General features: G+C 43.4%; 1 protein-coding gene across 1 annotated transcript; it reads right to left on the bottom strand.

Moving 5' to 3' along the window:
• Positions 1 to 22,895: 22,895 nt before the first annotated feature.
• LOC129821180 (rho-related GTP-binding protein RhoE-like) lies at positions 22,896 to 44,714 on the bottom strand. The gene is made up of 5 exons (XM_055878534.1): positions 44,385 to 44,714; positions 44,021 to 44,108; positions 26,615 to 26,724; positions 25,669 to 25,803; positions 22,896 to 25,487 (listed from the first exon to the last, which is right to left on the bottom strand). Exons 1-5 carry the CDS (start codon positions 44,532 to 44,534, stop codon positions 25,239 to 25,241), a joined length of 732 nt encoding a protein of 243 aa, XP_055734509.1. The 5' UTR covers positions 44,535 to 44,714; the 3' UTR covers positions 22,896 to 25,238.
• Positions 44,715 to 72,089: the final 27,375 nt, after the last annotated feature.

Genomic DNA, 72,089 nt, shown 5'->3' with positions numbered 1-72,089 from the left:
TCCATATTTCATTCATCCTTAGAGACATATTATACTTCTCTGGTTTCTATCTCAATCTTTACTTACCACCAGAGTATCCTAGTGAGAGAGACGAACTACATACATAAAGGACACACGCCCAGGGCTGTGGAATAGGACACACGCCCAGGGCTGTGGAATAGGACTCAGAGCCAAGGGAGATGATTTCACACAGTTACACCATAGACTATGAGACCACTGAGGGGAACAGAGGAGAGGTGTAGAAGTGGGCAAATGGTGAGGCGGTGATACAATCCAACAGGAAGTGATCTTTGGCTCGGGTGGCAAGGGATGGCACACCCCTCAAGACTTCCAGAGATGTGACCTTTAACCCCTGTGGGCCAGGGCAGGAAGTATAAGTTGGCACAGGAAGTAGGAAGTAAAGACCAGTGAGCAGCCATTGGTCACTGGTACAATGGAGGTCAGCTTGGGGTGGCTGGGCGGCTGGCTGGTCCATGAGCCAAATGTCATTCATTGTCATGGTTCAACAGCAAGGAGGAGGATGTGGGTTTGGCCCCTGTCTGTGTGTGGATGTCCAAGGGAGGGGACTGTGAGTGCTATACTGTTCCCAAAACATTTAGGCAGGTCAGACAAAACAAGTCTGTTCAACATTACCTCAGCTGAGATACAAGGGGAGGACTGGGACAAGAATTCAGCCCTGGCATTTTATCTACACCAGCCCACATCCATGCACGCACCACCAAGATGAATTACATACATCTTTATGTTCACTAACTAATATCATAGGCTAATTGATTTGGGGTTAAACACCTGAGGAAATGGAAACTCAAAACACATCAACTAGATCACTAAATCTAAAGATAATACCCACTGCTAGTAGCCATGTATTCATCCAACAGTAAATTGAATGTCCTAAAAAAACTTTTCAGTTGTAGGCTACTACCCATGAGACCTTTAAGCCTATGCCCTTTTCCGCCCGCGCACCGCTCCATATCTAAAAGCCATATCAAATATATTGGATCTAAAATAGTTGTTATCAAGCAAGAAGGACAAGGGGGCAAAGCTTCCAAAGCTAAGTTTTACACGCAATTGCATTTTGAAATGTTATACGATCAGAAGTCATTCTTCTCTTGAGCGCATGGGGGGAAAGGAGAGTGGCTCACTCATCAAAGCGGCAGGTCCCAGTGATGGCACAGGCACAGGGGCAGGGCTAGCTGGGTTTCTCAACTCCCTTTACGTTTTTTTAAGATCCATGATCTTGACTGTCTAACTGATGACAGAGTCAGAGCAGGTCTCTTTGCTGATGCAGCATCTGACTTTGAATGTGAGTTTGTGTGACCTCAGCTCAGCCTATCAGAAAACCGGGGTCGCCCACCTTGGTAGGGGGGTTCGGCCGTTGCCCACTGATCTGCCAAAGGCTCATTATAGATTAGTTTAACTGTATAACAAAAAACTATTTTAAAAAGAAAGCTTAACAGGCCCAAGGGCCTGCCCGCCATGGCACCTTTTTCATATATTTTATTTTTATGTAAAAACATATTTCTGTCGGTGTCAATTTCAACCAACCTTCCCAACAGAAAAAGTGTCCAGCCAATCAGCCCCTGTGAGATACTGTACCCACTCTCAGAAATTAATTTCTTTATTATAAATGTAAGACTTTGACTTTTAAGATGTATTCATGGTTAATGATGTTAAATTCTTTGTGTCGTCTTTAGATGTAAATAAGACCCTTATTTTCAGATGCAAATTCCACTATACTTCAGGGTTATTTATTGTCAAATAACTGTCATATTATATTAAAATATGATAAAAGGCATATCCATAAATTGACCATCACTGTGCACAATGACATTCCTAAAGGAAATATGGCAACCAATTAGGTGTAGATTCACCATCCAGTCCTATTAATTTCTCACACATCCATCACACATGGTGTAATTACTGAGCAAACACACACTGCCCCTGTGTCTCAAGGTGAAAAACGACTACATCAGACACTATGAATGAACAATGAGACAGAAAGAAGCGAACATTCCACAACATTTAGAATGTAAGGTCCTACTAGACAATGTATGGGAAATCTCTCTCTCTCTCTCTTTTTAATTACTTTCAGTATCGTTCTGAAGGTCAACAACTAAATCTGATTCTGGCACCCTTTTGATAATGGGTTCATCAGGCCAGGAATTAAACCCTGAACAAGACTATTGATTCAGTAATCCCAGAGAATCCTTGTAGCAGCAGAGACAATAGTGGTCAATATTAGACTGGGACTATGGTCTTAACTGATGCATGATAATGTGACGATACTATCGCAGTTATATTATATTCAGTGCCTTCAGAAAGTATTCATACACCTTGACATATTCCAAATTGTGTTGTGTTACAGACTGAATTCCAAATTGATCAAATAAAATAAAATCTGACCCATATACACACAATACCACATAATGACAAAGTGAAAACATGTTTTTATAAATGTTTGCACAAGTATTCACACCCCTGAGTCAATACATGTTAGAATGAATCACCTTTGGCAGAGATGACAGCTGTGAGTCTTTCTGGATAAGTCTCTAAGAGCTTTGTACACCTGGAATGTACAATATTTGCAAATTATTCAATGCCGTATTGGTTAGAAACTTCAGTGTATATTTGACCTTGTGTTCTAGGTTATTGTCCTGCTGAAAGGTGGATTTGTCTCTTTTTGTTATTATACAAAATTAATAACACAAGGAATAAATATAAAAATAATAACACAGGGAATAAATACACAATGAGTAATGAAATCCCTGTGCGGTTTCCTTCCTCTCCGGCAACTGAGTTAGGAAGGACGCCTGTATTTCTGTAGTAACTGGGTGTGTTGATACACCATCCAAAATGTAATTAATAACTTCACCATGCTCAAAAGGATATTCAATGTCTGCTTTTTAAATTCTTTTTACCCATCTACCAAAACCTCCCTGGTCTTTGTGGATGAATCTGTGTTTGAAATTCACTGCTCGACTGAGGAACCTTACAGATAATTGTGTGGGGTACAGCGATGAGGTAATCATTAAAAACTCATGTTAAAGACTATTATTCCAAACAGAGTGAGTCCGTGCAACTTGTCATGTGACTTGTTAAGCACATTTTTACTCCTGAACTAATTTAGGTTCACCATAGCAAAGGGGTTGAATACTTATTGACTTATTAATACATTTCAGCTTTTCATTTGTAATTCATTTGTAAAAAACAAAACAAAAAAACATACTTTCACTTTGACATGGGTTATTGTGTGTAGGCCAGTGACACAAAATCTTAATTTAATACCTTTTTTAATTCAGGCTATAACAGAACAAACTGCAGAAAAAGTCAAGGGATGTGAATACTTTCCGAAGGAGCTGAATCTAGGAGACTGCTTGTGATATGTTATCATGTCCAGAGTCGGTCTTATCTGTTTGCACAGTCCTCATTCACATACAGTTGAAGTCGGAAGTTTACATACACCTTAAACAAATACATTTAAACTCAGTTTTTCACAATTCCTGACATTTAATCCGAGAAAAAATTCCCTTTCTTAGGTCAGTTAGGATCACCACTTTATTTTAAGAACGTGAAATGTCAGAATAATAGTAGAGAATGAATGATCAGCTTTTATTTCTTTCATCACATTCCCAGTGGGTTAGAAGTTTAATACACTCAATTAGTATTTGGTAGCATTGCCATTCAATTGTTTACCTTGAGTCAAATGTTTCGGGTAGCCTTCCACAAGTTTCCCACAACACGTTGGGTAAATTTTGTCCCATTCCTCCTTACAGAGCTGGTGTAACTAGGTCAGGTTTGTAGACCTCCTTGCTCGCACACCCAGTTCTGCCCACTTATTTTCTATAGGATTGAGGTTGGGGCTTCGTGATGGCCACTCCAATACCTTGACTTTGTTGTTCTTAAGCAATTTTGCCACAATTTTGGAAGTATGCTTGGGGTCATTGTCCATTTGGAAGACTCATTTGCGACCAACCTTTAACTTCCTGACTGATGTCTTGAGATGTTGCTTCAATATATCCACATAATTTCCCTGCCTCATGATGCCATCTATTTTGTGAAGTGCACCAGTCCCTCCTGCAGCAAAGCACCCCCACAACATGATGCTGCCACCTCTGTGCTTCACGGTTGGGATGGTGTTCTTCGGCTTGCAAGCCTCCCCCTTTTTCCTCCAAACATAACGATGGTCATTATGGCCAAACAGTTCTATTTTTGTTTCATCAGACCAGAGGACATTTCTCCAAAAAGTACGATCTTTGTCCCCATGTGCAGTTGCAAACCGTAGTCTGGCTTTTTTATGGCTGTTTTGGAGCAGTGGCTTCTTCCTTGCTGAGCGGCCTTTCAGGTTATGTCGATGTACGACGAGCATCTTCTAGGAGGAGCATCTGCTCCTCGAGCATCTTCACAAGGTCCTTTGCTGTTGTTCTGGGATTGACTTACGCTTTTTCCACCAAAGTACGTTCATCTCTAGGAGACAGAATGCGTGTCCTTCCTGAGCGGTATGACGGCTGCGTGGTCCCTTGGTGTTTACACTTGCACACTATTGTTTGTACAGATGAACGTGTTACCTTCAGGCGTTTGGAAATTGCTCCTAAGCATGAACCAGACTTGTGGAGGTCTAAAAAAAAATAATCTGAGGTCTTGGCTGATTTCTTTTGATTTTCCCATGATGTCAAGCAAAGAGGCACTGAATTTGAAGGTAGGCCTTGAAATACATCCACAGGTACACCTCCAATTGACTCAAATTATGTCAATTAGCCTATCAGAAGCTTCTAAAGCCATGACATAATTTTCTGGAATTTTCCAAGCTGTTTAAAGGCACAGTCAACTTAGTGTATGTAAACTTCTGACCCACTGGAATTGTGATACAGTGAATTATAAGTGAAATAATCTGTCTGTAAACAATTGTTGGAAAAAGTACTTGTGTCATGCACAAAGTAGATGTCTTAGCCGACTTGTCAAAACTATAGTTTGTTAACAAGACGTTTGTGGAGTGGTTGAAAAACGAGTTTTAAAGACTCCAACCTAATTGTATGTAAACTTCCAACTGTAATTGTATTTCATCACATGTAATAAATTAACATGAGGTGGGATTTAATTACACATGTTGTGAAGACTAATTTCTGCCACATGTTAAGGCTAACATGATCTAATTATCTTATGTGTCCTAAATTACGTTTACATACATTTTTTATAAGACATCATGTACTGTATTCAGACTTAATTTAAACACCGCTGATCTGCCTGATCTGCTAAATCTGCCCCTTGGGTAAAACCGTATCTGCAATTACATTTTGTATCTTGCACATGTTGATTCTATTCCCCTGTTTTGTTATGCATATCAAATGTATCAAAAAATCATCCAGTTTTGGTAATGTGATATTGCCTAATGTCTCATACAGTATTACATGTGTTCCCATTAGGAGCTATGGGAGGGTTGCTCCTCTTCACGCAGTAGCCATAGGCTATAGTTAGCATAGAAGGGGGACTCTCAATGGCAGAGACATACAAAAGAGCATCTCCTCTTTGTTCCCAGTCACTGTACAATTATGAGAGTAGAGCATGGAGAGAACCCCCCCATGCACTCAGTAGGCCTACAGTAGTTTGGGTGCTCATACAGTAACTATAGCTCCACACCCTACTGTACAGCTCTTTACTCTAAAATAGACACTGGGGCCACAACAATGATGGGGGCCAATTTGGAGTCCTTGATGAGGTATACTGTAAATATTGTTGGTAAAAGCACAGAAAACAGAGAGCCAAAACAGGACAACAAGACTGAAAAAGATTTTCTTCCTAAGTGAGTCATTCATTCATTTACTATCCTTCAACCAACAAACCCATTCGATCTGAGGTAAAACGGGGGAAGCACTCACAATTCACATTCATTCCCTTGCAAATGTAAAGAGCGCCTGTTGTAGCTGTTGTCATGGCAACACTTTCCATATGTGTGGTGTGAGTGTGTGTTAGAGCGGGAACCAGGAACCACCAATACCCTCCCGCTCTCCTGGGGCCCCCCTAGCTATGTCGGGGAGATGAATAATGGACGTGTACATGCCAGAGACAAGGCTCAGTGACAAATGAGAGAAGAACACCAGGGAAGAAATGAAGGATCTGACTCCCTCTAGATGGCCATACTGGGAGATCCAACGCATTGATATTAATCCAGACTTCCCTTTCCCTTCTCTCTCCACTCTAGACTACCCATTATAGAGTCTGTTAGAGGAGGTTCAAAGGTGGATGGGAGGGCCACAGACAGTGTTTTCTTTTTTATTCAAGATGACCTGACCTTTGTACCCCCATTAATACAAACCAAGGACATCCTTCCCTTCATTCGTTAGAGTTGGATGAACTCCTATAAGGACCTACGGACAGCTGGTCACAAGTGGACATGCTATCTCTCACAGAGAGGCTGATCAGTCCACAGTAAGGACTGATACTCCTCAGTGACACCCTGTCAGGTTAATTGTCCGTGGGGACGCTCTGAGATGGGAGAGAGCACTGACCCCCAGCGTGATGTCTGGCTTTAATGACAACACCCCCTGCTGTGAGGGAGGGCCAGCATCAAGGTCAGGGGGTTAATCTGGACAAGTCAGTCACAGGTTGGATACCCCTCACTCTCTCCATCTGACACACTCTATACCCCACACCCCCTCCCTGTATGTCCTCAGTGGAACCTCTCTCCCCTGATAATGACCATTACTCTAAAACACTGTGACCCCTCTGACCAGCCTTTCAATTAACTCCCCACTCCCAGATTACAAACAGTCTGGTGGTTCATCATTGCAAATGACATGGGTCAAATGTGATGCTAATTCAAGTAGAAGGAGGTCGGGAGGTCAGGGGAGGATAGTTAATGAATGGTTGTTTGGGGTGAATCCATGAAACATGGATGAACTTGTGGGGGCTTCTTTGTGATAACAATGAAGAGTACACTGGAGGGTTGTACTGTAGGTCTGATGCAGACATGAAATAGTGCACAGGCCCAGTCTGAATTAACAGTAGGCTATGTACATTTTTACATTTACATTTTAGTCATTTAGCAGACAATCTTATCTAGAGTGACTTACAGTGAGTGCATTCATCTTAAGATAACTAGGTGTGACAACCACATATCACAGGCATAGAAAGTACAATCTTCCTCAATAACCTAGCTGTCAGTAGAGTCAGATCCTTTTGGGGGGGGGTCGAGGTTAGGAGGATCGAGGTGAGGATTATTTAAGATAATGTTTGAAGGTAGGGTTTCCGATATTTTCAGAAGATAGGCAGGGACTCTGCTGTCCTAGTTTCAGGGGTAAGCTGGTTTCGCCCTTGGGTTGCCAGGACAGATTAGATCTTGGACTGGGTTGAGTGGGAGCTGCCCTCCCATAGGGGTGGGAGGGCCAAGAGACCTGAGGTGGCAGAACGGAGTGCTAGGGTAGGAGTGTAGGGTTTGAGCATAGCCTGAATGTAGGGGAGGGCAGTTCCTCTTGCTGTCCTATAAGTACCATGGTCTTGTAGTGGATGTGAGCTTCAACTGGAAGCCAGTGGAGTTGGCAGAGGAGCGGGGTGACATGAGAGAACTTAGGAAGATTAAAAACCATGTGGGTTGCTGCATTCTGGATAAGTGACAGGGGTTTGAAGGCACAAGTTTTGAGTTTTCAACCGTGATGGAGAGGTCTTTGAGCGGGCAGGCCTCCCCCAGGAGAAAGAGCAGTTCCGTCTTGTCGAGCTTGAGCTTGAGGTGGTGGGCCGACATCCAAGTTGAGATATCTGCCAGGCATGCAGAGATGCGTGTCGCCACCTGGGTGTCAGAAGGGGGGAATGAGAAAAGTAATTGAGTGTTATCCGCATAGCAATGATAGGAGAAACAGTGGGAGGATATGACAAAGCCAAGTGACTTGGTGTATAGAGAGAAGAGGAGAGGGCCTAGGTACACCAGTAGTGAGATTACGTGGTTCAGACATAGATCCTCTCCACATCACCTGGTAGGAGCGGCCTGCCAGATAGGATGCAATCCAAGAGTGTGCAGAGCCTGAAACGCCCAGCCCTGAGAGGGTGGAGAGGAGGATCTGATGGTTCATGGTGTCAAAGACAGCGGATAGACCTAGGAGGATGAGAACAGAGGAGAGAGAGTCAACTTTGGCAGTGCGGAGAGCCTCTGTGACACAGAGAAGAACAGTCTCGGTTGAGTGACCCGTCCTGGCTGGTTAGGGTCAAGAAGATCATTCTGAGAGAGATAACAACAAAGTTGATCAGAAACAGCACGCTCAAGTGTTTTGGAAAGAAAAGAAAGAAGTGATATAGGTCTATAGTTTTTGACGTCAGATGAGTCTAGTGTTGGTTTCTTGAGGAGGAGAGCAAGTCGAGCCATTTGAAGATCAGAGGATCCACAGCCAGTGGTTCTGGAAGAGAGGAATGGGAGCAGGTCTCCAGAGATGGTCTGGAGAAGGTAGGAGAGGATGGGGTCGAGCAGGCAGGTTGCCGGGTGGCCAGACCTCACTAGTCGCAGGATATCATCTGGAGAGAGAGGGGAGAAAGAGGTCAAGGCATAGGGTAGTTCTGTGTGAGTGGGACCAGTGAACTCAATAGGCTGAGTGAATGCGCAGCGGATGTTTGTCAACCTTTTTTTCAAAGTGGTTGACAAAGTCATCCACAGAGAGGGAGGAAGGAGAGGGAGGTGGAAACGAGTTTCCTAGGGTTAGAGGCAGAAGCTCGAAATTTAGAGAGGTAGAAAGTAGCTTTAGCAGTAGATACAGAGGAAGAGGAAGTAGAGAGGAGGGAGTGAAAGGATTATAGGTCCTCTAGAAATGTAGTTTCCTCCATTTTTACTCAGCTGCCCACAGCCCTGTTCTGTAAACTCGCAATGAGTCACTCAGTCATGGATCAGGAGTTGGAGCCGGGCCGGCCTGGAGGAAAGGGGATAGTGCGCGTCATAGGATGCGGAAAGGGAGGAGAGAATGAGATAGGAGGGAGAAGGATTTAGCAGAAGGGAGAGATGATAGGATCGAAGAGGAGAGAGTAGTGGGAGAGAGAGAGCAAAGATTGCGATGGCGCACTACCATCTGGGTAGGGGCTGAGTGGTTAGGGTTGGAGGAAAGGGAGACAGAAAAGGAAACAAAGTTGTGATCAGAGACCTGGAGGGGGGTTGCAGTGAGATTAGTAGGCAAGCAGCCTCTAGTAAAGATGAGGTCAAGCATATTGCCTGCCATGTGAGTTGGAGGGGATTGGGAAAGGGTGAGGTCAAAGAGGCAAGGAGGGGAAAGAGAGAGTTGGAAAGAAATTAATCGAAGGCAGGCGTTGGGAGGTTGAAGTCACCAAGTACGAAGAGCGGTGAGCCATCGTCAGGAAATGAGCTTATCAAGGTGTCAAGCTCATTGAGGAATTCTCCAAGGACACCTGGTGGGCGATAGATGGCAATAATGTTAAGTTTGAGTGGACAAGTGACAGTGGCAGCATGGAATTCAAATGAGGAGATGGAGAAGGGGGAGAAAAGCGAAAATCTCCACTTAGGAGAAATGAGTAGACCTGTGCCACCACGCGACGACCAGATGCTCTCGGACTATGAGAGAACACATAGTCAGATGAAGAGTGAACAGCTGGAGTAGTAGTGTTCTCTGGGGTGATCCATGTCTCCGTCAGGGACAAACAGTCAAGGGACTGAAGAGCAGCATAGGCTGAGATGAACTCAGCGTTCTTGACCGCAGATCGGCAGTTCCAAACGCTATCAGAGACCTGGAATTCCACATGGGTTGTGCGCACGGGGTACACTCAATTAGAAGGGTTGCAGCCAAGGGGTGGAGAGCGTCTGTAAAGCCTACAAGGAGAGGTGCGAACAGGTATAGAAAACACACACATAGTTGACAAAAAAAGAGAAAATGAGCTCATCTGTAAATAACTAGGTAAAATACTCAAGTGAGAGAGTGGTGTGAAGCCCTATGTCTCAACAAGACAGTCAAAACTAGAGCGAGGGTGTGTAAGAAGTGATTCATGTTGCTCTCACACTCTCATCCACAGCTGATGTCACCACCACTGAGTCAGTCACCCCCGGCAGGGCTCATCAGCCTTGTGAAACAACACTGACACACAGAGCAGAAGGAAACAACTACATGGACCTGTTTGACATGAACTGCTTACCACAGCCTTATAGCTGTCCTTTCTCTTCCTGATACTTTGGAGTTTAATAACCCTGCCCTCTGGGCCCAGGCTGGATAGATAATGTTTACTTTGTAAATCTCTAATATACACTGAGCATACAAAACATTAGGAACACCTGCTCCTTCCATGACATAGACTGACCAGGTGAATCCAGGTGAAAGCTATGATCCCTTATTGATGTCACTTGTTAAATCCACCTCAAATCGGTGTAGATAAAGGGGAGGATTTTTAGGCCTTGAGACAATTGAGACATGCAACAATTTCACATACTTCACTGAGCTACAGCTCATTTAAGGAAATCAGTCAATTGAAATAAATGCATTAGGCCCTAACCTGTGGATTTCACATGACTGGGAAGACATTTGTATCTATTGGTCAAAAATTAGGGGCGTGGATCAGAAAACCAGACAGAATCTGGTGTGACCACTATTTGCCTCATACCGCTCGACACATTTCCTTGGCATAGAGTTGATTAGGCTTTTGATTGTGGCCTGTGGAATGTTGTACCACTCCTCTTCAATGGCTGTGTTGCAGCGAAGTTGCAGGATATTGGCGGGAACTGGAACACGCTGTTGTACACGTCGAATCAAAACATCCCAAACATGCTCGATGGTTAACATGTCTGGTGAGTATGCAGGCCATGGAAGAACTGGAACATTTTCAGCTTCCAGGAATCGTGTACAGATCCTTGCGACATGGGGGCCGTGCATTATCATGCTGAAACATGAGGGGATGGCGGCGGATGAATGGCACGACAATGGGCCTCAGGATCTCGTCACGGTATCGCTGTGTTTAAACTGCCATAGATAAAATGCAATTGTGTTTATTGTCCATAGTTTATGCCAGCCCATACCATAACCCCACCTCCACCATGGGCCACTCTGTTCACACCGTTGACATCAGCAAACCGATCACCCACATGACGCCATACACGTGGTCTGTGATTGTGAGGCTGGTTGGCTGTACTACCAAATTCTCTAAATGACGTTGGAGGCGGCTTATGGTAGAGAAATGAACATTAAATTAACTGGAAACAGCTCTGGTGGACATTCCTGCAGTCAGCATGCAAATGTCACTCTCCCTCAAAACTTGAGACATCTGTGGCATTGTGTTGTGTGTCAAAACCTCACATTTTAGATTGGCCTTTTATTGTGCCCAGCACAAGGTGCACCTGTGTAATGATCATGCTGTTTAATCAGCTTTGTTATATGCTACAGCTGTCAGGTGGATGGATTGCCTACTAACAGAGAGCACAACATTTGGTCACCGGACTATTACATTGACCCCCCCATTTGTTTTGTACACTGCTACTTGCTGTTTTTTATCTATGCATAGTCACTTCACCCCTACCTACATGTACAAATTACCTCTAACCTGTACCCCCAAACACTGACTCGGTACCACCCCGTATATAGCTTCATTATTGTTATATTATTGTGTTACTTTTTATAATTTTTTACTTTAGTTTATTTGGTAAATATTTTCTTAACTCTTCTTGAACTGCACTGTTGGTTAAGGGCTTGTAAGTAAGCATTTCACCGTAAGGTCTAAACTTCGGTGCATGCGACACATTTTTGATTTGATCTGATTTCAGAGAAATAAGCGTTTTGTTCATATGGAACATTTCAGGGATCTTTTATTTCAGCACATGAAACATGGGACCAACACTTTACATGTTGCGTTTATATTTTTGTTCAGTGTAGCTCTCTCTGTCCTTTACTTTAACCCTATCCCGTTAGGCCCTGGGGTGATATCGATACTGGCTGATGCACAGCTGTACTGTCCATGTTGATAATATCTCACTTCCAGGCCTGGTGAGACTCTTTGAATGTGTCCCAAATGGCACCCTATTCCCTTCATTGTGCACAACTTTTGACCAGGGCCCATGGTATTCTGGTCAAAAGTAGTGCCCTATATATTGAATAGGGTGCCATTTGGGACACAGCCTCTCTGTCTGCCTAATGCAGGACATTATAGGAAATTATTTGAATGAGCTCCAGATCCAGAGATCTTCATTCAAACTAAATAGGTAATAGGGTGCCATTTGGAACTCAGTCATGGTTTGGGATGGGCATTCCTCGAGTGCTCATTCTGCTTGCAACATTAATAAAAGGCAGATTCTCCTTCAAAACGGGTTTGATCTCCTAGCTCATTTCCTGTATGGGAGAGGGTTAACTCTAGAATAAGGGTATGTAAATGACTGTATTTGCTCCAGGGGTTGGCTGCTACGTTCTCCAGCTTCTATATCGGTTCAGTTTGAATGCATACATTTTAAGCAATCTGCCTCCATCTGTCTCCATCTCCACAAGACAGTAGTGAAAAATATATTCATTAGATAACCATCAAAAACTGTCAACACAGACATACTGTATCTTACATTTCAGACACGACAAATTATCGACTCATTTTAAGTCAAAAAACATGAACGAAGACAAAGATATTCTCGACCCTGGCCCACAACTCACAAGCTCTCTCTTACTGACGAAGAGAATAATCTTAGTATTGCCAACAACACTTATATTATATCTCAAAGCCGTATATTTCAGTGGCACAGCCATAGATTATGTGATATCTGTTGGCTCTGCTGGTGGTATAAGGAGACACTTTGTGTCTTGCCTGCTGATGGCTGCAGGGAGCTTCTGTTAGCTTTTAGTGTTGCAGTTCATTCCCACAGAGTAACGGAGGAGGATTCTCTCCCTACAGAGAGATAATTAAGAAATAAATATACCACGGCTAAGGGCTATTCTTGGGAAACGTGGAGTGCCTGGATACAGCCCTGAGCTATGGTATATTGGCCATATACCACAAACCCCTGAGGTGTTATTACAAAATGGTTACCAATGTAATTAGAACAGTAAACAAGTAATTTTCCATAATACTTATATCAGACAATATACCACAGCTTTCAGCCAATCAGCATCCAGGAACCAAATTACCTGGTTTATAAACGGAATATAATCACTAACAGCCCCTTTGGTTTATGACATCAGGGAAATATTAAGGAAAGGGGGATACCTAGTCAGTTGTACAACTGAATGCATCTTCCACATTTAACACAACCCCTCTAAATCAGAAAGGTGCGGGGGGCTGCCTTAAATCAACATCCACGGCACCCAGGGAACAGCGGGTTAACTGTCTTCCTCAGGGCCAGAAGACATATTTTTACCTTGTCAGCTAAGGGATTCAATCCAGCAACCTTTCAGTTACTGGCCCAACACTCTAACCAGTAGGCTACCTGCCACCCCTGCTTATATGAAACAGGCTGGGGGAATGGAGGCAACTTCAGTCAGGAATTTGCTTCAAAGTTCTTGCTTGCTTTGTATGTATGTATGCATATGTATGTGTGTGTGCGTGGCATGCGTGCCTACATGCATGTGTGTGTAAGTGGGTACATTTGAAGTAAATTTTCATCTACCCAGAACTTTCTATTTGTGTATTTCCCAAATCCGTGACTCTCCTTCCTGCAGCTGCATCCAGAAGACATCATCAGTTCCTCTGTACTGATCTCCCTCTGTATTTTGACTGTGGCAAACTGCCCCTCCTTGGTGCCTTATGGTCTTCCTTAAAGAGTGCGTCCTGTATATCTGTTCCCCTCTCTCTCTCTCTGTGTGTGTGTGTAATTATCCAATTATTTTGCCACTAAACTATCTCCATATACTCTATAATTCATTTTTTACTGGTCCCAGGGACATTCAGACAAGTCTTGTGAGGTTTCTGGGCATCCTAGGACAAACCGTTCGGATGCTACATCCGATTTTTGGGATGTCACATGGTCTGACAAACACCGCTCGACATCGGAGGTTGCGGTGGATTGAGATGCAATGGGAATTTTTGATGGGAATTTCTTTGATAATTCGACTTCCGCGGGGGAACGACGATTGTAGGCTTAGGGTTAATAACAGAAAGTACAGTTATTAACAATAACGTTCCGTCTTAGCGCATAAGAAGCAGCATTGTCTGACGTTGAAAGGTACACTATATATACAAAAGTGTGTGGACACCCCATCAAATTAGTGGATTGGACTATTTCAGCCACACCCGTTGCAGACAAGTGTATAAAATCAAGCACACAGCCATGCAATCTCCATTGACAAACATTGGCAGTAAAATGGCCTTACTGAAGAGTTCAGTGACTTTCAACGTGGCACCATCAAAGGATGCCACCTTTCCACAACACAAATTTTTGCCCGGCTCGTAGAACATCTCATTACATAATCAGTGGCATTAATATGGAGTTGGTCCCCCCTTTGCTGCTATAACAGCCTCCACTCTTCTGGGAAGGCTTTCCACTAACAGTAGATGTTGGAACATTACTGCGGGGACTTGCTTCGATTCAGCCACAAGAGCATTAATGAGATCGGGAACTGATGTTTGCGCAATTAGGCCTGGCTCACAGTCAGGGTTCCAATTCATCCTAAAGGTGTTTGATGGAGTTGAGATCAGGGCTCTGTGCAGGCCAGTCAAGTTCTTCCACACCGATCTTGACAAACCATTTCTATCATTATACAGTATTTGAGACTGCTCGGCGATGCTAACGAGGACTTCCAAATAAGAACAATCTACCGAATACGGATATCGGCTCGGACGTGGGAAAAGTGTCGCCAAGCAGCCACAGGCAAATAACTCGCAAGGTAAGTATATTACACAAGACTAGACTTGAGGTCTAGAAAACTGAGCTAGGAAGCGAAGAGGTCCGGAAGGGTACAGTGAAGTGGAAATGTGTGGAATATTGCTGCATCCGTGCCAAATACCTCTCAGATGAGATTAGCTCTCTGCTCTTTAGTGCTTTAATCATACAGGATATAATGGATGCTGTTATATATGCCTCAAGGCTGTTGTTGCGAGGAAAAACTACTTACAGTATGGAGGAGTTGCTGTGAAATGATGTACCTTAGTGCTGATTGACAGATGTATAAGTGTTATGTAGCCTGCCCATGAGTTTTATGATTTAATGGTCTAAATCATTGGACAGGTAACCGTACTGAAGCACCATAATTAACATGCTAGTAGTATTGGGAGAAAACACATTGGTTTCACACAACAGATAAAGGAGGGAAATTGTGAAGACATGTTTCTTTCCCCATAGTGTTTATCTTGCACTGTCCCATGTAATTAAATGAGCATATTTATTCATGTTCAGAATCAGAGCTCGTGATTGTAGGCCTACTGTATGTGTGAGCAATAGTACTTCTTTACATGAATCCTTAGAAGTCATTACGTTGCTTACTTTGCCTAAAAAACACTGTTTAGTTTGTAGCATTTCTAACGCAACTCACCACAGCTTAAAGAGTCTCACATCGGGCATTATTTACCAGTGTAGTGCGCACATTGAGCATAGTGCGCACGCAAAGTCCGTTACTCTTAAAATAAATATATCCTTTCTTATATTCAAGCTAGCAAACACATTTAATAACTTTGTGAAGTGAACTAAACGATCAAACTGATATACAGACACATTGAAACCCTGAAAGAACCGTGAAAGACAAAATGCATGAAATGACATCATCCCATCAAGTAGAATCTAGAACAAGGGAAGAATACACTTTTGAATTCACTGTCTCTTTATAAAATAAGCACTTTCAATGGCTGTTAATATCCTTTACTTGAGCTGATGTGTAGCTGTCTTCACAATCTGGACAATTGTTTCTGGGGATTAGAATGTTCACTAAAGCCTATTCTTCGATTCCCCTCCTCCACCCCTCTCTCTATAGTCAAGAGGGGGCCGCTTAATTGTCTCAAGCTATTCACAGGCACACACATCCACACCAAAATAAAATAGAATACATTTTCTCTAAAGGATTCCTGGGACATAGTTACTGTAGTGGCTGTGCTCGTTTATTAAGCAGTCGGAGGGAACACAGGGCATACACTACACCTACTCATTCAAGGGTTTTTCTTTATTTGTACTATTTTCTACTTTGTATAATAATAGTGAAGACATCAACACTATGAAATAACACATATAGAATCATGTAAGGATCCACCCATTTTTTTCAATTTTCACCTTAAATGAAATCTAACTGCCTGTAGCTCAGGCCCTGAAGCAAGCATATGCATATTATTGGTACCATTTGAAAGTAAATACTAACATTTGTGGAAATGTGAAAGGAATGTAGGAGAATAACACAATAGAGCTGGTAAAAGATTATACAAAGAACAAACCTACCGTTCTTTTGCATCTTTGAAATGCAAGAGAAAGGCCATAATGTATTATTCCAGCACAGGTGCCATATACATTTTGGCCACTAGATGGCAGCAGTGTGCGCGCAACTTTTTAGACTGATCCAATGAACCATTGCATGTCTGTTCAAAATGTATCAAGACTGCCCAAATATGCCTAATTTGTTTATTAATAACTTTGTTAAAAATTGTGTACTCTCCTCAAACAATAGCATGGTATTCTTTCACTGTAATAGCTACTGTAAATTGGACAGTGCAGATAGATTAACAAGAATTTAAGCTTTCTGACAATATCAGATATGTCTATGTCCTGGAAAATTCTCTTGTTACTTACAACCTCATGCTAATCGCATTAGCCTACATTAGCTCAACAGTCCCCTGGAAGCGACGCCGATCCTTAACTGTTTGGGAGCATTTTCACTTTTGAATGAATAGCATGCCCAGAGTGAACTGCCTCCTACTCAGTCCCAGATGCTAATATATGCATACTATTATTAATATTGTATAGAAAACACTCAGAAGTTTCTAAAACTGTTTGAATGATGTCTGAGTATAACAGAACTCTAATGGCAGGCAAAAACCTGAGAAAAAATCCAAACAAGAATTGGGAAATCTGAGGTTTGTAGTTTTTGAACTCACCCCTATCGAGTACACAGTGGGATATGGGTTATTTAGTCTTTAGAACGTGGTTTAGAACGTGGTTTCAGGCTTCTCATGTGAAGGGGGGACAGATGGGAGCTGTTTTACTAAGGGGTCTGGCAACAGCCTCGTTCTCAGTCACGCACTTTCACTTGAGAGGTTGCTCTCGTTCCAGTGCATTTCTACAGACAATGGAATTCTCCAGTTGGAACATTATTGAACTTTTATGATAAAAACATCCTAAAGATTGATTCTATACTTAGTTTGACAAGTTTCTTCGACCTGTAATATAACTTTTTGAACGTTTCGTCCGAATGGACCAGATCGCGCTTTTGGATTGTTTACCAAACTCCCTAACAAAATAAGCTATTGGACATAAATGGACATTATCAAACAAAACAAGCATTTATTGTGGAACTGCGATTCCTGGGAGTGCATTCTGATGAAGATCATCAAAGGTAAGTGAATATTTCTAATGCTATTTATGAATAAATGTTGACTACCCAACATGGCGGATATTTCTCTGGCTGGTTTGGGCTCTGAGCGCCGTTCTCAGATTATGCTTTTTCCGTAAAGTTTTTTTGAAATCTGACACAGCGGTTGCATTAAGGAGAAGTGTATCTAAAGTTTCATGTATAATAGCTGTATTTTCATCAACATTTATTTTGAGTATTTCTGGGAATTCATGTGGCTCTCTGCAATATCACTGCATGTTTTGGAACTACTGAATCTAACACACCAATGTAAAATAAGATTTTTTGATATAAATATGAACTTTACAGAACAAAACATACATGTATTGTGTAACATGAAGTCCTATGAGTGTCATCTGATGAAGATCATCAAAGGTTAGGGATTAATTTTATCTCTTTGTGCTTTTTGTGACTCCTCTCTTTGGCGGGAAAAATGGCTGGGTTTATCTGTGACTTGGTGGTGACCTAACATAATCGTTCGTGGAGTTTTCGCTGTAAAGCATTTTTGAAATCAGACACTGCGGACGGATTAACGAGAATTTTATCTTTAAAATGGTGCCTAATACTTGTATGTTTGAGAAATTTGATTTATGAGATTTCTGTTGATTTGTATTTGGCGCCCTGCAATTTTATTGGCTGTTGGCCACACATATGGAATAATGTAGTAACCAAAAAAGTGTTAACCTGTCTAGGACTGCTAGGGGAACGGGGTCCTAGACAGGTTAACACTTTTTTGGTTACTACATTATTCCATATGTGTTATTTAATTGTTTTTATGTCTTCACTATTATTCTACAATGTAGAAAATGAGTAGGTGTTCAAAAACTTTTGACCGGTAGTGTAAATATTTGCTATTTTTATTACTACACCAATTTCCCTGTAAGGCCAGACAAAGACATTGTTTATCCCCAAACAGTTCTCACACAACCTGAAAAAAGTGTATTGGGTTGAATTGACAAAAGACCATCAAATGCAGAACGTACTGTAGAAGGGGGATTGCTGTAGTGTAGCTCATACTACTTGAGAAACTGTCATGCACCAGCAAACCGATCTAAGGAGAGGGAACGTTTTTGTAATGCTACCGGCAATTTTACCCTAATGTTTGAATGTCTGTTAGTTAAGAGAACATTCTTTGTTAGCAAAAACCGTCTGAGAACCTTTTTAGAATGTTTTTGTGTTAAAGTTAGAACATTCCCTTAATGTCAAGCAGAAACAAGAACATTGTGTCCAGTTTTCTGAAGGTTAGGATAATATTCCATCAACCTTCCACCAAATATACACAGAACATGGTTGCCATGTTCTCAGAGCAGATCTAGCACCAGTGACTAGATCAATAAAAAAGTGGTCAGATTAAGCAGATGCTAAGCTACAGGACTGTTTTGCTAGCATAGACTGAAATATGTTCCGAGATTCCTCCGATGGCATTGAAGAGTACACCACATCAGTCATTAGCTTCATCAATAAGTGCATCGATGACCTCATCCCCACAGTGACCGTGCGTACATACCCCAACCAGAAGCCATGGATTACAGGCAACATCCGCACTGAGCTAAAGACTATAGCTGCCACTTACAAGGAGCGGGACTCTAACCCGGAAGCTTATAAGAAATCCCCCTATGCCCTCCGGCGAACCATCAAACAGGCAAAGCGTCAATACAGGACTTAGATCGAATTGTACTACACCGGCTCTGACACTCATCGGATGTGGCAAGGATCGCAAACCATTACAGACGACAAAGGGAAGCACAGCCGAGAGCTGCCCAGTGACACGAGCCAACCAGACTACTACTATGCTCGCTTCGAGGCAAATAACACTGAAACATGCATGAGAGCATCAGCTGTTCCAGAAGACTGTCTGATCATGTCTCCGCAGCCGATGTGAGTAAGACCTTTAGACAGATTAACATTCACAAGGCCGCAGGACCAGACGAATTACCAGGACGTGTACTGCGAGCATGCACTGACCAACTGGCAACTGTCTTCACTGACATTTTCAACCTTTCCAAGTCTGTAATGTCAACATGTTTTAAGCAGATCACCATAGTCCCTGTGCCCAAGAACACTAAGGTAACCTGCCTAAATGACTACTGACCCGTAGCACTCACGTCTGTAGCCATGAAGTGCTTTGAAAGGCTGGTCATGGCTCACATCATCCCAGAAACCCTACACACACTCCAATTTGCATACCACCCCAACAGATCCAGATGATGCAATCTCTATTGCACTCCACACTGCCCTTTTTCACTTGGACAAAAGGAACACCTGTGAGAATGCTATTCGTTGACTACAGCTCATCGTTCAACACCATAGTGCCCTCAAAGCTCATCAATAAGCTAAGGACCCTGGACTAAACACCTCCCTCTGCAACTGGATCCTGTAATTCCTGACGGGCCGCCACCAGGTGGTAAGGGTAGGTAACAACACATCCATCACGCTGATCCTCAACACAGGGGCCCCTCAGGGGTGCGTGCTCATTCCCCTCCTTTACTCCCTGATCACTCATGACTGCACGGCCAGGCACGACTCCAACACCATCATTAAATTTGCCGATGACACAACAAAGGTAGGCCTGATCACTGACGACGAGACCACCTATAGGGAGGAAGTCAGAGACCTGGCCGTGTGGTGCCAGGACAACAACCTCTCCTTCAACGTGATCAATACAACGGAGATGATTGTGGTCTACAGGAAAAAGAGGACCGAGCATGCTCCCATTCTCATCGACGTGGCTGCAGTGGAGCAGGTTGAGAGCATCAAGTTCCTTGGTGTCCATATTAACAAAATAACATGGTCCAAGCACATCAAGACAGTCGTGAAAAGGGCACGACAAAACCTATTCCCCCTCAGGAGACTGAACAGATTTGGCATGGTTCCTCAGATCCTCAAAAAGGTTCTACATCTGCACCATCAAGAGCATCCTGACTGGTTGCATCACTGCCTGGTATGGCAACTGCTCTGTCTCTGACCACAAGGCACTACAGAGGGTAGTGTGAACGGCCCAGTCCATCACTGGGGCCAAGCTTCCTTCCATCCAGGACCTCTATACCAGGCGGTGTCAGGAAGGCCCTAAAAATTGTCAAAGTCTCCAGCCACCCTAGTCATAGACTGTTCTCTCTGCTACCGCACGGCAAGTGGTACCGGAGCACCAAGTCTAGGTCCAAGAGACTTCTAAACAGCTTATACCCCCAAGCCCTAAGACTCCTGAACACCTAATCAAATGACTACCCAGACTATTGGCATTGTCACCTCCTCTCTTTTACACCGCTGCTACTCCGTTGTTATCATCTATGCATAGTCACTTTAATAACTACCTACATGTACATATTACCTCAACTAACCGATGCCCCTGACACATTGACTGTACCGGTACCCCCTTGTATGTAGTCTCACTATTGTTTTTTTACTGTTGATCTTTAATTACTTGTTACTTTTATTTCTTATTCAACTGCACTGTTGTATTCAGCACATGTGACTAATACAATTTGATCTCACAACATCTTGGCTTAATGATACTCCTGAAATCACAAAGTTTTTCTTGAGTGTATTTGTACACAGCTAAGATTTACTACAAAGTGCATTCACCCTATTTCTTACACATACCAAGTTGTTTCATATCTACATAAGTGCCTAGAGAGGAGGGCTAAGGGTTTCACTTGTGTAGATCAGAAACAACTTGATAGATGTAAAGCAATAAAGTGAATGCACTGAAGTAAATCTCAGCTCTGTTAAAAGTGGCCTGTGTTGGAGACCTGCTTGGGGATATGAGAGCAGGGTGACTCCCCTAGCAGTTTTCAAACACAGGCCACCAGCACCAATGCCAAACACCCTAACCACTGTCCCAATAAGGGATATCTCTAGTACTAGTAATAATACATTACTGTATAAATGAACATGCACAACGTAATTATGTATGTCAAATATGCAAGTTGAAAACACTATGTTAAAATGAGTGAGCATCCCTAACCTTGCCAACAGACAAAGAGCCATTAATGGAACAGTGGTTCGCCAATTAGGGCCTTGATTGGCTTGGCAACAGTAACTGGGCGTGATGTGTAATGAATTTCTTTGCACACCAATGTTCTTTAAACAATTCCACGAAAAGTGTCTAGAACAATATCTTAACTTCTGAGAACTTGGCAACAATGTTCTGTGTATGTTTGGTGGGACGTTGATGGAATATTCTCCTAACCCACAGAACATTTGACACCGTTTTTGCCACGTTCCCATGAAATCTGTCAAGAACATTAATAATATATTGTGTTCTGATTACATGGTAACCACATTCTGGGTAAGTTATGTAACATTAAGGGAATGGCTTCTCTTGAAACATTCCTTGCATGTCATGGGATCATTCTTATGAAAAAGTTAGTTAATGACCTAATGAGACTCTTAAGGGTACGTTTTCTAAAGTTGTGGAAATTATTGTTAGCTGGGTGCTCCCTATACCTTGTGGAATGCTAAGGGATAGGCCAAGGACTGTAGAGCACATGTTCTAGGGTTCAAGGACGTTTAGTCGTTTTGGAAATCCCAGACCTAAGACACATTGTTTACATTGTGGGCGGTAACCTGTTTGCCTAGGTAGACTAGTCCTTTAGGGACTACTGGGGCTGTAGGTAGAGAGGGCCAGTTTAGCTATAACCTTAACTTGATTGACCAGCATGTGATAAGATTGATTTATTTTTAAATTAAAAGCATAACATGGTTAGGGTGAAATTAAGGAACTAGTGGATGTGGCAAGACCCCTAGATATAATTACTATACATGCACTGTGCACGTGGCAAATTGTCTGCAGTTAAAATGCCTAACTGCTGATTTAAAAAAAAAAAATGTTATACTTGTCCCAGATTTACCTGGAGTTCTGCCTGACAAACTGCTCACTGGGGAGGAAAGGAAGGAATGGGGGGGAAGGAAAAAAATGAAAAAAACCTGCAATATCAGCACGTAATCCATCATGAAGAGTTGGATGATGCTATGCATTCCTCAGAGACACGCACAAACGATCAGCGGGGCATAAATGTTTCCATCTCTGAGCAGCCAGCCAGCCAGCCACCGTTGTTTCCTATTGTCTCCAGCCCTCTAGTCTGTAGAATGTCTAAATCACATTCACAATGCATTTCAGGCAGTCTCGTCTCAGTCCACTTGCAGTGAAAGCTGTCAGATACTAACCATAGGTTACGTTTAGAGGGTGATAATGGTCACAGTAAATATTATATTCTGAGAACATGGCAACCATGTTCTGTGCATGTTTGCTGGGACATTGATGGAATAGTCTCCTAACCTACAATCTTGTAGAAATGCAAATGGTAGAACAATTATACACAATCTAGAAGCAGATTGATACAGCATAGTGGAATGCCTGACCAATCTAACCGGAACAGTCTTTCCTCCATGGTGTTCATGGTGAGTGAAAGCAATCCTACTGTATTGAATAAAGATTTAAGCACGGTGACAAAATGCAAGCTGGCCATGTAGATGAGAAAACACTAATTTAATCAAGCAGCCCTCTAGTCAGGAATAGAAATGTGGTTACCATGTCATGATGTTCACAGATTAATGTGCCAGAGGGATAAGACATTTAATTGAATATTAAATCATCCCAAGCGATTATTTTACTGCAAGGAGTCTGAGTAGGATGTAGCAAAACAAATGGTTCATAATGTGTTCTGCTATGATTTCCAGACAGTGGTATTCCAAACAGTTTGACAAAATACCCATGTCAAGATTAAGTCTCAAGACGTTGTACTGTACATTGAACTTTATTTTGAAAAGGGAAAATATATAACTTCAATAAATACTGTCGAAACATCATACATACAAATGGACTAAACATTTTAAAAAAGGTTGATTTTCTACAGCTAACACATTCTGAACTTTAATTAACAATTTTTTCATACCGAGAGCTAAGGCTACACCCTCTAGCTGATATACTGCCTTGGGGGGCTATTCTGAAATCAGCTCAACAGACTTCAACACCAACAACACCCAAGTACTTACTATGCTGCGGAGACAACTGAAGACTGAAATTGTAACTGTTAGATGTGAAAGAAGTAAATCTAGTTTAACAGCAACTGCTTGGAGAGGGTGGAGAGAAAGGGGGATACCACACGCATTCAACAATCATGCATCTTCTGCATTGAACCAAACCCCTCAGAGAGGTGTGGGGGGCGGCTGCCTTAAATCCACATCTGCGCCTGGGGAACAGTTGTTGGGGGTTAACTGTCTTGCTCAAGGGCAGAACGGCAGATTTTTTCCCACCTTGGGGAGTCGAACCAACGACCTTTCGGTTACTGGCCCAACGCTCTTAACCGCTAGGCTACCTGCCGCCATGAGCTATAGCTACGGGCTAGTTCTACTTAACCTACTGCCCCAGTGTACTGGTCACATTCATTATCAAATAACAGTTGTATTTGAATCAAGAGTAGGCTACGAATGTGGTGCATCCGTACCAGAGATGAACAGTGTGAGTAATATGTAGCCTGCCCTAGCGCTCCACACAGAAATCAATAACAGCACTGTACAGGTCTTGAACCAGCAAACATTGATAACTAGACTTGTCTTTACAGACCATTGTCCTTCTTGGAGTGCCATAACTTTTCACATTGCATAGCCGAGGACATCCTTGAAAAGATCTGTGCAATGGTCTTCTGGGTTGACCGAAGCTCAGTGGCTTGCTCAGCACTGGCCATGTTTAAGCCCTTAATTAAGCTTGGCATGGGTGTGCACTGTGCACCACATGTATTGAGGCCCTGGCATCGCAAGAGTTACGGGCAGCACAGCTGAAGTCATCCCAGTGACAGAATAGCAGGGGTGTAGGATATGTCCTCAGATACTATAGCACATCCTTCAAAATCATTGGTCATGGTCGTTACACAGCTTATCACATCAGTCGTTGCCAGACAGCTACTTTGTGAGCCATTTCAACGCTCTGTCAAGCTATTTGGTTGTTAATGACTAAACAGAAAAACAAAGGGTTCAGACTATGCTGAGGTTTAAAAACAGCGCTAGAACGATATGCAAAGGAGCAGAACATAGTAAAAAGGCTTTCAGATCTTTCGTAACAGTGTGCAACAGCTTATAACAAACATCCCATTTGGCAAACTCATAAAGGCAGTAACAAAAGAGAAAGGGGGAGGAGATGGGCAATGTGAACGAAACAGTGTTTCTGTCCTTCAGTAACTTCTTTGTCTGTAAGTGCCAGACCCAGGGGCCAGTGCAAGAGATCCATTTGTCTTCTTGATCCATTTTACTGTAGCAGAACACAGCGGCAGTCTCTCGCTTCTAAACAACAATCTTGTCACTCAGTGGTGAATCCACCACCATACCACTTCTCATATCTTTCCGAAGATAAAATTAAAACCTGATACCACTTTAGCTCTTTTCCTGTCCAGATCCAAGACCAAAAGGTTATGATGTAATTTACTGGACCAAAAACATTATTCCCTGGGGTAAAGATAGCTTGAGAGGACCAACAGAATTCAGCATGTCTTCCATCTCTTTCTTGTAGTTTATGTCAAAGGGTTGTTGACCATCTTGACCTTAAAAATAAACCAAAACCCAATTCTGAAGCCTCAGATGGGCTCCAGTGTCCTTCTGTCTCCCTGATGAAGTTCTATGGTGCAGACTAGGGCAGCTTGATGTAAGTTTGTACGTTTTGCGTCAATACAAACCAGTGGAGAAGCTGATTTAAAGTGCAGCGCTAACTCGCCTTCTCACTGCTTTGCGTGTGAGTCGAGGGGGAGGGGCTCTATGCAAAGTGTCCAGTCCCCATCACCTGCCTGCTCCTCCCATAGTCAGTCTCCCTACCCCAACCAATCACATTATTGTACAGCTCTTGGCCTTGTCTTTCCGCAGGTCTGATGTGACAGCGGTGAGTTCGGGCCTACTGGGCATGTGCGAGATTCTCTTGGTGCCCCTGGAGGATTTGTTGCGTTTGACGTTCTTGTTGCTCTTGTTGACGCAGGCCAGCGTGGCCACGTGGAAGATGTCTCTGACGCTGTTCTCAGACTGCAGGGATGAACACTCGATGTAGGGAGCACTGATCTGCTTGGCCATGTTGGAGCCCTGAGAGAGAATATCACTAGGAGATCAGTCTTATTGGTATTCATAGCTGTTGACGTTTAGAGGTACCACATTTCATAATACCACATTAAGGCATATAGTACTAGACCAATAATTCAAATGACTTATGTCCACATCATCATAGTGAGTGTTAAAGTACGAGCAAAATGCATGTACCACCTACCTGATCATATGACACGGGTGTCTGTCTGTGATTGGACAGTTCCACCAGTGTGGTGAGGTCTGTGCGGAGGTCTGACTTGCATCCCACCAGCAGAATCTTGGTGTTGGGACAAAACTCCTGGATCTCTACTCGCCACTATAGAGAAAACAATTCAGAAAAGAGAGAAATCAGTAACACTTCTAGTACACATGTGCTTTTACAGGTTTGGCTAATATTCAGTGTCAGACATATAAACATAAGAGTTATGCACGCAAATCTCGACTTCCGCAATGACGATAAAATAAAATAAGCTTATGCACCCGGACCTCAAGTTAAGATTTGGGCCCAAAATAGTCAAAAAGGGCTGCATTAATGGACACTGGAGTTTTTCCAGAGAGTCAACCACCCACACATTCTCTTCATATCATGCTGTCATCTTTGAAAACAGTCACTGACAATGCCAGCTCTGTATCGCACAATTTAAGCAATGGAAAACATCCTCTTCCACTTTCCCAGGCTTATTCTGTGCCTTGAACAACTGGCCTCCAGCTCTCTCATTTCCCCCCACAACAATGCCCAGTCTGATCAGTGTGTGGTCGAGATACTGGGACCTAGCCTGGTGATTATGTTCTCTCCAAAGGAGGTATCACTCCCACTCACTGGACCAAACTCCTCTCAGCTGGCACAATACCGAGCCCTGTGTCATCACAGGTCAAAGGGCCCCGAGACCCAGAGTAGCAATGCCTGGGATACCACACGTGAACAAGGCCTGTTGGACTACTTCTCAGACTCATGTGCCCAGTGCAGTAATTTTCATCAGTGAGGTTTTTCACAAGCCACTTCACCCAGCAACACAAACAAGCCTTTTCCAAGAGGGTCAAGAGGACAGAGTGACAATGCCTGTGGGACAGGTTACATTATTCAGGGGCTAATCAGAAGAAACTTACAGGACATATGAAATGCTCACCTTCTTCAGTACACTGTCCAGGGTGTCTGGTCTGCTGATATCAAAACAGATGAGGACTGCATCAGCATCAGGGTAGGAGAGAGGCCGCACATTGTCATAGTACGGAGATCCTGCAAAAACACAATAGTAAAAACCTGGTCAAAAAATTGCAAATTAGGCCAAATAAAGAACTGTAAGAAATCACATCCCAGCTCTGCACTATTCCTTACATCAACTAACATTAGTTTAGCTCAGATAACTCAAATGTATTTAGTACCCAACAGATTTTACTGTAAATGTTAGAACAACCCAGGGAAAGCAAAATTCCTCCCTAACACCAGTTCACTGTGAGCCAGCACATCCATAAATTATTACGCTTGTGTCATTTCAGCTGCACTGCCCGTGGGCCTGCTCGCTCCCTGCCCTCCATTCATACCCAGCCCAGAACCCACAGTCAGAATTAGGACAGGAGACATCTGTAATATGGAGCAGATAGAGGGGGGTTTCTCAGATTACTTTAAAGAAACTAATTCGTCACTCCAGTCCCAGGTTACTGCTGTACATCACATATCCCACACAGTGTCAATCACTTGACTGTCTTGCTACATAGTATGCGGCTGGGCAACTGTGATTAGGAGCAGCTTGGATTGAATCTAATTTGAGTTTTAATTTTGGTATGATATATTTTTAGCAAGTCTTTGAAGCATCTTTCCACATGCATTTTATTTTCCTAAATTCTATTGCACAGCGCATGCTAATATAATTGTCCGGATTAGTCGCCAAAGTCAAGAAAGGAGGTGGTATGCTAATCTCCTAAACTATGCATCTGATTAACGACATGTAAAAAGCAAGATGCATGAGATTTCACAAACTGAATTTGGAAAAGCACACAGCACACAGAGCATGTACTGACTAACTATCACTATCATACCCAACACATTTGCAGTCTCATGACTGACAGCGGAACATCTGCGCTTCCACCTTCGGAATGCTATGCCAGAAAATGCTTTTTTTTTTCTCCTCCAGATTATGTCTGGGATATCCTTTGAGGACTGGGGGGGGGGGGGGGTTGAAACAGCTATACTGACATTTCGGTATTCAACGAGGACAGCTCAAGGAATGGTTCCCAGTCTGGGGGGGTAGGAGTGAAGCCTTATTCTGAAAAAGTAATGTAGATTAAATCATTTCATGCATTGATAGCTTTTCTCCCCCTCAAACATGATTTCTAAACTTGACACCAAAAAAAAAAAAAAAAAAGTTTGTACACTAATGATATCCTCATGTTTCATGGAAAACACATGGTCGGAATGTACCATCCAATTTTAACTTAAATTTCCCAGAACAGCAAGTAATGCCAAAATCTTATTTTGGAGACGAAGGGAAGAGCTTGTTTGTACCGAGTAGGCCTAAGAACTACGCCAGCATATGGTGGTGTTTGACCAATCTCCCATTGCTTTCAAGTTTCCATGACCAAATCTACACTGACAAGACAAATATAATTTCTCATGTCTGGTGAGCAAAGTTCATAAGCTTCTTGTTATGCGTTTGATCTATGCCTGGTGGGCCGCTCTAGTCCAGTGATTAAGGTTTGCTTTTGTAAAACTTTAAAATGGTCTGTGTGGATCGGTCTGACCAAGCTGAAACTGAGCGACGACTGGCAGCCCTTCTCTGGCTTTAAACATTCTGACCCACTGAACTATGGGATTGGGACCCGGTAGAGAATGAAGACAAATATTTAACAGTAAATAGTCGCCAAAGAGTATACATTGCCTCCTGGAGACTTTCCTCAGTCAATTGAACACAGACAATCAGCGTAGTGATGACACCAGGAAAGGGGAGGAGCCCAGAGAAGGTACTGCTTTTTTACGATTCTGCTACAGAATCGACTAGCAGTCACTTTGGGGATCCAGACCATTATATAGGAGCCCAGGAAAAGGAAAGCCATGCCGATGGACTGACAGACAGCTCATTTGCCCCATTTCACTGCAGCCTTAAGGCCTTGTTCAGTCCCCAGAGCCAGCCAGACACCCACACCCATCCCTCTACCCCCTACTGTGAATTTTAAAAAACGCTATCAGACTGAAGGAGCCATTCTGATGGAACTATGCTGAGGGCTTAAAAGGAGATCCCAGTTGGAGTCCATAAAAGACAGGCTACCACAATGCGTCTGACAAGCACAGAGACAAGGGGATATTTTTTATTCTACCCATTCCTGATGAGAGCAGGGGCCAGCTCAAAACAGAACCACTGCCCCCCCCCCCTACCCCCCACAAAGGACAGCGACATCATCATTTGTTTCATATCCCATGTACTTCAGGGAATAAGATCAAGGGCTACAGTGCAGTCTGTGTAACTGGATACAAAATAGAGAGCATTGATGACCTTTCCCCCCCTCAGACCACTAGAATGAAACTGTACATGAATCTACAGACGGAGGACTTGTTTTCAAACGGTGAGAGTGGTCTCCAGGGAACTCTAAAACACTAAAGGTAACTTTGTCCTTGACCGGTGATATGGAGACATCTTTCACTGTGGGAATACCACTAAAAGAACCCCACCATATTCTTGGCTTCCACGTGGAACTGCCTTGTTTTACATATTCAAAACAAATCCGAAAGACTGGACAAGTAACTAAATCATTGATGAAAAACTGTTGGTGCATTGAATCAACTCGTCTGGTTTCAAACTCAAAATGTGAGAATGTTTTGCTCAAAATACAGTTTTCAAAACAAGCGTTACTTTTTTTTTATAACTCTATTGTGAACAATGGGGTCTTTGTGAGGATTAAAATGTAGTCTTGTGAATGGCATGCAGCTCAAAATCTCTCAACCGAGATGCAGGGGGGTGCCCCTGATATGGGATTGATTAAGAAATTTGGCTTAATATTATGGTGTTTCTATTCAGAGAAAAAGGAAAAACCCTCAGGGTTTCTATGGCGCGGTACAACGTGACGTCAGTAGTAGGCTACAGGATCGGAGGATTCTAAATTTGGCTTCATTAGATAACTTTGTGCCAATATTTCTGTAAATCAGTGATATTTATTCCCATAGTAATTCGTTATGAATCCGTAACTAAATCAACATCTGCATTTTGAAAGAGTATCATTTTATTAGCGAAATGTGTTTAAAAGGCTACCCTGCAGTTTACAATAAATATTGTAGTAAACATGGGATGGCGCCTAATTCCTTACATAAGGGAGAGCAGGCCATGTCGGTACTACAGAACGAGGGGCAAGTTGGAGACCAGGGTTCAAATCCCAGTTGGGGAGGAAGGAGAAGGCTGTACTTGTAAATAAAAGTGTGTTCTTAACCGATTCCATGCATTATTTCATAGTTGTGATGTCTTCACTATTATTTACAATGTAGAAAATAGTAAAAAAGAAAAATCCTGGAATGAGTAGATGTCCAAACTTGGTACGTGCTTAATTAATTTGATGGTGTTTCTATTCCATGAAAAACCCTCTGGGTTTGCTAGAATGGAACAGAAAATATGGCGCTGTACAATGTGAGTCCATATGTGTTATTTCATAGTTGTGATGTCTACTACAGAATTAGACACTACTCAACACGAGTGAGACTCATTTCGCCTATAATATTTCTCAATGTGTCTCTCCGCCAACAATTACATAGTGGGGCAAAAAAGTATTTAGTCAGCCACCAATTGTGCAAGTTCTCCCACTTAAAAAGATGAGGCCTGTAATTTTCATCACAGGTACACTTCAACTATGACAGAGAAAATGAGAAGAAAAAAAATCCAGAAAATCACATTGTAGGATTTTTAATGAATTTATTTGCAAATTATGGTGGAAAGTAAGTATTTGGTCAAACTTTTCTCAATACTTTGTTATATACCCTTTGTTGGCAATGAGAGGTCAAATGTTTTTTGAAAGTCTTCACAAGGTTTTCACACACTGTTTCTGGTATTTTGGCCCATTCCAGTCCTAACCCTGGAACGGGTAGCACCATAGAAAGAACCATAGAAAGAAGCTGGCTTGATGAAAACAATGTCCATTTTGTCTGTTCCCTTTGGTCACAATCTGATTAAGAGCTAGTTCTTTGAAATAGTAACTGTTAAGGGTGGAGTTTTGGGCGGGGTGAGGAAAGGCGTGACTTTCAGGTTACAATAAGTATACAGAAGATTGCCCTCACTTTGATTATATTATAGCGCCATGATTTCTATTCATTTAAGTGAGCAGATAAGGGAAAAAATCTACTGGAGACAATTCAAAAATACTGGTAGACTTGGGGATTTGTCACGGACAGTGCTACTCGGAAAAACACTATCAGATGCCTGTTTTACACTGAACTCGAAAGCCCAGGAAAATGAACAGGTACAGTAGGCTACCATACCAGTATCTAAACATTAGGCCTACATTAATCAACCACTGGTCAAAACCTGCTCCCTGCTTGTTTCATGACATTATTATGCCGGTCTCAGAGCAAATAGCCGGGATTGTTACACCCATCTCATTCCTCGCTCTCTTCAACACGTCGTTCAGGACACTTGTGGGCGTGCTGGCAGGATGTACTGTTCATACATATATGAATTACAAAATCATGTTTCTAGTCTATTGCATAGTTACAATGTGTAATCATTGATGTCCCAGGAGCAGTACACTGTTGAAGTGTATCATTTTAATACATACATTGACACCAGTCACAGAATGGAATTTGATACAACTGGTATTGGATGACAGATTACTTTTTTCCCCGTAAATTAACTGACAAAATATGCACAATCGTTTGCCTCCACATTAACAAATTTTTAGCTTGACTCGAGATAACTACTTACATTTGCCTCCCCGTAATGTTTTGGTCAGCCATCTTTGCTGAAGAAAGCCACAAGGGAGGGGTGGCTCCACGTCAAATTCATCATTGGAACCACTCGATATGATTGTCATAAAAACCTTGGGACCCAAATGCATGAGAGCGCTAACCTCCCCTTGTGGTGGTCTGAAGCAATGAAGCCAGGACGGTGGGTACCTCTAAGTCCCGGTGTAAGCTCGCAACTTTTAAAGGAGGAACCCCTGTAGCTTGCACGTTAACTAGCTAGCTAACAGATGGTGAAGCTAGGGCTGGCATGCTTGATAATGTGTCTGTTGGTGAGGGGTAGGTAGCCTACTTCAAGTACTACTAGACTTGTAGCTACCCTATCTAGCTGTATTATTTTAGTCTGGCTTTGAGAGGTTTCAGAGATGGACTGATTAGCATCCTCTTGAGTCAACTGTGCTTACATTACTGCAGGAGAACATTGATAGGTTTGCTGTTACCCTCTGTACAAGCACATTATTATTATTATTATTATTATTATTATTATAGCTAGTAGGCAAGGTTATGTAACCTTATTTAGTCCTACCTGCTATGGTGGGTTTTATATTAATTGGTATGCACACGATAGAATTGAGGGGGTATTGCTAACACATCCTACTCTCAATTTGAAGCTGAACTTAACTGATGCCATGACGGCAGCTGCTAAGGAGCTGCAAACCAGAAGACTGCAACCAAGGCAGCGCTGGTCCACACCTGCCCTGTGCACGGCCGGCACGCTCATTAGGCATCTGCCTATGGTGGCAGACTGACAAAAGGGCAGCATTTTCTGAGCTAAACAGACCAACGCACCTCCAACACATAAAACATCACAATTCTGCTCAGAACAATGACTCTCAACCAACCAGTGGCTGTAAGGGCTTTTTAGGGGAGCGTTGATGCCAACCTGTGAAAAGCAATGACCACTGTCAAAGGCTCAACATATTTCGCGTCGCTGCATCTCTCCAACAGCAGTAAATCGTCTAGAAAATATAGGATGTGGTAGAAAGAGTATGTAGGCTACAGGCTGGAGATAAATGACACTGTAATGACTAACACTTTACATTGTGTAGGTTTCTCCAATCAACTAGACTAACCTAAATGGTACCCAATAAATCAAATAGTGTTGTCATGTTAGCCTAAAAACAGGACATGTCAAAGTAAAATGGATAATCACAACTTGTCCAGGAGTTCCACCTCATTGTCAGTGGTTTCAATCTTTCTGGTCCTGTCCAGATGTTTGTTGAGTGTTTATAAAACTGTAGGCTGACCAGACAGGCATTCATAAAATTAAACTTCAGGCAACACCTCAGTAAGCCCAGAATGACAGATGCCTTTTTGGTGCAGTTCGGACCAGCCTTGATTTCCACATCCACGGACATTGGTTTTTGGTCCGGACCAGACCAAATCTGAACCAATCCTAGACGTCTACGTACGGTTCAGATTTTGTCCAGTCCAGCCTTGATTTGGCCAAAACAGAAGTCTTTGAAAAGTAAGTATTTTCACATTCAGAACAGAAAATTATCCCGATTTCAATCAATGTTGGGAAAATAAGGTATTTCATTGTCCTGGAAAAGATACATTTTAAAAACATACAGAAATACATTTTTACCTTTCAGAATGTCTGGAAAAGACAGTGTATTCAGAAAGTATTCAGACCCCTTGACTCATTTTGTTACAACCTTATCCCCCCCACACACGGTTTAGACATATTTGGAAATTATAAAACTGAAAAGTTGGACCTGATTTGGAAAGGCACACACATGTCTAAATAAGGCCCCACATTTGACGGTGCATGTCAGAGAAAAACCAGGGACAGGATTGTGGCGAGGAACAGATCTGCAGCATTGAAGGGCCAAGAACAGTGGCCTCCATAAGAAGCTTGGAACCACCATGACTCTTCCTAGAGCTGGCCGCCCAGCAAAACTGAGCAATCGGGGAGAAGGGCCTTGGTTAGAGAGGTGACCAAGAAGCCAGCGGTCACTGACAGAGGTCCTCTGTGGAGATAGAGAACCTTGCATAAGGACCACCATCTCTGCAGCACTCCACCAATCAGGCCTTTATGGAAGAGTAGCCAGACAGAAGCCATATGACAGCCTTCCGAGTTTGCCAAGAGGCACCTAAAGGGTTCTCTGACCATAAAAATAAATATTCTGGTCTGATGTCAGCAAGATTGAACTCCTTGGCCTGAATACCAAGCGTCACATCCGGAGGAAACCTGCACTATACCTACGGTGAAGTATGGTGGTGGCAGCATCATGCTGTGGGGATGTTTTTCAGGATTGAGGGAAAAATGAATGAAGCAAAGTATAGAGAGAGAGAGATCGATGGAGTCCGGAGTCCTCTGGAGCAGGTTCTCCGACTGGGGCGAAGGTTCAACTTCAACAGGATAACAACCCTAAGCACACAGCCATGCAGTCTCCATAAACAAACATTGGCAGTAGAATTACCTTATTGAAGAGCTCAGTGACTTTCATGTGGCACCGTCATAGGATGTTACCTTTCCAACAAATCAGCTCATCAAATTTCTGCCCTGCTAGAGCTGCCCGATCAACTAAGTGCTGTCATTGTGAAGTGGAAATGTCTAGGAGCAACAACGGCTCAGCCTCAAAGTGGTAGGCCACAAGCTCACAGAACCAGACCAGAGTTCTGAAGCGTGTATAAAAAATAAAAAAAAGTCCTCTGGAAGCCAAACTGCCTCGAAGCCACGTCAGCACAAGAATTGTTTGTCGGGAGTGTCATGAAATGAGTTTCCATGACCGAACAGCTGCAATAGCCTAACGTCACCATGCCAAGCGTCAGCTGGAGTGATGTAAAGCACACCACACCACTATTGGAGCAGTGGAAATCGTGATGAATCACGCTTCATCTGGCAGTCCGAACGAATTTGGGTTTGGTGGATGCCAGGAGAATGCTACCTACCCCAATGCATAGTGCCAACTAAAGTTTGATGGAAGATAGGTGGAATAATGGTCTGTTTTTCATGGTTTGGGCTTGGCCCCTTAGTTCAAGTAAAAGGAAATCTTAACGCTACAGCATACAATGACATTCTAGACAATTCTGTGGTTCCATCTTTGTGGCAACTGTTTAGCGAAGGCCCTTTCCTGTGTCAGCATGACAATGCCCTTGTGCACAAAGCAAGGTCCATACAGAAAGAACTTGACTGGCCTGCACAGAGCCCTGACCTCAATCCCATCAAACACCTCTGGGATGAATTGGAACTCCGACTACGAGCCATGCCTAATCACCCAGCATCAGTGCCTGACCTCACTAATGCTTGTGGCTGAATGGAGGCAATTCCCTGCAGCAATGTCCCGATATTTAGTGGAAAGCCTTCTCAGAAAAGTAGAGGCTGTTACAGCGAAGGGAGGAGACCAACTTAATAAATGCCCATGACTTTGGAATGAGACGGTCAACAAGCAGCTGTCCACATACCTTTGGTCATGTAGTGTGTGTGTGTAGTAGTTTGTGACATCGTATTGCTTAGTTTATAATATGTCAACTTTGAAGTCAATCTAAGCCACAGATCATCTTCCGCCATTAGGTACTTAACCGTTATAGATGCAGACCCGAAGACATTCAAGCAGAACTTTGAGAACGCATCCCGAGTCTCTACTGGTCCCAGTACTGGTTGATGTGCAGGCCTAAGTGACCACACACTCAAATGGACCTACAGCTGGGGTAGGATTCTTCCATCATTCACAGTAGAAACCACCACGTTATCACCAAAAACTTAAAATAAGCTGTCCTCAATGCTTACGTTTTGTTTATGGATCAAAATTGTAGAAAATGCTGTGATCGCTCAGTCTTAAAATGTTGTGATTCAGACACCGGATGAGCACAATTTGAATGCTGTAACTGAGATGGAATGATGTCAAGGGACACACGCTGAGAATGACTGGACATTTGTAACATCCTAAAGTGGGTGCAGAAGCACCCCATTTTATGTTTATTCCATGGCCAACAAGCTCTAGCTACCCCTTATTCCACACTACGCAGTTTATGCCCCATTGTTCACACAACTTCGGACCTCCCCATCTTCTCTATAAAACCTACCTTCACCCATGTGCCCTATGCCGTTTCCTTCACTTGTTCTCCTGATTTGATAACATCTAGACTCAGTAACACGTAAAAGTGTTATGTTTGTGAGATTCCCCCCCCCCCCCCCCCCATTGTAATGCTGTCCCTATTCGGGCTCAGACTGAATGCAGCAGCAGCAACATGGATATGGGTGTTGATATAGTTGCTTTTAGGCATGGCTTCCTTGATGAGTCTCAGTCTGCTGGAGTTCACCTAGTATTTTATATAAAACCTACCTCACCCACCCAAAATCACAATATGCTGTTCTACATTGTGTTATTGCTGGTCAAACTCCTAAAATGGAAAAGCAGAACAATCTGTGCCCTCAGAAATAATGGTTCGTATGGTGCTCTTCGATGTCCCAGGTTAATGGCATTGATAAAATAATGTAATGTTTACTTAAAATGCAGATGTTGTGTATGCATTGTTTTAAAGAAATCAAACAATGGAAAATGTTGGCGTTCAGGTGTTTGACGGGTGACCAGGTGTATTTGTCAAATAAATGTGCTTATTCATTCATGATTATGGATACATTCTGCAGTGAGTTAATCTGACTTTGAACATGTCAAAGTTAGTTCTGAATTGCTTGAATACAGTACTGCATTCTGATTAATTGAAATAGACTTCACCTTGTTCATATAGTTGGCAGAAATAAGGGATTAAATAGCATCCACCGGCTGAAACAGAAAAGGATCTGGTAAAAATAAGGGTAGGTTTCTAATATCTAGGTAGGTAGCTAGCTTCCTTGCAAGAACTAGCCTTGTATTCATGGCACATTATAAATATCTGACAGCTACTAGGATAGTACTCTGTACAAGACAACATGCATAAAAACAAATTAGTTAAATAAAATATGGAACAGTAATTACATTCTCAATACACCTTTCGTTTTGGATCAAGGTAGCTAACAGCAATGCTAGGGAAGACGTGCAGGAGCTTGCAGGGATTTGTAGTCTGGCATGACCTGTACTTTGATGCCAATTAGCATTTGATTCTGCGATTAAACAGAGCCGAATATATTCAAAAGGCAAAACGTCTCACTAGGGTAAACACAAAACACAGGCCTTATTTGAAGTGTTTCTACAATCCACAACTGATAAAATGGTGGGGAAACAATTGGAACTATTTCCGTGTTTGACCGCTAGGTCTTATGAGTATGATGGACACGTCCACTGTAGTGATCTAGTCACATTCATAGCACAGGGTGAGAAGATGGGTTCATACCAAACATGACCCAATTCAATATGTACAGGCTGGAACAGTGTAGGGGTGAGCCGGAGGCTGCTAGACAACCCAGACAGTGGAGAAAGCTGCACAACCATCTGCTCTACATACTAATAGCTAGGCCCAGAGCCATTGATATACAGTATAGTGACGACCCAGGTGATGCAGAGCTGCCAACTCACGCATTGGCTGTGAGACTCGCATTTCCCCCCCCCCCCTCACAGCACACATTGAAAAGTACCATGTTTAATTAGTCCATTATATTGTCAGCATGTTAACTTTTCAACTGTGTGGCATATTGATTGGAAATCAGTTTCTGCAGTTTAATCTCCCAGTTGAAACCACTATCATTGTCCCGTCTTCCCACAGCACTGAACCATGACACATTGAAGTATAATTGGTTTAGTTATGTAAGGAATCAATGGGATTGGAAGCATGGTTTCAAGAAACGCCTCTTAAGATGAGTGGAGCTGAGAGTTTATGAAACTAAAGAGCAGCATGGTTAGCGCAGTTTAAAATACAATGTTGTCAAAATTAGGTTGCTATTACTCTTCCCATTGCAGAATGCAGCCTTTTGTCAGCATTGTACTAAAGTCAATTTAAGCCACACTTGCATTCGTCCCCTCTTTTGGGGATTGGCATTTAGGCTGTGACAATGAAGGCAGCAGACAGACCTACTAGTTCCAAACAGGGACGCTTGGTAAGGTCACCTGATTTGTAACTACGAAGAAAAAAAAAAATAATTGTCAAAACAGATTGCAAATGCAAATGTTAAAAAATTACAGCGGGGACAAATAGAAAATTCTATTTGGTTAGGGTGTAGGGGCAGATAGTTACCTGATCTATTTACTTTTAGTTTGATCTGTGGAACAATTCTAATTCTTAAGCGGCTAAAATAGGGTAATTAGTGTGCTTGTTTGCAAGAACTGTTATTCCCCACTTAATTTATGATTACACTTCTTCCCAGTACAATCACATATTTGAAATCTGGCGTCTTAAAATTATTTATGAGGCTAAGTATTTTGCAGCCATTCATGGACAGTTTTAAATAAGTGATACAAATAAAGCATTGGATATTAAATGCTTCAGTTTAAATTTGACATTTTAGTATTATGCACAGTCTAGACAGAAATGGTGGGGGGGGGAAATCACAACTCAAACATCACATCATCTATGTTGGGTAACATGATGGCAAGGATAGTCCTCACTGTCAACTGCATTAATTTTCAGCAAACTTAACGTGTGTAAATATTTGTATGAACATAAGATTCAACTGAGACAAACTGAACAAGTTCCACAGACATGTGACTAACAGAAATTGAATGTGTCCCTGAACAAAGGGAGGGGGTCAAGCTGCATTAAGTACTGCAGTGCATCACCTCCTCATGGACTGCACCAGATTTGCCAGTTCTTGAGCAGTATGCCTAGTGGCAGTATGCCTAGTGGCATTGTCATGCTGGAGGGTCATGTCAGGATGAGACTGCAGGAAGGGTACCACATGAGGGAGGAGGATGTCTTTTCTGTAACACGTTGAGATTGCCTGCAATGCCAACAAGCGCAGTCCGATGCTACGACACACCGCCACAGACTATGACAGACCGTCCACCTCCAAAATCAATCCCGTTCCAGAGTACAAACCTCGGTGTAAGGCGCATTCCTTCAACAATAAACAAATCCGACCATCACCCCTGGTGAGACAAAACCGCAACTTGTCAGTGGAGAGCACTTTCTGCCAGTCCTGTCTGGTTCAGCGATGGTGGGTTTGTGCCCATAGACGATGCTGTTGCCGGTGATGTCTGGTGAGGACCTGCCTTACAAGAGTACTACAAGCCCTGAGTCCAACCTATTGCAGATAGTCTGTGCGTTCCTGGTGTAACACGGGCAGTTGTTGCCATCCTGTACCGGTCCCGCAGGTGTGACGTTCAGATGTGCCGATCCTGTGCAGGTGTTGTTACACGTGGTCTGCCACTGCGAGGATGATCCGCTGTCTTTCTTGCTAGCAATTCGATTTTTTTTTTATTTTTTTTAAGTAACATTTTCCTGGAAGAGGACCCCAAAACCCCCTTCTAGGGGATGTGCCTGGGGCAATGAAATTCACACAGCAAATCTCACTCCAAGCTCTCGTCAAAGGTCCGCAGCTCTGTGATACTTCCCAACAATAAAAACTACTGGGGCACATATGCAACACCAACGACACAGAATAATACATCAGGCAGCTTGTAATTCTGGACAGAAACATTACTCATGAATGGTTTCTGCTAAAATAAGCATTCTCTATAATTTCGTAAAACATATTCCCTGGTGTATCAAAGGCCACATAGATGTCATCGATAAACAGTAGAAGCAGCACATGTGATAAGTAAAAAAGAGTTTGTGCAAAGGGTCAATGCAGACAGTCCTGGTAGCTATTTGGTGAACTATTCAGCAGTCTTATGGCTTGGGTGTTGAAGCTGTCCAGGGTCCTTTTGGTTCCAGACTTGCATGGTACCGCTTGCTGTGCAGTATTAGAGAACAGTCTGACTTGGGTAGCTGGAGTATTTGACCATTTCTAAAAGGTCTCCCTCTAACATCTGATAGAGGACCTGATTGCAAGGAGCTTGGCACCAGTGATGTACTGGGCTGTACATTGTGCTTTGCGGTCAGATGTCAAGCAGTTGTCAAGCAGTTGCCATACCAAGTGGTGATGCAGCCAGTCAAAATGCTCTCAATGGTACAGCTGTAGTACCCCTCCCTCTACAACAGCCCAATCATCCAGCCAGGCTGGAGTACGCCGAGGCTGTTGTATAGGAGGTAATTACCTTCTGATCTGCGGCTGGGTTAGATACCCCAGGGACCACTAGATGTGGCCATTTTGTACCAAGAAATGTAACGTAAGCAATGTGTCAGCATTTATTTACTCAGGAAAAACAGTATTTGAACTGGAGAAGGTGTCTAATTTGGGGTGTTGCTGACAGTCCAGCAGTGGCATGTATACATGGAAGCCAGGCTGGAAGCATGTCACTGGAGAAAGCGTCAGAGCAAGCGAAACAGCGCCCCTCTGTCTCTGTACGTGTCAGCCATCTGATGGCATTGGACACAAGGGAAGCCAATGAGCATTTGGCCTCCCTTCATTAAAAAAAAAAAAAAAAAAAAAAAAAAAAAAAAGTATAAAAACAGGAAAATAAATAAAATCAAAAGGAAGCCAGTTTGGATTTGGCGTCACTGCGACAGACACTTGAATTGTTGCATCTGGTTGTGTTGTATTCCGGTGGCTAGCTGATAAAATGTGTCCTTTCCTAAATTAGCTATGGAGGAGATGGGGATTAATTCTCTGTACTGGAATATGACTATAAAAATGGTGATTCTGAGCCAACCATTAATACATTGTGCCACTGGCCTGAGAGGATGGAAGTTCAACATGTACAATCCATTCAGAGAGTATTCAGACCTTGACGTCAACATTGTTACATTACAGCCTTATTCTAAAATTGATTAAGTAGTCCCCCACCTCCCCCCTCAATCTACACACAATACCCCCATAATGACAAAGCAAACTGGCTTGTATTTTTTTAATACACTTGCAAAAATGTATCTACATAAGTATTCAGACCCTTTACTCAGTACTTTGTTGAATTGAATGTTCTTGGGCATGTCACAACAAGCTTCGTATGTGTATTTGGAGAGTTTCTCCCTTTCTTTGCAGATCCTCTCAAGCTGTCAGGTTGGATGGGGAGTGTAGCAACACAGCCATTTTAAGGTTTCTCCAGAGATGTTCGATCGAGTTCGGGCTCTGGCTGGGCCACTCAAGGACATTCAGACTTGTCCCGAAGCCAATCCTGCCTTGTCCTGTTGGAAGGCATTGTCCTGTTGGAAGGTGAACCGTCACCCCAGTGAGGTCCTGAACACTCTGGAGCAGGTTTTCGTCAAGGAACCCTCTGTACTTTGCTCCGTTCATCTTTCCTTCGATCCTGACTAGTCTCCCAGTCCCAGACCCTAAAAAATATCCCCACAGCATGCTGCCACCACGCTTAACCATAGGGATGATGCCAGGCTTCCTCCAGACGTAACAATTGGCATTCATGCCAAAGAGTTCAATCTTGTTTCTCAGGGTCTGAGAATACTTTAGGTCCCTTCTCCAGATCTGTGCCGCAACACAATCTTGTCTCGGAGCTCTACGGGCAATTCCTTAGACCTAATGGCTTTTTTTTTTTTGCTCTGACCTGCACTGTCAACTGAGACCTTATATAGACAGGTGTGCGCCTTTCCAACTCATGTCCAATCAATTGAATTTAGCACAGGTGGACTTCATTCAAGTTGAAGAAACATCAAGGATGATCAATAGAAACAGGATGCACCGCAGCTCAATTTCGAGTATTATAGCAAAGGGTCTGAATACTTATGTAAATGAGGAATGAGATCCACAAAAATACCTGTTTTCGCTTTGTCATTATGGGGTATTGTGTGTAGATGGCTGAGAAAAAAAAAAAAAATTTAAAATAAGGCTGTAACGTAACCAAAGGTAGAAAACGTCAAGGGGACTGAATACTTTGATGGCACTGTACCTAGATGTAGAAGGCTAATGTTATCCAGGTAGCGTTGCCCTTTTGAATGGAAATTAGGCTAGCGAGCATTTTATCCAGGTAGCCTAGGACACAGAAAAAAATGAAAGCGTGTAATGTGTAATGTGTGACAGACCGTTTCCTCAACATTGAAGAGGACGGCATTGGCGTTTCTCTACAAGTAGGGTGAGGCAACATGTTTTTTCTACTTGCAGGAACACACACAGAGAACTCAAAACCATGGAAAGCCACATTTAGCTTACGTTGATTGGACAATTATTTTGGCACCTTTTAGTTGTCACTGTATTAGACTAAGCATGAGTGATTTGATGTTGAAGTTGAAATGGTGCTGGAATAGTGGAGGCATCTCATATTTTCTTTGCAACTGTGGTTCTAAATCAATAATTGTTTAACGTCTGCAAATGTCCAAAACAATAACCGGCTTGACCATGCTGTAGGTCATCTAAATGGTTGTTACATGCAATATTCTTTGTGGATTTCAGACAGTCGCTCTCCAGTCGTGATAAAACAAAAGTTTGAATTTATTCTGCCACTGTCTCCATGTCTCGGCCTTTAGGCATATAACATGGCCTGTTAGTGCATATGCCATGAAGCAAACAATGCAATTATCACAAAACAGGTTGTAATATGGCTTTTTTGGCTTCCCCAGTTCATTTATCCATGCACCGCTACTGCAGTAAAGGCTCTAAATTATGATTTTAAAAAACAAAGATGTTACATACATTTTGTGAGTGTTTATTTAATAACCATTTCTTCATATTTTCTTAGCTGGTGCCTCCACTGAATGCACCAAATGCCTTAATCTGTTACACATCTGAGTGGAGAGAGGATGTGGACACTGCACACTGAATCAGTGGTTGCCATGGCACCACAAGGTCACCTAGAGAGCTCTGTAAATATTGCTGTTATTTATTATTTTGAAGTGTTAAGCATTGCTTTTTACCTTTTTGGCATTTTACTGCTCTGGGGTTTGATATATTACATCGTGTGGTCTTGACTCAGATTTCAAGAATTGTGATGGAAAGTCTATTTTTGGCTTACACATTAAAGCTAGCTAGACTACCGTTTGGACTTAAATAACGCAGCCCATGTTTTTCAGTTTAAGCTGTTCGGAATAAATACAACAAGGACTGCATGCCGTGTCCAGAGATGTCAGAGGAGGCTCATGGACTGTTCTGAACTGCCAATTTGTGTGCTTTTACGAGCATCACCCAGGTGGGTGCTACATGTTCGGCAATGGAAGACCAGTACCCTACCTACGGAGGAGCGACGTTTGGAGGAAGTGACAGTCAAAAGCAGGTGTGAGGCACTGATGAAGAGTTCCAGGCCTGTTTGTCTTTGTTTCTCATTGGCTGTAACAATGCCCCCTCCACTGCATTCAAGCCAAACTACCTCAACTCCTGGTCTTTCCGTCATTCAAAGCCAACTAGAGAAATTCTGTCATCGCAACTTGAATGTGTTCAATACATCCTCACGCTAGAGTGGTCCATAACATTCCAAGGATGCAGTGTCAGATTAAACTCTGGATATTCCTTGCCACCTACTGGGCTAGTTTAATGTATTGACGACCAGTCAAATTAAGATTAAGCTAGGCACACAGTCTGATTTTTCACAAGCTTTTAAATGTGGTGAAGAAATGTTTACTCTAATTCATGGCAATGCTCACATTCCACCGTGCCAGTCCATATTCCACATTCGGGCCCTGTAGTGCAGTATTAGTAGGCTCTTATGTCTATCTACACAAATATAAAACGCAACATGCAAAGTGTTGGTCCCATGTTTCATGAGCTGAAATAAAAGATCCCAGAAATTTTCCATATGCTCAAAATGCTTATTTCAACAATTAATTTGTTTACATCCCTGTTAGTAAGAATTTCTCCTTTGCCAAGATAATCCAGCCACCTTATAGGTGGCATATCAAGAAGCTGACTAAAGAGTTTGATCTTATACAGGTGCACCTTGTCCTTAGGACAATAAAAGGCCACTAAAATGTCACAACGCTTGAGAGCTCAAGTTGAGGGATGGTGTAATTGCTGACTGCAGGCATGCTGGCTGCAGGACTGTCCATCAGAGATGTGGCCAGAATTCAATTTGTATTCCTCTACCATAAGCCACTACCAATGTCAGTTTAGAAAATATCCAACCAACCTCACAACCGCAGACCATTTGGCCTCCCGAGTAGCGCAGCAGTCTAAGGCACTGCATCTCAGTGCAAGGGGTGTCACTACAGTCCCTGGTTTGAATCCAGGCTGTATCACATCCAGACATGATTGGGAGTCCCATAGGGCAGTGCACAATTGGCCCAGCATCATCCGGGTTAGGCCTTCATTCTAAACAAGAACTTGTTCTTAACTGACTTGCCTAGTTAAATATACGTGTATGGCTTGTTGATGTCAACATTGTGAACAGAGTGCCCCATGGTGGCTGTGGGTTTATGGCATGGGCAGGCATAAGTTAAACAAACACAATTGCATTTGATCTATTGGCAAATTGAATTCACAAAAACACCATTTAGAAATCCTGAGGCCCATTGTGAAGGCAATTTGTTTTGTAAGACATCTAACCAACAAATGCATCTTTATTCCCAGTCATGTGAAATCCATAGAGGACCTAATGAATTTATTTGAATTGACTGAATACCTCATATGAACTGTAACTCAGTAAAATCGTTGAAGTGGTTGCCTTTATATTTTTGTTCAGGATAGGATGATGTAGAGATTAAATAGACATTAAAATAATATCATTCAAAAAGTTCTCACCTGAAGTGTCCCAGAGACTGAGTTCTATTCTTTGCGTGTCGATTTCAAAACTGGCTGTGTAGTTCTCAAACACCGTTGGGACATAGTTCTATAAAATAAAGAATTTGCAATACATCATTATGTTGATCATAAACGTTTTCCAATATACCAAGATGAGCTGTACTCAAAACACTAACATTATCCATCGTAATTTAATCTGTATCTCTGCAGCCAGTCAATTTGAATCACTTGGTCTGTGCGTAAAAGTGCACAAAAGTTCAGAAGATACAATTTTCCAACACTACCCCTCGGGTAACGACTCATAAATGGCACAAACCCCGCAAATTAGTTAACTCATCCAAAAGACATACAACACTAGTCCTACCTCTGGAAAGCAATCTTTTGCAAAGACGTGAAGTAGAGCAGTTTTTCCACACTGACTGTCCCCAACGACAACGATTTTACACTTCACGCTCTGGGTAGGATCCATCTCGGATTTCGGTGAAAGCTGTTGACCAGATCCTGTATCCTTCATTGATTTTTCTGATGTCTATAGATAAGCTCCGCACCAAAATCAGCTCCCCATAACAATCACTACTGTCCTGTGATATTGTTAGCTGCGTCCTCTATTCACCGGTACACTACTGTCGATATGGTCAGCATCGTCCTATACACACCGGTAAACTACTGTTGATCGTGCAAAGCGACGAACACAGGGGGTTTATATACGAGACGCTAAACCAATCAGCTGCCTCTGTCATTTGATGAAGTAGTAGTCCGCCCCTTTCTCCCTCGTGGAGACGTCAACATTACCACGTGAACAGCGCCCTCTATTTGTCGGTATTCCCTACCATGCTCTCAGAGGAGAGGACAAGCAAGATGTGTTCAGAGGTGAAAAGAAGCTAGCAAATGTCTATAGTAAAAAACTAACAAAAGAGTCATTATCATTGTGGCTGATTAAGTCAGATACCTCAAGATAAGGTAATAATACAGTTACTTAACGGTCCATTATGTAATTTAGAAATACCTGGAAGGCTGGCACAACATGTGCTGAACATCTGGTGAACTAAAAAGCACATAACTCATGTTCAGAAACTTGTGGCTGATGCAACAACTTCGTGATGTTCCCTCAGGGCGAAACGCAGCACTGGCAGCACATGGATCGTCATCACTAGTTACCACTGCCACAAAGTCATAAACCCGGTCTATTTCTACAACCTTATGCCTAACCCCAACTTTAAATTAAGACCAAAAAGCACATTTTTGTTTTCATAATTTCTGAGTTTGTGGCTGTGGTAACTGGAAACCCCATGAATGGAGAGTGGCGCTTAAATTATTTTATATATTTTTAAACTTCTGGTAGGTCTGCTTCTACATCTGATAACAGAGAGGAGGGCCAAACCCCTCTCTTGTGTCTTAGTCAAATGTCAAGGGAGGGAGGACAAAGAGATTCATTAAATTAACTTTGGAATTAACGGATGAAGGACACTGGAATGGTTCAAGATTAAGAGGGATGGAAATTACATTTGATTTGGATTATTAAGTAGGCCTATTCATCAGTGTTGAGATGGGGGATCACTGCCATCCAGGCCCTCTACACCAGGCGGTGTCAGAGGAAGGCCCCACAAAATGGTCTAAGACTCCAGCCACCCAAGCCATAGACTGTTCTCTTCGCTACCGCACGGCAAGCGGTACTAGTGCACCAAGTCTGTAACCAACAGGACCCTGAACAGCTTCAACTCCAAGCCATAAGACTACTAAATAGCTAACCAATTGGCTACTCGGACTACCTGCATTGACCCTTGTTTTGCACTAACTCTCTTGCACTGACTCTACCCACACACTCACACTGACACCCCAACAAACACATACACACAGCACGCGCACACATGCATCCTGACGCGACACACACTCACACACACACACACCACGTTTTCTGCTACTACTGTCTCATCTATCCTGTTGCCTAGTCACCCCTACCTATATGTACATAGCTACCTCAATTACCTCATACCCCTGCACAACGACTCAGCACTGGTACTCCCTTGCATATAGCCATGTTACTTTTACTCGTTATTGTTATTCAATGTGTATTTATTCCTCATGTCACTATTTCTATATTTTATAATTTTTTAAATCTTTATCTTAACTCTGCATTGTTGGAAAAGGACCCTTAAAGTAAGCATTTCACTGTTTACACCTTCTATCTCAAGGCCATCAGACTGTTAAACAGCCATCACTAGCGCATTAGAGGCTGCTGCCTATAGGCATAGACTAGGAATCACTGGCCACTTTAAGGAATGGAACACGAGTCACTTTAATAATGTTTACATATCTGGCATTACTCATCTCATACACTACCGTTCAAAAGTTTGGGGTCAGAAATGAAAGAAAGAAAAGCAAAAATGTTGTCCATTAAAATAACATCAAATTGATCAGAAATACAGTGTAGACATTGTTAATGTTATAAATGACTATTGTAGCTGAAAACATCTGATTTTTAATGGAATATCTAAACTGCAAAAAAATAAATATCCTCTCACTGTCAACTGCGATTATTTTCAGCAAACTTAACATGTGTAAATATTTGTATGAACATAACAAGATTCCACAACTGAGACATAAACTGAACAAGTTCCACAGACATGTGACTAACAGAAATGGAATAATGTGTCCCTGAACAAAGGGGGGGGGGGGTGGGGGGGGGTTGTCAAAATCAAAAGTAACAGTCAGTTTCTGGTGTGGCCACCAGCTGCATTAAGAACTGCAGCGCATCTCCTCCTCATGGACTGCAGCAGATTTGCCAGTTCTTGCTGTGAGATGTTACCCCACTCTTCCACCAAGGCACCTGCAAGTTCCCGGACATTTCTGGGGGGAATGGCCCTAGCCCTCACCCTCCGATCCAACAGGTCCCAGATGTGCTCAATGGGATTGAGATCTGGGCTCTTCGCTGGCAATAGCAGAACACTGACATTCCTGTCTTGCAGGAAATCACACACAGAACGAGCAGGATGGCTGGTGGCATTGTCATGCTGGAGGGTCATGTCAGGATGAGACTGCAGGAAGGGTATCACATGAGGGAGGAGGATGTCTTTTCTGTAACGCACAGCGTTGAGATTGCCTGCAATGCCAACAAGCGCAGTCCGATGCTACGACACACCGCCCCAGAACATGACAGACCCTCCACCTCCAAAATCAATCCCGTTCCAGAGTACAGGCCTCGGTGTAACGCGCATTCCTTCAACAATAAACACAAATCCGACCATCACCCCTGGTGAGACAAAACCGCAACTTGTCAGTGGAGAGCACTTTTTGCCAGTCCTGTCGGTCCAGCGATGGTGGGTTTGTGCCCATAGGCGACGCTGTTGCCGGTGATGTTTGGTGAGGACCTGCCTTACAAGGACTACAAGCCCATGTTGCAAATAACATTTGATTTGATGAATATGATTTAAGAATGGGGGGAAAAAAAACTTCTGTGAAAAGACACAACATTCTTATAACATGCGAAAAGTTGCTATATTGTGCAATGTTTTCCTCCTGGAAGACCAGCCAAAACAGCATCAGTAGAACAGAGAATGAATATTTCTCTGTCACTCAAAACCTCTATCTTGCCAAAAATATATCACTGATTGTGTGAAACCCACAATTTCCTACAGAGTTTGATTAATATGAATGATGACAGACCCCATAGGCAACATCTGCCGTCTCTCAGCTGACCTAGGAGAATCAGGACCAGGTCGGTCTGTGTGTCCTATACTGTAGCACGTGGAGGAAACTCATTCGCACACACACACACACACACACACACACACACACACACACACACACACACACACACACACACACACACACACACACACACACACACACACACACACACACACACACACACACACACACACACACACACACACACACACACACACACACACACACACACACACACACACTCAGCAGCACTTACAGTGAGACATCTTGATGAGTTCCCGGACTTTGCCCTGCAGCTGTTCATCATAGTAAACGCATAATGAGGCCCTCTTGAGAGAGAGGATCCCTGCTTCGCGTGAAGGGAAGCACTTCATTCTGCAGCCTTGCTCCAGGGCCTGGGGCCCCAAAATGTTGCCCCACCCTCCCCTCAGTCACCCAAATGAGCCGCTAATGGTGTCGATTTCTGCTAATGACGTTCGCCATGTGGTGTCACATACTGTCATTTCCGAATATGCTAATCATTGTAAACATTATATAAATATGAAGAAATATTATCTGTGAGTGATTAGATGCTGACAGCTGGGAACATTCACCACCACCACCACCAAATAACTGATGAACATGAACTGATGAAACTACTGCACACAAAAAACTGTGAGAAAAATATATGATCCATTGTACTGCAATACACCTCATTTTGTGATGCTATTTATTTTCATTGGAGAAAAGCAGTGCAAGTAAATTTGAATTGGTGTGGCAGAGAGGGAAAGAGCAAAGAAACAAAAGCAGTATATTGTGAGCCCATCCCCCATGTCAGACAGCTCCACAACAGTTCAAAGTGATATAATAAGTCCTGACAGTGTGCAGTGGCATGCCCCGGCTGAAAACAGGCATCACATGGAGAAGATATGACAGACAGATGCTGTCATCATCGGCTCCCCCTTTTGTCTTAGATGTAGAAGAGTAGGATATCTGCATTTTGACAAGTTCAAGATTCTTGAGAATGCATCTATTTTAAAGATGTTTATAGATTTCAACTTTCCTTTTCTTTTTTTCACAACATTAATCCACCTTAAACTTCTGTGTTTTTGTTCCAATCTGTATATAGACTGAGCAAGCACTCTTTAAGCCACCGTCCAATGTTAAATGAACCACTTCAAGGAAAACTAACCCAACTTCCCTGCCTACTGCTGCCATATCATTACCGTAACCCAAATCTACATTCTGTGGTTGTGTTGTTAAACCACATTAACTTGATAGCCTGTTATTTTCACACCTAATATACTTTCTCTATTACACTTCATGTGTTGGTGGAACTCGCTTAAAGGCTGCAGCCGCAGGGTCCTGCTAGTCCTGTCAGGCACTAGTCAGCCTCCACTGAGAGACCCCCTGCAGGGTCCAGCTAGTCCTGTCAGGCACTAGTCAGCCTCCACTGAGAGACCCCCTGCAGGGTCCAGCTAGTCCTGTCAGGCACTAGTCAGCCTCCACTGAGAGACCCCCTGCAGGGTCCAGCTAGTCCTGTCAGGCACTAGTCAGCCTCCACTGAGAGACCCCCTGCAGGGTCCAGCTAGTCCTGTCAGGCACTAGTCAGCCTCCACTGAGAGACCCCCTGCAGGGTCCTGGTTGGGCCATCACTGCCATTTAGCAAGTGACCACAGATTAGAATATGGATGTCTGCAGGCACTTTGCGAGCATGCAAGCAAACACATACTTGCACACACACGTTTTGCTCTTCTATCTTTGTGGTGTCTTAAAATTTAATTCCATTAAAATTCCTACTTTTCCTAACTCTTACCCTAATTCCTAACCTCAACAGCCTTTGTCCTCGTGTGAGTAAGCCGGAACAGCTCATAGGGCAGGAGCCTATCTCCTGTTTCTGTAATACGAGGCAGCTTGATGTAAATGCACACCCCTTGTACAAGATGCTAGTCTGACACAGGGCCTTACCCCCAATATATCTGCTTAATACTGAGTCCAAAGCAAAGATGCATTAGGTCCCAATTTTACAATCTTTGTTATGACTCAGCCAGGGATTGAACTCACAACCTTCCAAACACTCTAACCACAAGGCCACGAGGGAGAATGTTTCTTGTTTTAATATCCTTGTGGGGACTTTGGGGGATTTTAGGTCCTCACAAGGATAGAAGAACCAACCCCACCTACACCCATACCTAAGAGAGATAGTGTGGGGGAGGGGAGTTAGGAATTGGTAGAGGGCTTGGAAGAAAATGGCGGAAAGAATGGGTTAGAAACAAACAAAGCCCTTGTAAAGGGAAGGAGGAAATGATAATGAGAGGAAGAACAAATAAAGAGGGACAGAGGGCAGGAGGGTGGGGTACAGAAAGGTCGGAAGCTAAGAAAATGAGAGGATGGGAGAGGGGAGGAGAGGTGTGAACATCTGTGGCTCAGCTTTCCAGCGGGTTGGTGTGTGTCTGTGTGTGTGTCGTCACGTCCCAGCACTGTGTGTGGCTAATTAAACTCAACCAGCAGGCTTCAATGGTCCCAGAGTTTCTCCCGCCTCAATTCACAGTCTGGTGGTAACCTCTATTAATGGACTGCCAGGGAGCTTCATCCTCAACAAACAACAAATGGATGGTTAAGGATATGGGGGAGAAGGAGGTGGGGATTTGATTTGTCAGGCTATGAAGTCCAGTTGGCAAGTCACTTCAGAAGTATGTAAGAAGAACACGCATAAATACACAAACACCTTTTTTTAACAGCACTCTGTCATCTTGGGCTGGGTTCGGTGTGAGGTCATTCCTATGATTCCTCCTAGTGTGTCAGCTGCTCTGACTCACTCTTCCTGGTATGTGTGGGATGAATGGTTCTCAAGCCATTACGGCTGACAGGTCAGTAGAGTCAACAACTCTTCTATAGCATGGCCTATTATCAACAATGAATGTGTTATTTTACTTATCAAACAGGGTGTGTTGCTTGAGTTGATTGGATTACTAACAAACGTAAATAAAATTAACTGATGGTCACCGGTGGTAGAAGTAGCCTGGATTTGAACCGAATGGACAGTTCTGTATGGCCTTGTTGAGTTTGGGTTTTTCGAAAGAACAAGTAACAGGCATGGTGTACAGACAAAGCATATGGAATTCAAATGTGATCTGAACATGTTTCTATTGGTGACAATGGAACAGTCTGGCAATGCAGCCCAACCTGTCTGTATTGAGGAGATGGGGAATTTCCTGTGCTCAGTAGTAACCACGTCAACCACATGTCTGTTGCTCTCCTGTTCTAGATGGGGCTCCGATCTGGGACCCGTGAGCAATGGAAAACTCAACTCTTGTTTCCTTTCCTTCCCATTCAAAAGAACCACTGCTCTGGAAGCTTCTCTTCCTTCCTCTCTCTACTCTAACCGACCTCACTTTAAAGCTTAGGTGCTAAATTAGAGCAGAATCAGAGCTAGATTTTCCCAGTGCTCTGGTGAAGATAGCTCAATAAAGGGAAGAACACACTAGACTGTTGTGCAGTCCAACATCTGGGCTGCATGCGGTCATATCAGCCTTTCCTTGTTAAGTAACACTAAACTTGGACCCTTGATCATCAGAGCTACGTAACACTGTCATGATAATGGCATAGCAGATGTCATAAACAGTCATGACAGTGTTATGTAGCCCTAATGACGGAGGGTTCAAGTAGAGTGTAAGTTATTATCAAGGTCATTGGTTATTATGTTTTCCTGCAATATATAATCAAAATGGTGATCACTGGTATAGGTTTGAATATCGATGGCATAGTTTGGTTCTGTATTTAAAGAGAAACTGACAGCGTTTGAACTACTTTGAAGCAAACAGACAATCATAATATCAGTCAAAAATATCAAATTCACAGTTTATGCTACAAAACCAACTTTTTCAGGAGGTTTTGAAAATAGGTTCTACTTGACTAAAAATTATATGACAAACTGTTTTTGGCAGAATAAATGAATGCAGTTCAATGCATGCAGTTCAATATCATTCACCAATACATTTCTTGGTAGTCCAAAGAATGTTTCTATCAGGTTGTAAATCACAGCTGGCCTGGTACATTGTTTGCAGACTCCACCCATTCGGAATGCACTGTTTCAGTTTTAATGGCTCAATATCATTGGACAAAAACAGACTAATGTAACTAAGGCTGGGAATGTCAATACAATCAAGCTAGCAAGGGTAATGATCACCAGTCAGTCATAATGTGGCTAATAGGCTAGCCTATATATTTCTGTATCTATTTATTTAGCAAGCTAAAATCACGCAGCCTAATGTTAGCTAGCTAGCTGCTGGGAGGATGTCAGGTCATTGGAGGAGTGGGTGAGTAACACCTTCCCCCCCTCATATTGTTTTTCGGTGTCTGCAGCTAGAGAAGCAGGTGTCATTTGGTTAGCTTGTAAGAAATATGTTAGCATATCATAAATTCACTCTAGCTATCTTGTAACGATCCTCGTTGGGAGAAAGAGAGGAGGACCAAAGCGCAGCGTGGTAAGTGTTCATGATGAATATTTAATGGAACAAAACTGAACACTGAAATATAAAACAATAAAGTGAACGAACTAAAACCGAAACAGTTCCGTGTGGAACACACAGACACGGAAGACAACCACCCACGAAACCCAGGTGGAAAAAGGCTACCTAAGTATGATTCTCAATCAGAGACAATGCAGTGCAGTGTGTGCACTCAGAACACTCAGAGAGCAACAATCTGACAACGCTCTGACTTTACGAACGACCTAGAGCACACTGACACACTGGAGGCAATATTACAAGCGCACCCTTAGTTGTCTGGCAAATGTATTTGACATCGATCAAATGGGCGGGCGTGCAGGCAGGCAATTCCCGTACAGTTGTCAAAACGTGAGTTGGGACAAGCATGATGGTCAGGCAAGCTGCTATTCCCCATTGTTTATCCGTGCAATTTCGACGGCCAAAAAGCTGAAAACGTTTTAGAGGGTTTATCTAATGTTCCCTCGTTAGATTTTAGCTCAACTCACTGTAACGGCTGCTCTCCTCCTCTTCGTCTGAAGAGGAGAAGCATGGGTCGGACCAATACGCATCGAGGTATGCAGTCATAATGAATTTATTTAAATGATAGACGAACACGAAACACTTGAGAATTTACAAAATAACAAACGCAGTCAACAGACCTGGACACGAACTTACATATAACGTAAAGAACGCAATAACAGGAAAACTGACTACATAAAACGAACGAACAAACAAACAAAACCGAAAACAGTCCCGTGTGGCAACATACACTGACACAGACACAGGAGACAACCACCCACAAACAAACAGTGTGAAAACACCTACCTTAATATGGCTCTCAATCAGAGGAAATGAAAACCACCTGCCTCTAATTGAGAGCCATATCAGGTCACCCTTAACAAACATAGAAACACACAACATAGACTACACACCCAAACTCACACCCTGACCGTCAAACACATACAAAATAACAGAAAACCGGTCAGGAAGTGACACTCACTCTGGCTAGCATTACTTGTTGATTTTGTTGTTGTTAATGTGTATAACTGAGGGAGAGATAGCCTACCCTTTCATTGTTGTTATATAAATAGGACTGTAAACTTCCTGTACAGAGGGCCATTATCAGCAACCATCACTCCTGTGTTAAAATGGCTCGTTGTGTTAGCTAATCCAAGTTTATAATTTTAAAAGGCTAATTGATCATTAGAAAACCCTTTTGCAATTATGTTAGCACAGCTGAAAACTGTTGTACTGATTAAAGAAGCAATAAAACTGGCCTTCTTTAGACTAGTTGAGTATCTGGAGCATCAGCATTTGTGGGTTCGATTACAGGCTCAAAATGGCCTTTCTTCTGAAACTTGTCAGTCTATTCTTGTTCTGAGAAATTAAGGCTATCCCATGCGAGAAATTGCCAAGAAACTGAAGATCTCGTACAGCGCTGTGTGCTACTCCCTTCACAGAACAGCACAAACTGGCTCTAACCAGAATAGAAAGAGGAGTGGGAGGCCCCAGGGCACAACTGAGCAAGAGGACAAGTACATTAGAGTGTCTAGTTTGAGAAACAGATGCTTCACATGTCCTCAACAGGCAGCTTCATTAAATAGTACCCTCAAATCACCCGTCTCAACATCAACAGTGAAGAGACTACTCCAGGATGCTGGCTCTCCTCGGACATGTGTGCAAGGCATATTGGTGTAGCTTACGTTCAGTCTAGACTCTAGTCAGTGTGTCAGGAGAGGAACAAGGATTTATTCAGTTATATGCCCAATAACTATTATAATAACACTAGTGGCACTGATACACCAACCAGATTATACGGGACGAGAACATTTGTGATAATTTTCCCTTTGTTGTGTGGCTTTTAACGTTAAAATAAATCCCATCTGTATTCTGATTTCTCCAGAGACTAGGGTAAAGGTAAACATGAGAGACAACCCTGCAGTGAATAACGTAACCCACAGGTTAATGCCTATTGTGCTTTGAGGACTTGACCTCATGACCTTTTGACCTGGCAGTTGCCTCACCCGCCAGGTGACCCCAGTCTGCCCGCACATTATTCGTAGGTCACCCCATCCCGTCAACCGTAATAACTATGTTTAGTCTAGCTTAGTTAAAGTGTGAGAATACTACATAGAGAATTTAAGAAAATTGAGAACGTGGCTAGATTTCATAATATTGTATTAATACATGGATTTTATATAGCGCTTTCATTGTTCCAAAGATGCGTAAAACATCCCTCTTTTAGCTGATTTCAGGAAGAAACTGCTAATGACCACTGGCACTGACACAGTTATATAGATAAAAGCCTTGAAGCCAGATGAATAAGGGTGGCCAAAATCGCTAAAGTTGGAGACTTTTATTTCCCTCACCAACTTTAAACATCAACTATCTGAGCAGCTAACCGATCGCTGCAGCTGTTCATAGTCCATCTGTAAATAGCCCAGCCAATCTACCTACCTCATCCCCATACTGTTTATATTTTATTTACTTTTCTGCTCTTTTGCACACCAGTATCTCTACTTGCACATCATCATCTGCTCATTTATCACTCCAGTGTTAATCTGCTAAATTGTAATTATTCGCTCCTATGGCCTATTTATTGCCTACCTCCTCATGCCTTTTGCACACACTGAATATAGACTTTCTTTTTTCTACTGTGTCATTGACTTGTTTATTGTGTTGTTGGCTTGTTTATTGTTTACTCCATGTGTAACTGTGTTGTTGTCTACGTCGCACTGCTTTGCGTTTATCTTGGCCAGGTCGCAGTTGCAAATGAGAACTTTTCTCAACTAGCCTACCTGGTTAAATAAAGGTGAAAAAATATAAAAAAATAAAATAAATAAATATAGGGGAGCACATTCCCCCTCTTCACAAAATGTTACCTGCGGTATCGAAAATGTCTCTCTCACAGTGAAGGAGGGGTGAGTGGGACAGCCAAGTGCACAGAATTATCAGTAGTTAACTGCTCTGCTGCCCAGAAAGTTTTCATGGCTAAAGTTGAACATGATGCAGATTTGCACTCCCATTGTTGACTGAAATCTCAATGTGACCTCATATGCCCCTGGAGTGCCTTGAATACAGAAATAAAAGAACATGCCCACACATGTCTGTATTAGATGGGTGGAAGAGAAGACATATTCAAACATAATACCGTCATAGGTCTGATTTCTTTTACACTAGACTTCTGCTTCCAAAAAAATGTCAAGTTACATTATTTTAAAGAAATGGCACTATTATGAAGAGTCATCTCAAGCAAGTGCTCTTTCTCTCTAAATCAATCACACCAAATCTTCCAGTGTCTGTAAATACCACTTTCTACAGTCTAGGGCCGGGGCACAGTAGATAGATGGATGAGGCTCAATGAGGACAAGATTGTGAATGTGCTACAGACCCTACCACCCCAGTCTCAGAGTGAAGCTATCCATGACTGCAGGAGTCCTGGGAGCTAACTGGAGGGTAAAATTCAGTAAGTTGGTTGGTTGATCCTCAATACAGTACAGTGCCTTCAGAAAGTACTCACACCCTTTGAATTTTTCCACATTTTGAAATGTCAAAGCCTGAATTTAAAATTGATTTAAGTGACATTTTGTGTCACTGTCTGACGCACACAAGTCACGTAATAAGTTGTATGGACACACTCTGTGTGCAATAATAGTGTTGAACATGATTCTTGAATGACTACCTCATCTCTGTACCCCACACATACAATTATCTGTAAGGTCTCTGTCGAGCAGTGGATTTCAAACACAGATTCAACCACAAAGTCCAGGGAGGTATTCCAATGCCTCACAAAGAAGGACACCTATTTGTAGATGGATAAAAAATAAAAATAAACAGACATTGAATATACAATACATGACCAAAAGTATGTGGACACCTGCTCGTCAAACATCTCATTCCAAAATCATGGCAGCCTCCACTCTTCTGGGAAGGCTTTACACTAGATGTTGGAAGATTGCTCTGGGGACTTGCTTCCATTCAGCCAGTTGAAGTCGGAAGTTTACATGCACTTCGGTTGGAGTCATTAAAAGTCGTTTTCTCAATTTTATTGTTACAGCCTGAATTAAAATGTATTAAATTTAAATGTTGTGTCACCTGCCTACACACACAAAACAATTTGCTTAACAAGTCACATAATAAGTTGCATGGACTCACTCTGTGTGCAATAATATCAAATCAGGCACTAAACCAATAATGCAGTTCAAGAAATAAAGTTAAGAAAAGATTTATTAAATAAACTAAAGTTTAAAAAAAGTAACAGAATAAAATAACAATAACAAGGCTATATAAAGGAGGTACCGGTACAGAGCCAATGTGTGGGGATACAGGTTAGTCTAGATAATTTGTACATGTAGGGGTAAAGTGACTATGCATAGATGATAAACAGCAAGTAGCAGTAGTGTAAAAACAAAGGGAATGTAAATAGTCCAGGTGGCCATTTGATTAGTTGTTCAGCAGTTTAATGACTTGGGGGTAGAAGCTGTTTAGGAGCCTTTTGGACCTAGACTTGGTGATCCAGTACCGCTTGCCGTGCGATAGCAGAGAGAACAGTCTACGACTTGGGTGACTGGAGTCTTTTACATTTTTTGGGGGCATTCCTCTTACACCGCCTAGTACAGTATATACAGTTGAAGTCGGAAGTTTACATACACTTCGGTTGGAGTCATTAAAAGTCGTTTTTCAACCACTCCACAAATGTCTTGTTAACAAACTATAGTTTTGGCAAGTTGGTTAGGACATATACTTTGTTCATGACACAAGTATTTCTTCCAACAATTGTTTACAGACAGATTATTTCACTTATAATTCACTGTAACACAATTCTAGTGGGTCAGAAGTTTACATACACTAAGTTGACTCTGCCTTTTAACAGCTTGGAAAATTCAAGAAAATGATGTCATGGCTTTAGTAGCTTCTGATAGGCTTATGTCACGATCGTGTACTGGAGAGAATGAGGACCAAGGCGCAGCTGGATATGAATACATCTTCTCTTTTTTTATTTAAAAGACGAAGATGAACACGACACGAAACACTTTACAAACTAACAAAATAACAAAACGACCGTGAAGCTACAAACGTTGTGCATAGACAGACATGCTACAAACGTTCTGACATAGACAATTACCCACAATTAATGAGAGCCTATGGCTACCCTAAATAAGGCTCCCAATCAGAGACAACCGACATCAGCTGTCTCTAATTGGGAACTCATTCAGGTAACCATAGACTCTTCTAGATCACTCACCAACATAGACAACGCTAGACATCTACACTAAACACAAAACCATATTTTACACCCCATAACCCCTTTACCAAATAAACATCCAAAACCAACAAAACATAAACATTACCCATGTCACACCCTGACCTAACTAAAATAATCAAGAAAACAAAGAATAATAAGGCCAGGGCGTGACATAACCCCCCCCTTGAGGCGCGAACTCCGGGCGCACCATACACAGTCTAGGGGAGGGTCTGGGTGGGCTTCCATCCACGGTGGCGGCTCCGGCTCTGGTCGCGGTCCCCACGTCACCACAGTACCTAAACACCTCCTAGGCTTCCTCCAAACGACCCCCCTCCACCTTAACCCCATTGCATTCAGGGGCAGTTCCGGACTAAGGGGCAGTACCAGGGTAAGAGGCAGTACCAGGGTCAGGGGCAGTACTAGGGTCAGGGACAGTACCAGGGTCAGGGGCAGTACCAGGGTCAGGGGCAGTACCAGGGTAAGGGGCAGCACCAGGGTAAGGGGCAGCTCCAGGGTAGGGGGCAGCTCCGGACTGAGGAATGGCAGCTCCGGACTGAGGGACTGCAGCTCCGGACTGAGGGACTGCAGCTCCGGACTGAGGGACTGCAGCTCCGGACTGAGGGACGGCCCATGGCTGGCTGACAGATCTGGCTGCTCATGGCTGGCTAACGGATCTGGCTGCTCATGGCTGGCTAACTGATCTGGCTGCTCATGGCTGGCTGACGGATCTGGCTGCTCATGGCTAGCTGACGGATCTGGCTGCTCATGGCTAGCTGACGGATCTGGCTGCTCATGGCTAGCTGACGGATCTGGCTGCTCATGGCTAGCTGACGGATCTGGCTGCTCATGGCTAGCTGACGGATCTGGCTGCTCATGGCTAGCTGACGGATCTGGCTGCTCATGGCTAGCTGACGGATCTGGCTGCTCATGGCTAGCTGACGGATCTGGCTGCTCATGGCTAGCTGACGGATCTGGCTGCTCATGGCTGGCTGACGGATCTGGCTGCTCATGGCTGGCTGACTGATCTGGCTGCTCCTGTCTGGTTGGCGGCTCTGGCAGATCCTGTCTGGTTGGCGGCTCTGGCAGATCCTGTCTGGTTGGCGGCTCTGGCAGATCCTGTCTGACGGACGGCTCTAGCGGCTCCTGTCTGGCTGGCGACTCTAGCGGCTCCTGTCTGGCGGACGGCTCAGTGGGCTCATGGCAGACGGGCGGCTTTGCAGGCTCATGGCAGACGGGCGGCTTTGCAGGCTCATTGCAGACGGATGGCTCAGATGGCGCTGGGGAGACGGATGGCTCAGATGGCGCTGGGGAGACGGATGGCTCAGATGGCGCTGGGGAGACGAGCAGTTCAGTCAATGCTGTGCAGACGGCAGACTCCTGCCGGCTGAGGCGCACTGTAGGCCTGGTGCGTGGTGCCGGGACTGGTGGCACCGGGCTGGGGACACGCATCTCAGGGCTAGTGCGGGGAGCAGCAACAGGACGCACAGGACTCTGGGGACACACAGGAGGCTTGGTGCGTGGTTTAGACACTGGTGGTAAAGGGCTGGAGACACGCACCATATAGCTAGTGCGTGGAGGAGGCACTGGTGGTACTGGGTTGGGGCGGGGAGGTGGCGCCGGAAATACCGGACCGTGCAGGCGTACTGGCTCCCTTGAACGCCGAGCCTGCCCAACCTTACCTGGTTCTCTGCTCCACGTCGCCTGACCAGTGCGGGGAGGTGGAATAACCCGCACCGGCCTATGTAGGCGAACCGGGGACACCATGCGTAAGGCTGGTGCCATGTACGCCGGCCCGAGGAGACGCACTGGTGACCAGATGCGTTGGGCCGGCTTCATGACATATGGCTCAACGCTCAGTCTAGCCCGGCCGATACGTGGAGCTGCAATGTACCGAACCGGGCTATGCACGCGTACAGGAGACACCGTGCGCTCTACTGCGTAACACGGTGTCTGCCCGTACTCCCGCTCTCCACGGTAAGTACAGGGAGTAGGCGCAGGTTTCCTACCTGACTTCGCCACCCTCCCTTTAAGGCCCCCCCCAAGAAATTTTTGGGGTGTACTCACGGGTCTCCAGCCTTGTCTCCGTGCTGCCTCCTCATATCGCCTCCTCTCGGCTTTCGCTGCCTCCAGCTCTTCACGAGGGAGGCGATATTCTCCAGGTTGTGCCCATGGATCTTCTTCCAATTCCTCCTCCCAACTCCAGAGATCCTGTGTAGGTATGTCCTGTTGCCGCCTTCCATGCCGCTTGGTCCTATGGTGGGTAATTCTGTCACGATCGTGTACTGGAGAGAATGAGGACCAAGGCGCAGCTGGATATGAATACATCTTCTCTTTTTTTATTTAAAAGACGAAGATGAACACGACACGAAACACTTTACAAACTAACAAAATAACAAAACGACCGTGAAGCTACAAACGTTGTGCATAGACAGACAGGCTACAAACGTTCTGACATAGACAATTACCCACAATTAATGAGAGCCTATGGCTACCCTAAATAAGGCTCCCAATCAGAGACAACCGACATCAGCTGTCTCTAATTGGGAACTCATTCAGGTAACCATAGACTCTTCTAGATCACTCACCAACATAGACAACGCTAGACATCTACACTAAACACAAAACCATATTTTACACCCCATAACCCCTTTACCAAATAAACATCCAAAACCAACAAAACATAAACATTACCCATGTCACACCCTGACCTAACTAAAATAATCAAGAAAACAAAGAATAATAAGGCCAGGGCGTGACAGCTTAATTGGAGGTGTACCTGTGGATGTTTTTCAAGGCCTACCTTCAAACTCAGTGCCTCTTTGCTTGACATCATGGGAAAATCAAAAGAAATCAGCCAAGACCTCCACAAGTCTGGTTCATCCTTGGGAGCAATTTCCAAAGGCCTGAAGGTACCACGTTCATCTGTACAAACAATAGTACTCAAGTATAACCACCATGGGACCACACAGCCGTCACAGAGCTCAGGAAGGAGACAGCGTTCTGTCTCCTAGAGATGCATGTACTTTGTGTGAAAAGTGCAAATCAATCCCAGAACAACAGCAAAGGACCTTGTGAAGATGCTGGAGGAAACAGATACAAAAGTATCTATAGCCACAGTAAAACTGGTCCTATATCGACATAACCTGAAAGGCCGCTCAGCAAGGAAGAAGCCACTTCTCCAAAACCGCCATAAAAAAGCCAGACTATGGTTTGCAACTGCACATGGGGACAAAGATTGTACTTTTTGGAGAAATGTACCGTGAAGCACGGGGGTGGCAGCATCATGTTGTGGGGGTGCTTTGCTGCAGGAGGGACTGGTGCACTTCACAAAATAGATGGCATCATGAGGTAGGAAAATGATGTGGATATATTGAAGCAACATCTCAAGACGTAAGTCAGGAAGTTAAAGCTTGGTCGCAAATGGGTCTTCCAAATGGACAATGACCCCAAGCATACTTCCAAAGTTGTGACAAAATGGCTTAAGGACAACAGAGTCAAGGTATTGGAGTGGCCATCACAAAGCCCTGACCTCAATTCCATAGAAAATGTGTGGGCAGAACTGAAAAAGCGCATGCGAGCAAGGAGGCCTACAAACCTGACTCAGTTACCCCAGCTCTGTCAGGAGGAATGGGCCAAAATTCACCCAACTTATTTTGGGAAGCTTGTGGAAGGCTACCCGACACGTTTGACCCAAGTTAAACAATTTAATGGCAAAGCTACCAAATACTAATGAGTCTATGTAAACTTCTGACCCACTGGGAATGCGATAAAAGAAATAAAAGCTGAAATAAATCATTCTCTCTACTATTATTCTGACATTTCACATTCTTAAAATAAAGTGGTGATCCTAACTGACCTAAGACAGGACATTTTTGCTAGGATTATATGTCAGGAATTGTGAAAAACTAAATATATTTGTCTAGGGTGCATGTAAACTTCCGACTACCCTCTGTAGCACCTTACGGTCGGATGCCGTGCATCCGTGTGTTTGGACCATGTTTGGACCATGTTTGGTGTGTTTGGACCATGATAGTTTGTTGGTAATATGGACACCAAGGAACTTGAAACTCTCAACCTGCTCCACTACAGCCCTGTCGATGTGAAGGGGGCGTGTTCGGCTCTCCTTTTCCTGTAGTCCAGGATCAGCTCCTTTGCTATTCATTGTCTACAGCTCAGCGTTTAACACCATAGTGCCCTCAAAGCTCATCAGTAAGCTAAGGATCTTGGGACTAAACACCTCCCTCTGCAACTGGATCCTGGACATTCTAACGGGCCGCCCCAGGTGGTAAGGGTAGGTACCAACACATCTTCCACGCTGATCCTCAACACGGGGGCCCCTCATGGCATGGCCAAACACGACTCCAACACCATCATTAAGTTTGCTGACGTGATCAAGACAAAGGAGATGATCGTGGACTATTGTGGACATCGAGAACATCCTGACTGGTTGCATCACCGCCTGGTATGGCAACTGCTTGGCCTCCAACCACAAGCCATTACAGAGGGTAGTGCATACAGCCCAGTACATCACTGGGGCCAAGCGGATGTCAGAGGATGGCCCTAAAAATTGCCAAAGACTCCAGCCACCCTAGTCGTAGACTGATCTCTCTGCTACCACACGGCAAGCGTTACCGGAGCGCCAAGTCTAGGTCCAAGAGGCTTCTTAACACTTTCTACCCCCAAGCCATAAGACTCCTGAACTGCTAGTCAAATGGCTACCCGGACTATTTGCATTGACCCCCCCATTTTTACGCTGCTGCTACTCTCTGTTTATTATCTATGCATAGTCACTTTACCTCTACCAACATGAACACATTACCTCAATTACCTCGACTAACCTGTGCCCCCACATATTGACTCTGTACCGGTACCTTCTGTATATAGCATCGAAACTGTTATTTTATATTTGTCCTTTAATTATTTTTTATTTATTTATTTTTTACTTCAGTTTATTTTGGTAAATACTTTAACATTTATGTTTCTTAAAACTGCATGTAAGTAAGCATTTCACTGTAAGGGTTATTCATAACTGTTGTATTCAGTGCATATGACTGTCACGATCGTGTTGACGTGAAAGAGAGGACCAAGGCGCAACATGACTTGAATACATCTTCTTTAATATAACGACGAAGATGAACACGTAACACTTATACACAAAACAAAAACAACAAACGATCGTGAAACCTAAAACGCAAGTGCACACAAACTACTTACGTTCGACATAAACATCTACAATGACCCACAAACAGCTAAAGCCTATGGCAGCCTTAAATATGGCTCCCAATTAGAGACAACAGAAATCAGCTGTCTCTAATTGAGAACCCATTCCGGCCACCATAGACTTTCCTAAACAACTACACCCAACATAGACACAGCTAGACACATACACTCAACACAAAACCATGAACTACAACCAACCATATAATACCTCAAAATACACACATACCCCATGTCACACCCTGACCTAACTAAAATAATAAATAAAACAAATAATACTAAGGCCAGGGCGTGACATAACCCCCCCCTTAAGGTGCGAACTCCGGACGCACCAGCACATAGTCTAGGGGAGGGTCTGGGTGGGCTTCCTTCCACGGCGGCGGCTCCGGCACTGGTCGTGGTCCCCACCCCACCATAGTCATAAGGGGCAGCATCGGGATAAGGGGCAACACCAGGATAAGGGGCAGCACCAGGATAAAGGGCAGCACCAGGATAAAGGGCAGCACCAGGATAAAGGGCAGCACCAGGATAAAGGGCAGCACCAGGATAAGGGGCAGCACCAGGATAAGGGGCAGCACCAGGATAATGGGCAGATCCTGGCTGGATGACGGCTCCGGCGGATCCTGGTTGGACGGCTCATGGCTGGCTGACAGATCTGGCTGCTCATGGCTAGCTGACAGATTTGGACGCTCATGGCTGGCTGACGGCTCTGGCAGATCCTGTCTGGTTGGCGGCTCTGGCGGATCCTGTCTGGTTGGCGGCTCTGGCGGATCCTGTCTGGTTGGCGGCTCTGGCGGATCCTGTCTGGTTGGCGGCTCTGGCGGATCCTGTCTGGTTGGCGGCTCTGGCGGATCCTGTCTGGTTGGCGGCTCTGGCGGATCCTGTCTGGTTGGCGGCTCTGGCGGATCCTGTCTGGTTGGCGGCTCTGGCAGATCCTGTCTGGTTGGCGGCTCTGGCAGATCCTGACTGACGAATGGCTCTAGCGGCTCCTGACTGACTAATGGCTCGGGACAGACGGGCGGCTCTAATGGCTCTGGACAGACGGATGGCTCAGACGGCACTGGGCAGACGGATGGCTCAGATGGCGCTGGGGAGACGGATGGCTCAGACGGCGCTGGGGAGACGGATGGCTCAGACGGCGCTGGGGAGACGGATGGCTCAGACGGCGCTGGGGAGACGGATGGCTCAGACGGCGCTGGGGAGACGGATGGCTCTGGCCAGATGAGGCGCACTGTAGGCCTGGTGCGTGGTGCCGGAGCTGGAGGCACCGGGCTAAAGGCACGCACTTTCGGGCTAGTGCGGGGAGAAGGAACAGGGCATACTGGACCCTGGGGACGCACATTAGGCCTAGTGCGTGGGGCCGGAACTGGTGGTACCGGACTGGGGACACGCATCTCAGGGCTAGTGCGGGGAGCAGCAACAGGATGCACAGGACTCTGGAGACGCACAGGAGGCTTAGTGCGTGGTGCCGGAATTGGTAGTACCGGGCTGGAGACACGCACCATAGGACGAGTGCGTGGAGGAGGAACAGGGCTCTGGAGACACACTGGAAGCCTGTTACGTGGTGTAGGCACTGGTGGAACTGAACTGGGGCGGGGAGGTGGCGCCGGAAATACCGGACCGTGCAGGCGTACTGGTTCCCTTGAACACCGAGCCTGCCCAACCTTACCTGGTTGAATGCTCCCCGTCGCCCGACCAGTGCGGGAAGGTGGAATAACCCGCACCGGGCTATGTAGGCGAACCGGGGACACCATGCGTAAGGCTGGTGCCATGTATACCGGCCCGAGGAGACGCACTGGAGACCAGACGCGTTGAGCCGGTATCATGGCACCTGGCTCAATGCCCAATCTAGCCCTACCAGTGCGGGAAGGTGGAATAACCCGCACCGGGCTATGAACACGTACAGGAGACACCGTGTGCTCTACTGCGTAACACGGTGTCCGCCCGTACTCCCGCTCTCCACGGTTAGCCTGGGAAGTGGGCGCAGGTCTCCTACCTGCCCTCGGCCCACTACCTCTTAGCCCCCCCCCCAAGAAATTTTTGGGTAGTACTCGCGGGTCTCCAGCCTTGCCTCCGTGCTGCCTCCTCATATCGCCTCCTCTCAGCTTTCGCTGCCTCCAGCTCTTCACGAGGGAGGCGATATTCTCCCGGTTGCGCCCAAGGTCCCTTACCATCTAAAATCTCCTCCCATGTCCATGAATCCTTAATGCCTTGATCCTGTTGCCGCTGGTCATGTTGCTTGATCCGGATTTGGTGGGTCATTCTGTCACGATCGTGTTGACGTGAAAGAGAGAACCAAGGCGCAACATGACTTGAATACATCTTCTTTAATATAACGACGAAGATGAACACGTAACACTTATACACAAAACAAAAACAACAAACGATCGTGAAACCTAAACCGCAAGTGCACACACAAACTACTTACGTTCGACATAAACATCTACAATGACCCACAAACAGCTAAAGCCTATGGCAGCCTTAAATATGGCTCCCAATTAGAGACAACAGAAATCAGCTGTCTCTAATTGAGAACCCATTCCGGCCACCATAAGACTTTCCTAAACAACTACACCCAACATAGACACAGCTAGACACATAGACTCAACACAAAACCATGAACTACAACCAACACCCCCTCTACCATATAATACCCCAAAATACACACATACCCCATGTCACACCCTGACCTAACTAAAATAATAAATAAAACAAATAATACTAAGGCCAGGGCGTGACAATGACAAATACAATTTGATTTGATTAATAGATTATAATTTTTTTAACTGATATGGAATATCCCTATCCCTTTGAGCAATACACCCAGTCACTACAAAGATAGACTTACCCAGAAACACTCACTGTCACGACTCCTACCGAAGGTGGCTCCCCTTCCTGTTCGGGTGGCGGTCGGCGGTTGTCGTCACCGGCCTACTAGCTGCCACTGATCCTTTTTTCCCCCTTGTCTGTTTATTAGTTGCACCTGTGTTGAGTTAGGTTAATTGGTTGGGCTTTATTTACCAGCCGGCCCGCCTGCTGGTTGTGCGGGATTATTTTTCAGTGTACTGTTGTGCACGACTTTAAGTTACGGTTGTCTGTGTGTGTGTGTTTTGCTGACCTGTTTAGTTCTCCCATATTTGGGGCATTTGTTTGAGTTGGCGTCATTTTCACCGGTGAGGTGTATTAAAAGTATCGCTACCCTGAACTCTCTGCTTGCTGTGCCTGACTTCTTCCTCCACTACACCCCGGACATTACACTCACAGCTATAATTATGATTCTAAATATGGATTGACTCAGGGCAGTGAATACTTATGTAAATGAGATATTTATGTATTTAATTTTCAATAAATGTGCTAACATTTCTAAAAACATATGTTCACTTTGTCATTATGGGGTATTATGTGTAGATGGGTGAAAACAAAATCATTTTAGATCCATTTTGAATTCAGGCTGTAACAAAATAAGTCAAGGGGTATGAATACTTTCTGAAGGCACTGTATATAGCAACACTGGAAAGCTATGATTAATGGACAGTTTAGAGGGAAATCAATCAATGTAGCTCCTACCCTTTAGCCTGAGGCACCAAATATATCACGCCAACACATTGTAGGCCTGATTACCAGACCTGGACTAGTCTAAATGTAACATATATTTATCCTCTACACCAACTGTACCTATATTTGCCAAACCCATAGAGCGTCTTAGGTCGTGATATGGTTTAGTGCATCACAATGTTTTTCTGGAATATCCAAATGTTTTCGTTTTTTCTTTATTTTGTCAAATTACAAATAACAGACGGGGTGTGTTTATAAGTAGGCTACAGACTGGTGTACTGAAAAACATAATGACTAGGCATCTGTTTAAAGGTCAACCCTGAGATGGTAAATAGCATCTATAATTCCTCATTTTCTGAATCTAAAATAATCCCATGACCTTGATCTCATTCTGAATGTTGTGTGTATTTAACATGGCTGGAGCCAGACAAGCAGGCCAGGGATTAATGTCCCAAAAATGTCCTCCATCTCTCAGAGTTAAAATCCCAGAGCAGGTGGATGCATTTGTTCAGCCTCCCTTTTAAGGATACCTGTTTGTGTGTGTGTGTGCAGTGGTGGAAAAAGTCCATACTTGAGCAAAAGTAAAGATAACGTAATAAAAAATCACTCAAGTTAAAGTGAAAGTCACCCAGTAAAATAGTACTTGAGTAAAAGTATCTGGTTTTAAATGTACTTACTGTAAGTACAGTGGTGGAAAAAGTTCTCAAAATAAAAAGTACAATTAAATGCTATACATCAAGTTGCTCATATTAAGCAAACCAGATGGCATGATTATTATATATTTTTTTTAAATGTATTTACGGACAGCCAGGGGCACTCTCCACTATGTACTCACTATGCCTGTGATATGTGGCTGTCCCACCTACAGTAGCCATCTTAAAACGAAAGCACTAACTTTAAGTTGCTTTGGATAGGAGCATCTCCTAAATGACTAAAATATAAATGTAAAATGTCTGTAGTGATTGCTGTTGCTGTAGCAAAAGTACCTGTGTGTGTCTCACTGGTATAACTTCACAAAGGCACTGGGGCCAGTACTGGCACTTGTTATTGTGTGATATTTCATACTCACTTGTTGAGATATGAAATGTCACAAAGCTGTGTCCTTGAATGGAATGAAAGATGTAAGGAACAAGGTGCACATCAGGGTCATAGCTACATACGACGAAACGGAGGTCCGGCCTGAGTAACACATACACACACATACATACATAATTACACATATACAGTACCAGTCAAAAGTTGACACACCTACTCATTCCAGGGTTTTGCTTAAATTTTTATTATTTTCTACATTGTAGAATAATAGTGAAGACATCAACATTTTGAAATAACACATGGAATCATTTAGTAACCAAAAAATTGTTTAACAAATCAAAATATATTTTAGATTTTAGATTCTTCAAAGTAGCCACCCTTTGCCTTGATGACAGCTTTGCAAACTCTTGGCATTCTCTCAACCAGCTTCATGAGGTAGTCACCTGGAATGCATTTCAATTAACAGGTGTGCCTTGTTAAAAGTAAATTTGTGGAATTTAATGCGTTTGAGCCAATCAGTTGTGTTGTGATATGGTAGGGGTGGTATACAGAAGATGGCCTTATTTGGTAAAAGACCAAGTCCATATTATGTCAAGAAAAGCTCAAATAAGCAAAGAGAAACAAATGTCCATAATTTCTTTAAGACATGAAGGTCAGTCAATCCGGAACATTTCAAGAACTTTGAAAGTTTCTTCAAGTGCAGTCGCAAAAACCCTCAAGCGTTATGATGAAAAATGCTCTCATGAGGACCGTCAAAAGGAAAGGAAGAACCGGAGTTACCTCTGCCGCATAGGATAAGTTCCTTAGAGTTACCAGCCTCAGAAATGGTAACCCAAATAAATGCTTCACAGAGTTCATGTCACGTTCCTGACCTGTTTTCTGTTGTTTTGTATGTGTTTAGTTGGTCAGGGCGTGAGTTGGGGTGGGCATTCTATGTGTTGTGTTTCTATGTTGGGTTTAATGTGTTGCCTGATATGGTTCTCAATTAGAGACAGGTGTTTGACGTTTCCTCTGATTGAGAACCATATTAAGGTAGGCTGTTCTCACTGTTTGTTTGTGGGTGATTGTCTTCCGTGTCTGTATGTATGTTCGTACCACACGGGACTGTAGCGTTTGTTTGTAGTCTGTACCTGTTCGTGCGTTCTTCGTGTATTTGTAAGTTCTCATGTTTTAGGTCAGTCTACGTCGTTTATTTGTTTTGTAGTTTGTTAAAGAGTTTTCGTGTTTCGTTCTGGTAATAAATATTCATTATGTCTTCACAACCCGCTGCGTTTTGGTCTGATCCCAGAGAAACCGTTACAGTTCAAGTAACAGACACATCTGAACATCAACGTCAACATCAATGTTCAGAGGAGACTGCGTGAATCAGGCCTTCATCGTTGAATTTCTGCAAAGAAACCACTACTAAAGGACACCAGTAAGAAGAGACTTCCTTGGGCCAAGAAACACGAGCAATGGACATTAGACCGGTGGAAACCTGTCCATTGCTCTGATGAGTCCAAATTTGAGATTTTTGGATCCAACCGCTGTGTCTTTGTGAGATGCAGAGTAGGTGAACAGATGATCTCCGCATGTGTGATTCCTACCATGAAGCATGGAGGAGAAGGTGTGATGGTACTTTTCTGGTGACACTGTCTGTGATTTATTTAGAATTCAAGGCACACTTAACCAGCATGGCTACCAGAGCATTCTGCAGCGATACACCATCCCACCTGGTTTTCGTTTAGTGGAACCATCATTTGTTTTTCAACAGGACAATGACACAACACACCTCCAGGCTGTGTAAGGGCTATTTGACCAAGAAGGAGAGTGATGGAGTGCTGCATCAGATGACCTGGCCTCCACAATCACCCGACCTCAACCCAATTGAGATGATTTGGGATGAGTTGGACCACAGAGTGAAGGAAAAGCAGCCAACAAGTGCTCAGCATATGTGGTAACTCCTTCAAGACTGCTGGAAAAGCATTCCAGGTGAAGCTGGTTGAGAGAATGCCAAGAGTGTTTAAAACTGTTATCAAGGCAAAGGGTGGATACTGAAAAAAAACTAGACAAGTGAGTTAAGAACAAATTCTTATTTACAATGACATCCTACCCCAGCGACGCTGGGCCAATTGTGCTCCACCCTATGGAACTCCCAATCACAGCCGGATGTGACGCAACCTGGAATCAAACCAGGGACTGCATTGACTCCTCTTGCAATGAGATGTAGTGCCTTATACCGCTGCACCACTTGGAACCCTGATTCCATGTGTTATTTCAAAGTTTTGATGTCTTCACTATTATTCTACATTGTTGAAAACAGTCAAATGATTAAATACCCTTGAATGAGTAGGTGTGTCCAAATTTTAGACTGGTACTGTATATATATATATATATATATATATATATATATATATATATATATATATACAGTTGAAGTCGGAAGTTTAAATACACCTTAGCCAAATACATTTAAACTCAGTTTTTCACAATTCCTGACATTTAATCCTAGTAAAAATGTCCTGTCTTAGGTCAGTTAGGATCACCACTTTATTTTAAGAATGTGAAATGTCAGAATAATAGCAGAGAGAATGATTTATTTCAGCTTTCATTTATTTCAACACATTCCCAGTGGGTCAGAAGTTTACATACACTCAATTAGTATTTGGTAGCATTGCCTTTAAATTGTTTAACTTGGGTCAAATATTTCAGGTAGCCTTCCACAAGCTTCCTACAATAAGTTGGGTGAATTTTGGCCCATTCCTCCTGACAGAGCTGGTGTAACTGAGTCAGGTTTGTAGGCCTCCTTGCTCGCACAAGCTTTTTCAGTTCTGCCCACAAATCTTCTATAGGATTGAGGTCGGGGCTTTGTGATGGCCACTCCAATACCTTGATTTTGTTGTCCTTAAGCCATTTTGCCACAACTTTGGAAGTATGCTTGGGGTCATTGTTCATTTGGGAGGCCCATTTGAGACCAAGCTTTAACTTCCTGACTGATGTCTTGAGATGTTGCTTCAATATATCCACATAATGTTCCTTTATTTTTTCTATTTTGTGAAGTGTAGCAGTCCCTCCTGCAGCAAAGTACCCCCACAACATGATGCTGCCACCCCTGTGCTTCACTGTTGGGATGGTGTTCTTTGGCTTGCAAGCCTCCTCCTTTTTCCACCAAACATAATGATGGTCATTATGGCCAAACAGTTCTATTTTTGTTTCATCAGACCAGAGGACATTTCTCCAAAAAGTACAATCTTTGTCCCCATGTGCAGTTGCAAACCGTAGTATGGCTTTTTATGGTGGTTTTGTGGCAGTGGTTTCTTCCTTGCTGAGCGGCCTTTCAGGTTATGTAGATATAGGACTTGTTTTACTGTGGATATAGATACTTTTGTACCGGTTTCCTCCAGCATCTTCACAAGGTCCTTTGCTGTTGTTCTGGGATTGATTTGCACTTTTCCCACCAAAGTACGTTCATCTCTAGGAGACAGAACGCGTCTCCTTCCTGAGCGGTATGATGGCTGTGTGGTCCCATGATGTTTATCCTTGCGTACGATTGTTTGTACAAATGAACGTAGTACCTTCAGGCATTTGGAAATTGCTCCCAAGGATGAACCAGACTTGTGGAGGTCTACAATTCTTTTTCTGAGGTCTTGGCTGATTTCTTTTGATTTTCCCATGATGTCAAGCAAAGAGGCACTGAGTTTGAAGGTAGGCCTTGAAAAACATCCACAGGTACACCTCCAATTGACTCAAATTATGTCAATTAGCCTATCAGAAGCTTCTAAAGCCATGACATCATTTTCTGGAATTTTCCAAGCTGTTAAAAGGCACAGTCAACTTAGTGTATGTAAACTTCTGACCCACTGGAATTGTGATACAGTGAATTATAAGTGAAATAATCTGTCTGTAAACAATTCTTGGAAAAATTACTTGTCATGCATAATATAGATGTCCTAACCGACTTGCCAGAACTGTAGTTTGTTAACAAGAAATTTGTGGAGTGGTTGAAAAACGACTTTTAATGACTCCAACCGAAGTGCATGTAAACTTCCGACTTCAACTGGCTGAATGGAAGCAAGTCCCCAGAGCAATCTTCCAACATCTAGTGTAAAGCCTTCCCAGAAGAGTGGAGGCTGCCATGATTTTGGAATGAGATGTTTGACGAGCAGGTGTCCACATACTTTTGGTCATGTATTGTATATTCAATGTCTGTTTATTTTTATTTTTTATCCATCTACAAATAGGTGTCCTTCTTTGTGAGGCATTGGAATACCTCCCTGGACTTTGTGGTTGAATCTGTGTTTGAAATCCACTGCTCGACAGAGACCTTACAGATAATTGTATGTGTGGGGTACAGAGATGAGGTAGTCATTCAAGAATCATGTTCAACACTATTATTGCACACAGTGTGTCCATACAACTTATTACGTGACTTGTGTGCGTCAGACAGTGACACAAAATGTCACTTAAATCAATTTTAAATTCAGGCTTTAACATTTCAAAATGTGGAAAAATTCAAAGGGTGTGAATACTTTCTGAAGCCACTGTACTGTATTGAGGATCAACCAACCAACTTACTGAATTTTACCCTCCAGTTAGCTCCCAGGACTCCTGCAGTCATGGATAGCTTCACTCTGAGACTGGGGTGGTAGGGTCTGTAGCACATTCACAATCTTGTCCTCATTGAGCCTCATCCATCTATCTACTGTGCCTCGGCCCTAGACTGTAGAAAGTGGTATTTACAGACACTGGAAGATTTGGTGTGATTGATTTTAACTTCACATTTTTGGGGAGCAAAATTCTAGTGTACTTATGAAGGTATTATGTTTGAATATATCTGTCTTCTTGTAACGGTAGTCCTCCTCCTCTTCATCCGAAGAGGAGG

This window comes from Salvelinus fontinalis, chromosome 23, assembly GCF_029448725.1.
Source record: "Salvelinus fontinalis isolate EN_2023a chromosome 23, ASM2944872v1, whole genome shotgun sequence".
Taxonomy (NCBI): Eukaryota; Metazoa; Chordata; class Actinopteri; order Salmoniformes; family Salmonidae; genus Salvelinus; species Salvelinus fontinalis.
This window is presented reverse-complemented; position numbering and strand designations above follow the sequence as displayed.

Bases quoted from the DNA above. Each gene is read 5' to 3' on its own strand.
- LOC129821180 (XM_055878534.1), bottom strand. From the start codon at position 44,534: ATGAAGGATACAGGATCTGGTCAACAGCTTTCACCGAAATCCGAGATG. The intron at 26,725-44,020 runs GTGAGAACTTTT...GTGTTTTTGCAG, and splicing joins CAGTCTCTGGGACACTTCAG to GATCTCCGTACTATGACAAT. The intron at 25,488-25,668 runs GTAGGTGGTACA...ATTCTCTCTCAG, and splicing joins CACCCGTGTCATATGATCAG to GGCTCCAACATGGCCAAGCA.